This window comes from Dermacentor silvarum, chromosome 5 (genome assembly GCF_013339745.2).
Source record: "Dermacentor silvarum isolate Dsil-2018 chromosome 5, BIME_Dsil_1.4, whole genome shotgun sequence".
Taxonomy (NCBI): Eukaryota; Metazoa; Arthropoda; class Arachnida; order Ixodida; family Ixodidae; genus Dermacentor; species Dermacentor silvarum.
In genome coordinates, this window is record NC_051158.1 from 79,907,405 (window position 1) to 79,979,493 (window position 72,089).

General features: G+C 48.2%; 1 long non-coding RNA gene across 1 annotated transcript; it reads right to left on the minus strand.

Annotated features, from left to right (window-relative positions):
• Positions 1-34,686: 34,686 nt before the first annotated feature.
• LOC125945866 (uncharacterized) lies at positions 34,687-51,970 on the minus strand. The gene is made up of 3 exons (XR_007467172.1): positions 51,779-51,970; positions 45,893-45,998; positions 34,687-34,839 (listed from the first exon to the last, which is right to left on the minus strand). It is a non-coding gene; the product is annotated as an uncharacterized LOC125945866 (long non-coding RNA).
• Between the last annotated feature and the right edge of the window lie 20,119 nt (positions 51,971-72,089).

Sequence of the window (72,089 nt, forward strand, 5' to 3'; positions counted from 1 at the left end):
GACCAACACAGTTCGTTTGCCTCACCCCCGCTTTCTTTCTTTAAATTAAAGTTTGTGTATGATGCACTCTGTATAGCTGTTGAAAATGTTTCATTGTTGAACACACAGGAAAGTAATGAAGCCTTCGCAGTTTATTATTATGCATAATTTTCCCCCGCCTCGCTTGCAATGCCTACATCTGTAAAATTAGCAATGGCTTGAATATTAACAGCACTCTTGTCATTTTATGGCTGATATCTTGCAGGTGTAAACCTGCCTTAGAAGGTTGCATAGTTTGCTAAACATTTAACTTTAAAAACTGTGCACCAAGAGGCTTGCACCTTTTGGCCCGTTTGAATGTTGCCATCCCAAGTTTTACCAAATGCAATCTGCATTTTTGCGTTGAAAGGGGTTTGTAATAATAAATCATTCATTGTTTATTCAGATTTGCAGGTGCTTGACTGTCTCCGATATGTCATAACATTGTTGGTGGTGGTGGGTGCAAATGAAAACTTGCAAAGAATATAAAAACAATGACAAACTAATTCTTTAGTGTCATTCTACAGTTCCTGAGTTATGTTAACTTGTACCACTGATACTTTGACGTCATCAAAGCTGTGCCAGCTTGTTCACAATGTCTGCGCAGTTTGCTGTGGGCATTCACAGAGGTCACAAATATCTTATTCATGACATTTGTCTGTTGAATGTAGCCTGCACATCTTAACAGGTTGCTTGTCGTTCTAGTGTCTATTATAATCTGTTTTGAATATTTTTACTTTGTTCAAAGGCACTTATGACAAGGCAAAGAGCAGGGCCAAGAAGGCGGAATGCGAGTCGGCTGTGGACACCACGGAGCTCTCAGGTAATTGCTAGTGTGTTTTGTTTTTTTTTATGCTCATGCTTATGTGAAAGGTGAAGGCAAACGCAGAGCAGGGTTACATTTACAGAGCAGTCGCTCTGCCAACTGGGCTGACCAGGAAGCTAGAGGTGACCGCTTCAGGCTAAAGTGGCAAGTCGAAGTGCATGCAACAAAGGTTACCAGGATACCGTACAGTCACTTCCAGATTAATATAACCTTGTGTTGACATGTGCTTGCCTCCTGCATAGCTCTCTATCTGTCCCCCAAAAATGGTGGTGTATGGTTGAGTATATTGGATCGAAATGTTCTTTCTTTTATTAGAGAACTTTTTTAAGTAGCTGCATTCTTTTTCTTTTTTAAAAATCTCCATGCTACTTAAACAGCCCACTTTTTCTTTTATGACTATGCCTTTGCCTTGAAAATTTCTGAATTGTTGATTTTGTATATAGTGGCTCAATAATAAATGTACGTGCATAAACATTCTATTTAGGCATTGAAGCTGGCCATGGTGAAGAGGGGCGTGCTGCTTCACCTCAACTGGAGCTACCTGCACCCCATAAGCTTTCCATAAAATAACCATGTAATGTGTTTAACTGACCAGCTCTGGTCTTTTTATTAGGCTTCTCGAAACTAATGCGGTCACCATTAGGTTCGAACATGTGTGCCATGACCAGCCAAGTTTGAATTAATTTTAGGATTGGTATAACAAAAGTTGATCCCATAGAAATCTATAGGCTTCAGCAGGAACCTTTGAATGGAATGGAATATGCTGGAGTCAGCTTAGGAAGTAGGCTGTAGTAGCCCTTTTATTTTGCATGTGGCTGGAAAGCTTGTGAATGCGTTGCTGTACAGATCAACATGCACAAGTCGGCATTTGTTTTGGCCTATCTGAGCAATGAATTTCTAAAAGCAGATGGCACTGAAAAATAAACCGAAACCTTCTTGCGATTGGGGCATTAAAGCTGCACTGAACCACCCCTTGATCTTGGCAAGCAAACACATTCTACATGTAGCGGGAGGAGCTAAGAAGCAGTCTGTAAAGATAGCTTTCCAGAGGGCTGCTCCTCACCATTTTTGAAAATGCTGGCTAGCTTCCAGTAGGCATTATGTGGTCAATTCTTTTGACAAATTGCTTGTGTTCATATCCTGTCAGATTTATTAGAGAGAATTACCAAGTGGGTAATCGACAATTGCCAATGCATCGCCACTCCTTTATCATTCTTCTGATACCCATCTTGATACCCATTCTGATACCCATCTTGAAAAGTTACCATAAGTTTACTTCGAAAAAATAAAGGTGAGGTATGATAGGCCTGTCATTGCTACTGGCACTACCCCGGCTTAAGAGGGAAAGTAAATATTATGCTCCGAATGCCTTCGTTTATGAGGCCTTTTCAAGCATTTTAAGTGTATTCCTTGGGAAAATGCTGCACTGAACAGCAGAATGTGTTTCTCAAATCTTAGAAAAGGGCTCTCCAGGGCCCCTTTAAAAGTAATTATCAAAGAGGCTACGTGCTAGAACTCTTCCAGGAGGGCAAGTTCGAGTTTGAAATGTTCACAAGAAGTTTAGATAGTTTCTATGACCTGAAGAATGGCCCATCGTATGCTGAGCTGTGATCCTTAGTCACACGCAAGTTTGGAAGGTGGATTTATAGGTTCTGAGGAGATGATGTGTGAGTTTCTTTACATTTTTACACAGCCCATAAAATTTGAATAACTTCGACGTTGCTTTCATTCTGCAGTTCATTCTTGACACCTAAACGTATGACAGAAATGTTATCTGTATCATTCTGCAAAAAAAAGCTCTAGGCTTTCAAATTGGTACATTATTTGAAATGTCTCTCTCGCATCATTGAGTTTATGAAGAGAACATGTTCAATGGCTATCATAACTGCCAAAGGTATGGTGCAAAGTTTCTGCAGGCAGATTTTTTCCAATCTTGAGATGCTTTATCAAAAATGATGACGCGAGGATGTACAAGGTCTGTCTGAAAAGTTCTTGCCATATGTTTTAAAGAAATAATTTCGCTAACTTTCGGACATATTGTGGTCACCTTCAAAGTACCGTACTTTCCGGTGTATAAGATGCGCGTTTTTTTAATTTTTCGTCAGTGCGTCTTATAGAACGGTGCGAGTTATGTACGTTTTTTTTCCCTGGGAAAACTGCCGTCAAAAACGCATTCGATGTTATGGCCACGCGAAGCACGCTGGTTGACATAATTGCTGCGTGTTCTGTGCGCGCTATCGAGGTGCCGGGTTCTTCTCGTGATCGAGTTCCCGAGCGCTGTGCGATGAGGACTGAGCAGCAACGCAAGCGGCGGCAGGTCGACCGCGAGTCGGCCGACCCCGAATTTGTTGCATCTGCAGATCGCTGTCACGATACAGCGCGCGCCGCTGTGCAAACTACACAGTTGCTACCAGCATACAAACCGCCACCCCCCTCCCTCCCTCCCGCGCGGCCTTCCCGCCTTCCTCCCTTGTGGGCGATTCGGCTCACCGCCAGACGCTTTCACTCGCACATACAGAGTATGGCGCGCGGAGACGATGTTATCGCCCTTTATCGCCCTTGCACTTTATACGGAACATCGCGGCAACCACGACGGCAGAAATGCGCCTGGAGCAGAAATATATGGTACCCTTACTACAGTGAACTAGAAGCACCCCTACGCTTGCGCGTGACCCACGTTCACGGAAGAAACGTCACAATTTTTTTAATTGCTTACCGAACGAAGAGGTGCGTCTTATACACCGGTGCGACTTATTTACGTTTTTTTCTGGAAAAGCTGCCGGTTTGAGGGGTTGAGTCTTATAAAAGATGCGACTTATAGACCGGAAAATATGGTACTCCCCATTAGACACAATACAATGGTTCCACCTCTCCTTCTATTGCTGGAAGCACCCTTGAAAGTCTTTAAATACCTATGAATTTTTGTCACCGAGACCTGTACAAATCCTGATACTTCGCATTTACCAGAGTGCTCTGAAACAACCAAATATGCCATAAATGTACCGCTTCTGCTGTGAAGTAAATATTTTTGTGTTTCAGCGATGCTGCTGCGGGTGCAGCTGGAGGTGCGGCAGCAGAACAGCGACGTCCTGCATGAGCTGCAGCAGCTGAGGCATGAAGTACGGGTCGTGTCTGAGAGGCTGGATGAAACAGCCTCTCGACAAGACCCGTGCAGTGTCTCAGCCTGCCTTGTCGACGGTGCCTCCAGTTCTTCCTCGGCTGCCTGCCGACAATATTAAAGAATTAGAGGCAGCCGTGCGGGATGAGTCTGTGGCTGCCACCTTGGTTTGTACTGCCCTTTCATTTGTAATTATAAGGCTATGTAACATGTGGAAATTCTGTGCTGTTTCATGAAACATTGTGTGGGTTCTATGTGAAGGAACTTTGCATCGCACACACTACAGAGTTCATAAAAATAATTAATTCTCTGCTGATTAGTTTATAATGACATATTTGGACTGGACCTTAGTTTCTTTAACATGCATCTAAATTTAAGCTTTCACTAGTGTTCTTGCAATGAGACCTCATTGAAATGTGACCTTGACGGCCAGAATCAAACCTTTGACCTCGAGCTCAGCACCGCAACGCCATACGCACTGAGCTACCATAGTGGCTTGCTGAATCGGTGATTTCCAACAGCTCTCCGTAGAGATACATTCGTGAAGCAGGAGTAAATCGTTAAGTTAATAAAAATCTATTGCTGATATAAAATGCAAACTGTAGCAGCTTTCTATAGAAGGACACAATGCAGAGCACTTGTGAATAAATTCTTTTTGTTGGACGAGTTGGCACATCGTGAATGATAAATTGCAGTGCAAACAAGTGGGACACAGTACAGGAAAAGGGGTGCAATGATGTTTTGTATATACTGTATTTACCTCATTTTAATCTATAGTTTTGTTTTCTAGATAATAGTTTGAAAATTGCCTTGCAATTGGATATGTAATGAAAACCACATTTGCAGCAAGTCTAGTATACCTGTTGTCGAATTGCCTCATTGCACTAACATTTTTTTTTCTTGTGCTACAAGCCCATGAAACAAACTCCTAAACTATCCAGTTTCATGCAATGGTTCAAAGCATTTTCTAGAGCCCTAGCAATTACTTTAAGAATGTAAACCCACATACCCTGTGGCCCCTGTTACTTTTTATTCCACTACTCTGATTTTTCTGTGCTTTGTTTTATCTGCTACTATGCTACCTTATGTAAGAGAACTTATGCTCTTCAGATTGAATAAGTGAAATACCCTATTCACTTATGTAATGGACGCGCTCGCATAATGAACGCACCCCCAACATTCGTCGTCAAAATTTCATTTTTTTTTCTCCCGCGGAATAAACGCACCCTGAACTTGCTGCCGTGAAGTAGGAGAGACACAGTACGATGCGGCGTCCGATATGGCATTCAGTGGGTACGATTGTATCAGACGCTGAATTGTACGTGTGTCTCCTACTTTTACAGCGGTAGCATCATATGGACACTCCAGGTGCATTTTTGAAGTCGGCGCCAATGATCGCGGCTTTATCCCGCGTTGGAGGGAAGAAAGCGGGTAAGAAACGCGCTGTATTTCGTCGTGTGCATGGCGCCGTTGGGAGGGAAGGGAGGCGGCACAGCAACCGCACATTGCACGGCCGTTCGCGCCCTATCTTGAAAACGATCTGCGTCGGAGGCTGAGTCTAGGTGCGACGGCGGCTTATACTTTTGAGCGTACTCCGTTATCGCCGCTCAGTTTGCGTTGAAGTGATACATGGCATGAAGGTCACTTCGCTCGCTGTTGCTGCAGCGCTTCCTGACACCAACATTTCGACAGTGAGTGTCCGCGGTCATCGAGTGCAATTGGTTCATGTTTGCCTTTGCGCGCTGACACCATGCTGGTTAAATTACTTTGGAAGTTTATACGGGCAATAGAACTACTATCCTTACTGTGTATAGCTCTCTGCGCATTTGCTGTCGCAATCGATTGTTCGCCTTTCAGACGAAACTGCGGCTTTCTTTAGAGGTGGCCGCGGAAAAACAAATCGTTCAAACTTTTACTCTGCATAATAAACGCACCCCCCAACTTTCGCATATTTTCAAGGGAAAAAAGGGCGTTCATTATGCGAGTAAATGCGGTATTGTAATGGGGGTACCCCATTTTCCATGCCGTAATGACAAGGGTTGGGAAAGTTGGTCAAATTGCGAACAGCTCGAACCATTGCATTGAACATTCATGGCAAAAACAGATGCTGGCCATAGAAAGAACACGGCCCCCGTGAAGAGGAAATAGCATTGTTTAATGTTTTTTCACCTTGGTTGCCATCTGTTTTGTTTTTTGACAAGCTTTTTCCCACGCAGTTTAAACCCACAATAATTTATGCAGACCAAAATGGTGTTGTTGAAGGGGTTATATGTTCTGCATTCCCCATGAAGCCTTGTTCACTGACATAGTAGTTGGCCATATCTCTGTTGTAGCTGAATGAAATCAATAATAGTCAGTGACCAAGGCTTCTGTGTTGAAGCCGAAACATCATTTCGACAAGCAAGTCGAAGCAAGTGTCAATCCTTCCGATGTCTTACGTGGTTGCCTTTTGTGCCATGATGTTATGAGAGGGAGAAAGCTAAACGAAACCTGGCTGTAGAAAAACTAGTATAAATTATGTATTTAGTGCACTCTGGGGTTTGCCAGTATATTTCTGGGGTTTTAGAGTCCGGCACCTTTACGTAAAGGGACAGAAAACTGCTCAGAACATGAATTGAGAAAACCGCTTGTGGAAAAATGACCTATCCTACGGGTTAAAATAAGGCATGTTTTTCTCATTAAATGTGGATTAATATTTTTAATTCTTCCCCAAAAATTGTGAAAAATGACCCTTGGCGCCCCACATGGCAAAAACATGAAGATGCATAAGTGGCCCGAAGAGGAGGGAAAACTGGAACAACTTGGTATTGATTCATTGTAAATAAGGAACAGCGCACTGAAAACGTAGACGAAGAGAGACTTGACACACCACAAGTGCTGACTTTCAACTGGAAAACGTATTGAATGAATGAGTTTATGAACACTTGAACTTTGCATGCACTTGCAAGGCAGTGAACAATTCATGACATGCACTCGTGGTTAGATCAGGTGATACTAAACAAGAATGAATTAAAAAAAACCATCACACTGCTCGACTGTCAACGATTTGCGGGGTCTAAAAAGGAAACTTCTCTTTCTTGGAAGACTATTGTAGGCTGACTAATGCAACCTGGTCCTGCTTTCTGTATTCTATAGGCCTCGCAAATTTCATGAGTGTGGCGAAAAAGAATCTCGGTCTAAGAGAATTCTGCAGTGCACCCGAATTGCCAAATGCGAGGCGCAAACAGTGCATTTTGGTGCTCCCTGAGACGCACATTTACACACCGCACTGATTGTCCCACGTACACTCGGCAACAGGTGAGGGGGATGCTGTACGCGATTGCAGTGGCGCAAGACACACGCATATTAGTGTGCCTTACAGGGCAGACATTTTTTTGCATTTGCAACTTTCTCCACACATTTTGTAACTGCTGCGCAGATGCTACCTACTTTCTTGCTTAAAAAAACAAATATGTGCCATGCCACAGTCCCCCCCGCCTCGCTCCACCCCTTTTTTTGTTTTAACCTGTGCGAACACTAGTGTCCACAGCATGCTTCAATTCTTGCACGAACTTTCCACATACAGCATGCTATTGGCGTCTTGTGGAAAGCTTGTGCGAAGGGTAAAGTTTGGAGAGTAAAGATGCGGCACCAAGAAGCAAGCCGTTAGCCATACATCCACTAGCGTTCGCACAGGTTGAAGGGGGGGGGGGGGGGGGTCGTGGCATGGCATAGATTTGTTTTGTTCTTTTCAGCCAGAAAGAAAGTAGGTAGCGTCTGCCCTGTAAGGCACACTAAAATGTATGTGCCATGCGCCACCGCAAACGTGTACAGCATCCGCTTCACCTGTGGCCAAGTGTACGCGGGACAATCGAGGCGGTGTGCGAATGTGCGTCTCAGGGAGCACCAAAATGCACTGTTTGCGCCTCGCATTTGGCAATTCGGGTGCACTGCAGAATTCTCTCAGACCGAGATACTTTTTCGCCATACAGACCAATTGACGCATGAAATTTGCGAGGCCTATAGAATACAGAATGCAGGACCAGGTTGCATTAGTCAGCCTGCAATAGTCTTCCAAGAAAAAATTCCCTTTTTAGACCACGCAAATCGTTCACAGCGGAGCAGCGCGATGGTTTTTATTTTTGTTAATTCATTATTTTTAGTATCACCTGATCTAACCACGAGTGCATGTCATAAATTGTTCACTGCCTTCCAGGTGTATGTGCAGTTCAAGTGTTCATAAATTCGTTCATTCAATAAACTTACCAGTTGAAAGTCCCCACTGGTGGTGTGTCTACGTCTCCCTACGCTTTCAGGACACTGTTCCTTATTTACCACGAATAACGGGCCTATCACATGGCTGTCTATTATTGTATGGGGTTCATGATATTCTTATTAGTATTGAAATGCAGTCCACATTTTCTGTTTTTTTTACCTTGCAATATGCCGATAAGCCTTCGTTTGTGGTGAAAGTGGCACTGCCTTTGTTTTTGATGAGTTGGCTTGGTAAGTCTATCGACAGAATAATAACGGGCGCCAGGCAGCCATGATGTAGGCGTATACTTGGGGGAAAAACGCTGTACAAATGTAAGAAGGTCTGTACGACAATGCAAGCTTGTTGTACCAGCTCTATGTTTTCAAAAGTGGTTGAAAAGGACAAAATGTGAGCAGTTATCTGCAGTTCCCCTCATCCTGTGAAAGCAGAATGATGGGCTGCTTTCACAATTTGCGAAGCTGCAGGTGCAAACATTGCTGAGGGTTAGCTTTTGGTTACCACAAAACTAGGTCTTTGAAAACTGGTTCTCAGTCCCTTCACGCAAAATGTGAAGGTCTGAAAATATCATGTAGGTATGCCTTTAAGCTGTTCTGTGCCACACGTATGTAGATCTGACTTTCCTGCACTCTAATGTCACATCCCCTAATTATGCATTGGGAATTTGCAAGGGAGTAGAATTGGTGCGCTTACAAATGATAGTGAAAGCTTGGAGAGGTAGTTACTATGAAACATAGTTACTGTGCTAAGGGTTATGAAACACAAACATGAAATGCACAGAACAGACAAGACTTGATGCACTTCGTGTTTGTGTTTCTTCCAGTAACGCTTAGGTGTTGTAGAGCACATTTACAATTAAAGGGCATTGCGTCACAAACCTCTTACAGAAAAAATGTTTTGCTTTGCACTCAGCTAAAAATTGACTTCACTTGGCAATAAATTGTATTCTGGTAGTATTGGGTAGATTTTTCAACTTGAAAACATTGCCACATACATACAATGCTCATTTCCACTTCTCTGGTAATTTTTGTTTTTTGCAGCGCAAGCACCTCCTGCAAATAGGAGGGAAGTCGCTGCTCGAGGTGGCATGGAATGCCATGAAGGCTGTAATGGCGCACCTCCTCCTAGTGCTTTACAGCATTCATAGCAGGAAGGGGAAGATGACATTCATCAATTTGAAGGTATGCCGGATAGTCACAGGTAAAACTTCCTCAGTCATCCTTTTGCATTGTTGAAGTATTGTGTATACAGCCGAACTCCTCTACAGCGAAATGGCTTGCATAACAAGTGGTTGTCCTTGCCAAAATCCTGTCTTTCATATGAATTGTCAACTTCTACAACGAAGAAATTTGGGCGTCCCTGTTGGCTGATTTCATTTTTTACTACGAAAGTCACATACTCAGTCACCACTGCGCTTGCAGAAATTGCGAAAGTGTGCTCTGCACTAGCACCAATGGCAGCTTAGGTGAATTGCTTGACGAGCATGCCGATGAATTACATCACACCAGGCAGCTTACACGTTTAGCATCAGCGGGTGAGACAGTTTAATATGTCTCAGTTAGTAAAGACTTGGTGTGATTATCATTGATGACGTTAACGCTATGTTAGTGTGGAAAAACAAGAATGACAACAAAGGCAACAGGGATAAAGATCCTGTAAATGGATCAAGAATTTTCATGGCGGGGAAGGCGATTGCAGCATTTAATTATCCACAGCATTACTTTGCGTATCCTGCATTTCGCCGCTGAGCATGCTTTGAACCACGATTCAATAAGGTTGGCTGCGGTTGCAATTTCTCTCAGATAAACTGTGTGCTAAAGACTTAGCAACTTATTTCACTCAGTCTCTTGATTTCCTGTTAAGGTTTTCTGTTGTTGAATGTGTTTGCCTGCTCTATTGTGGGTGATCGTTACAGTGCCTGCTGTATGTACTAATTGTGGTCTTTGTATGTTTGTGTGCAGATGTCATCTGTGCGAAAGGGGGGGGGCGACCTGACACAAGCACAGGACTTCATTAAGTGGTTGCCAGGGTCTGTGGACGGCGGTGGTGGAAGGAAGAAGCGTTTGGCAGAAACGTTTGCAGCAGAGCAGCCCGATGATCCCTCCCTTCGGAGCAAGAATCATTGCCTGCCCACTGCTGCCCTCTCCCTGCCCCCCCCCCTTGCCCTCAGGTCCCTGGCAAGTCCACCGCCGGCCTCTCCTGTCCGGCTGCTGCCCCTGCTCCTGCAGCCACTGCCCCTCCTCCTGCTCCTGCCCCTGGAGCTGAGCACCCCTACTGCTGCCTGCATCAGTTCAAGAATTGTATTGTAAATGGTACTGTAAATAGTATTCTAAATAAATTATATTTTCGTTTATGCTTTGCGTGTGTCTGCAGGAAGTTTCCTTCCCGCACTTATTTCCATCACGTTTTCTTCGCTACTAACTGTATAGGCACTAAGCTAGCATACAAGCAATAGAATGGCTGAGTACAGGCTATGCTTGAAACACATTGGATGCAAAATGTCAGAGCACTGGATATTTTTGAAACACGTGGGATACAGAATGGCTGAGCACTGGGATATTCTTGAAACACGTTGGATACAAAATGGCTGAGCACTGGATTTTCTAAAACCCGTTGGATACAGAATGGCTGAGCACTGGATATTCTTGGAACACGTTGGATACCTGAATGGCTGAGCCCTGGGATATTCTTGAAACTCATTGGATACAAAATGGCTGAGCACTGCATTTTCTAAAAACACGTTGGATACGCAATGGCTGAGCACTGGATGTTCTTGAAACACTGGATACAGGATGGCTGTGCACTGGCTCTATGCTTGAACTACATTGCATACTACAATGGCAAACTGTACGGCCAATCTTGGCTCGGAAAGTGGGTGGACCTTGGATCGGGTTGCACTTTGCCATGATGCCAGGATTAGCCCAAAATTCATACCAATTTCTGCGAGCATTGGACCATGCTTGGCCCAGTGCTGTCGTGCTGCCGGGGATTTGACAGTCGTTGGCTGCGGTCATTCAGTGTCATCTATTCATGTTTGCTAGTGCGCGCTGACACCACGATTGTTAATTCAGTTAGTAAGCCAATGTGTCCAAGTTTATGCAGCCGATAAAACTACTATCCCTACTGCAAATAGCTCTCTACTAATTTGCTATCGCAATCGATGCTTCGCCTTTTTAGCGAAACTGCGACATTTTTTGTTCTATCCAGCGGCCGTGTCTATACCATGCCACACTTATGCGACTCATGTTCACTGGCTCGGCCCGCAGATTTACCGACATTATGGCTGACTCTCAATATTCGCCTAGCTACGAAAATGAGCAATAGCTGAGGATAACCTTCGTCAACCAGCCTCTTTGTTGTTCAAAACTGGAGGAAACCAGATGGTTTCCTCTAGTTTTGGAGGAAGCCAGATACAGAAACAATACAAATACCCCTTTTGTGCAGGTGAAGTTTATCCTCACATAAAATAAAGGTAGATGTTAGGTAATACTATAAAGTTTCCTGAAGTGACCGCATAAATGACCAGTCTCATTGTGGAAACCGATGTCGCCATACTCATCAATGGCCCATTCAATAAGATACACCAAGTCGCCATGAGGCAGAGTATAAAACAAATATTAACCTCAACAGAAAAGTTATGTAGGCGTTCGTTATGGTTACATTTCATAAAATAATAACTTACGAGATACTAGTAAGAAATGCGTCCCAAAGCGGTAAAACATAAAACTTGACTAGTAAGAACAACGCGACTAGCCACTGCCAATTGTCGTGTTCAGACATAGTAACCCTAAGAGGCACAAATACTGTGTTGGTTTTGGCAGCGGCAAAATATTCTAAATAACCACGCCTGCCCTTCTCAATACCCATCACCAATTTGCTTAATTTCAAACGGTTACAAAGCTTCCTAGCCTATGCCCTTAGTTTTCAAAGCGGCACACTTTATTGGCTGTTGAATAGAGTGTAAATGGCTTGCCAGGCTTGAACCTGTGTTGTTTAATAGAGAAGATAGAAAAGCCACCTTCTTTATCTGCTGGCACAATACACGAGTTGTCATGTAGAAAGGACGCAACCTACTTTGGCAACAACGTGCCGAACTTTTCCACATTGTTTTTCTCTGCTGGATTCAACGTTCCCGTCGAAAATGTTTTGGGATCATTGTGCACGTAATCTGACCTGTTTTGTCCACCCTGAAAATCTGCTTAGCACAAACGCCAGCCAGTATGCGCTCTTTTGGTTCTCGTACTTTTCCGAGATTTGTGACATGGAAAGTATCGCTGAAAATTTCCTCATACAGCCTTCTTCTTGGTCCTTCACCAGCTTCGAGTGTTGACCTTTGTGATGCTCCTGAGTGCCCAACGTGGTCCCGTATATCCTTGGCACCCTAGTAAACAGAGCATGCCTGCGGAGAACGTGGCATTCGCCACTTTCTCCGCTACCACTTTGTACTTAGAGAAATGGGTACTTTGCGTTTAATGAGGCTGAAATTACTACTCATAAGGCGCAACTTCCTGCAGCACAATGAGCATTGCCGCACTAGTATGCCGCCGTTATTTCAGCAGAATTACACATCCTTTCATACCTGTATATTTATTTATTTATTTGTTCACAATACTGCCAGTCTCTTACTAGACTAAAGCAGGAGGGCAGTACCACTACAATGCAATGAACAGTACGTAACTATAATTTGGAAGGTGACATAGAAAACAGTACCTATTTTAAAACAGAAAATAACAACGCTAGTTACGTGCAAACAGGATAGCGGAACAATCTATGCACCACAATAGATGGAAATGGAGGTTAACGGCGGAGAAAAGACTTAAGAAGATTGAAACGCGAGGGGAAGACGACGATGAGTATCTGCCATCGGAGGTAGGTAGTGTTAAATCGCTTCCTGGACTGTCAGGGGCAAACACAAAGAGGCAAATAGCGGGTAAGAGGCAGGCGGACTCACCCACGGGGCCTCTTGCGCTGGAGTTTGAGGTATAGTAGCGGCGCCTGGTGTCGGCGAAAAGCGTCATCTGGGTAGTACCAGCTTGGATAGTATTGAGCCCTGCCTGTGGCGAAGCACGTTTCTAGCCCGCGTTTTGCGTCGATTCGCACTTTTTTCTGCCCTGTTTCGAGTGCGAAAAGGCTCTTCACTTCTCACAGACCATGGCGACCAGGCTGCGAGCGGGCCGCAGCCTATAGTTATACGAAAATGGACTCTCCGTGTGCCGTGGGACGTAATGCTGGAAGCAGAAGACATCGGCGACGCCGATCCGGAGAGACCTAGCTCAGCCTCGAAAAAGCGTCATCGTCGTTACTGCTGAGTCGTGGGCTGCCATGAACAAGAAGGCCTGAATCCCAACATCAGATTATACCGTTTTTCTTCAAGGCCTCACGAAGTGGAGCGTCGGGCGCGCTGGATAACTGCAGTTCGTCGCGCTGGATAAGCGAAATGGAAGACCGACATAGCAGCAGGCATGGCTGGTGATTCATGATTCAAGACCCGGCCACAGCGACAATTAACAATTCGACCGGTGCGAAGTGGTGAAGTGACCAAGTGTGTGCAAATGACCACAACTGACCACTAATGGTCGGGCTGATTCGGTGACAATTCACTACCCCACTACGAGCAGCACAGGTTAGAGAGTTGAATGTGCTCATCCTTGATCTCAAACCAACACGTTGAAGCAGCACAGCAAGGTAGTATTGATTACAGCACATCGTTGTTTGAGCGCTGTCATTAAAAGCTACATCAAGCGAGCAGCGCACGAGCTCGCGCTGCAGCGTGATTCGCACGTACGTACGTTACTGCGAAATTATGTGCATTGCATCAGTTATTTATCAATTGCTAGAGGGACAGATAGCCGCTACTACAGCGCAGGCATAATTACTTATGCGGTCAAGAAAGATTGCAGGAGGCCCGCCGTTTTGCGGCATGTCGTAAGACCGCTGCCGTCGCGGCGCGTACGATCGTGGGCTCGAGCAGTTCGTACACCGCGGCATGCTGAAAGACCGCTGCCGTCGCGGCGCGTACCGTCGTGCGCTCGAGCAGTTCCGTACACATGTCTGCTTATCGCTGCTGTGAATTCATTTATAGAAAGCATTTCCTCGCGTTTGTGCGCCTGAATCTAGCAGCGTTCAAACCTTACCTGAAGTTCAACTTCACACGTGCGTGACTCGCTTCACTTGCGATTGACACCGCGCTAAAACTTCGCCGATCATTTCTTGAACGGCGTACACGTATTCGGCGTTGCATAATTTCTTGCCTTTACGCAGCATGCCACCCATGGAAAAATCTTCGGCGCCCGATATTCGCTGCAAGCCGTGGTACAACACAACCGAAAGTGGCGGGTCCATATATCAAACGTGCTCCCCGAAGCAGACGACCGAGCTTGGTACTACCCAGTTTCGGATTGAGGGCGCTTTTTAGCACCATTTTTGCAGCGCCCCCTGGGCAAGGCAAGAGCCCCATAATAATGGACAGTAATCATGGATTTAATGTGCGGCAATGGAATTGTCGCGGGTTTCAACACAAGAAAGCAGCTCTGCGACAGGTAATCAGGTCATCAGGCGCCAGGCCAAAAGTAATCATGCTGCAGGAAACCTTGGCGGACGAAATTACGCTTACTGGGTACAAAGCGATATGTACAGACAAAGAAATGGGGAGGGGGTTGGCGACTCTGATCGACAAAAAGTTGCCATACATCGAGCACGATATTCGTCTTAGATATTCCAGGCTCGAATTTGTTCTATTTGAGATAGTACTTAAAAGAAACAGAGGCAAAGCGCAAAGCACTTTCTGTTTAAATATTTACAGCAGCCCTAGAGATATGAGACAGAGCTTTAGAGCACTCTTCAACAAAGTGTCTTCGATTGCCAAAAACTCCCCGCTCATTATTGGGAGGGGACTTTAATGCTCCCTATCACACATGGGGATATACATGGGACACAAAGAAGGGAGAGGATCTATGGAATCTCGCTATGGATCGGGGGTTATGCTTGATTACCGATCAGGCGTACCCCACCCGTTGTGGCAGGTCACATACAGGGACTCCACACCAGATCTCACTTTTGTTAATAACTTAGGAGGAGCTAATTGGGAAAACTCGAACATTGATCTCGGTAGTGATCATTATATCATTCACATAACCATAGACCTACCGAGACAGGAAATTAGAATCTTCAAATTTACAGACTGGGACCAGTTTAGGAAAGTCATGGAGAAAAGAGAGAAAGGGGGGCCTTTAGGTACAAAGGAGTAGTTTCAAACATGGGTTAACCAGCTCAGAGAGGACGTCAAAGAGACCTCTAAGGAAATAAAGACAGAGGAAAACATTGAGGCTATAGACAGCAGGCTGGCGCATTTGATTGAGGCCAAACAGCCTATAGTTCAGAGATGGAAAACGCAGACTTAACAGAAGGCTAAGGAAAAAATAGCGCTATTAAACAGAGAAATTGATGAGCACTCGAAGACACTCGTGAAACAACAGTGGGATGAGATTTGTAACTCCGCGGTTGGCAAAATTTAAACATGCTGGAACCTCCTTAAGCACTTGCTTAACGCGAATGAAACAAGGACAAACAAGAGAACAGCTATAGCCAAGTTGGTTCATCAGGAGAGCCAGGATAAAACACCGGAAGAAATCATGGATAGACTCGCCGCCAAATATCTCCCGCTTAAGCAACCAAACGAAGGAGAAGATAACGTCGAATATTCGGGTGGCACATGTGAAGAAATTGATCTGGATTTCACTGAGAGTGAAGTCAGGGCGGCTCTTCACAGTCTTAATGGTAGATCAGCAGCTGGACCTGATGTAATAACTAACAGGATTTTAAGAAATCTGGATGATGAATTAATTTCTTACCTAACTGAACATTTTAATGAATGTTGGAGGAAGGGGATATACCCAGAGGAACGGAGGGTGGCCAATACTATCCTCATACCTATGCCAGGCAAACAATTAACTCTGGACAACCTCCGTACTAGTTCTTTGACGTCATTTCTAGGCAAAGCCATGGAACATGTCATCCTCAATCGGGTCAGGAAATACGTTGAGCAGAATGACATCCTCCCGTACAACCTCATTGGCTTTCGACCCGGGTTGTCAACTCAGGATGCTATGCTCTTAATCAAACACCAACTCGTACAGGCCAGCCCAACGCACACGAAAGCTCTTCTAGGTATGGATGTGGAAAAAGCTTTTGATCGTTTAAAACGTAAGAAAATACTGGACGTTTTCTTGGAGATGGGGTTAGGTAAAAGGCTTTTGAAAATGATTAAGGACTTTCTTAGAGACAGAACCACCAACCTCATCATGGGAGAACTTATGTCAGAAGCTAAGAATTTGGGAAACAGGGACACTCCACAAGGAGCTGTGCTCTCGCCCATGCTATTCAATTTGGCAATGTCTAAGGTTGCAAGAAATTTAGAGAAAATTGAGGGTATACATTATGTCGTATATGCCGACGACATAACCATTTGGAGTGCCAAGGGTAATGTAGGAGAGACAGAGACTAGACTACAAGAAAGTGTATATGTTGTGGAGAACATACTGAAAGACATGGGGCTGAAATGCTCGGCAGCCAAGTCGGAACTCTTGGTCATTAAACATCGCAGAAAAGGTCGTAAACCAAGAGGCCACATTCCGAAAGAGGAGCCAAGAGTGTGCCTATACACTCATGAAGGAACCGCAATCAGGCTAGTTGGAAAAATCAAGGTTCATGGTTATCACATAGAGAAAAACAATGACAATTATCGTACAATACAGCATATTTCGAACAAAACAGATGAAGTCATTAGGTTACTAAGGAGAATTACCAACAGACACAGAGGCTTAGGGGAAGGCAGTGCTTTGAGGCTAATACATTCTTTTGCTTTCTGCCACTTCACTTACGTGGCCGGATTATTCAAATGGAAACAAGCAGAACTTAACAAACTCAATATCATGATCAGGAAACTTGTTAAAATAGCCCTAGGGATACCTAGTACCGCTGCAACTGACAAGCTCATGAGTCTAGGAGTCCACAACACAATGGAAGAAATCGCTGAGGCGCAACAGGTAGCGCAACACGACAGATTGAAAAAAGAACACGAGCAGACAGAAAGATATTACAGATAATAGGCGTAGAACCTAATGGATCATGGAGCCCAATAGAGGCTGAAGTGGAATTAAATACTGAATTTAGTGATAGGATCAGAAACAACCCTCTCCCCAGAAACATGCATCCAGAATATAATATCAAAAGAGAAAGGTAAGAGCTACAGCACTCTTGCAGGAGATAGAACAGCAGAACCAACTGGCAGCTATAGTTGATGCTGCCTGGGTGAAAGGTAAAGAAGCCTATACGGCCATTGTATCAAATTCGCAAGGAAAGGTGCAAGACGCTATCACTATTTTTACCAAGGAACCCATGGTGGCGGAACAAGTGGCAATTGCTCCAGCCGTCAGGAGTGGGCCTTCATTTACAGTGATTCAAATAGCCGCTATAAGAAGTTTTGATAAAGGCTACGTAGCTGGAGTTGCAGCTAAACTATTTGAAAACATTAGGACTAGGAGAACAGAAATCCGATGGTTTCCTGCACATATGGGGAAAGTGGACGAGACTCGGGTAAACCTCAACGAGGTTGCGCATGACTTGGCACGAGCTCTTGCTAACCGTGACAGCCATAACCGAGCCGTTCACCATCAGGCCGGGGAATATAGAGATAAGTTAATAACTTATAATGAGATAACCAAACACTACTATCTAGGACGCAGGCAATTCCAATTGCCACACTCAAAGCTCAATTGCCACACTCATACACACACCTAGAAAGCTGTTATTAAACACAGTTTCAATTTCCGAGGTAAAATTTGCCAAGGATTATGCGTTAGTAATGGATGGCTCTAAACGATTACATTTGCTGATTATCAGGGGGGAAAAAGAATGTTTAAAGCATCGTTGTTATAAGCGTATTCTCTGTGAGTGTGTGCTTGTTCGTTTCTTAGTGCTGGTGATTCCGCAAGATAGATGTATTTGGACGCATAGATGTAGCTTTGCTTATGCAGGAGTTGGTGCAGAAACATCAGACGCGCCAGTTTTGCTCTTGTCTCGAGCGTAGGTAGTCTGGCAGCTGCTACATGGTTATTGTGCGAGGCGGTTGGCTTGAACTTGTAATGAATAAACCAAACGACCTTCCTCTGTACCTGTTCAATTTTGGCTTAATTAGTGACAATATGCGGGAACCATACAGTGTTAGCAAACTCTAAGATTGGGCGCACGAATGGTTGTTAGGTAAAGAGCTTAGTATGTGTCGGTGCAAAGGGTAGGCGCCTTCATAAGAGAAACAGTTTACGCAAAGCCGCCGCTGTTACGTTTTGACTATACATATCCCATCTCAGATGGGATATGTATAGTCAAAACTCAAGTTTACACCAATATTTTTCTGCTGCGTAACTCTTTGCATTGGTGTGTTAATTACGGAAGAAAATTCGGATGATTCTTCTTTTCTTGGTATCGTTGCACAGAATGTTTATGATATGTTGATAGACATTTGCGATTGCTCGAAGCACTGAGCTATCTTATCTAGTGAACGATTTAGTGCCGAGTGATTATCACGATTGTTAATTTCCATGTAAATAATGCAATTGTCTGCGAAAACCTTAATTTGGCCGTCTATGCCTGTCGTGATGTCATTCATAAAAAAATTTGTCGCAGTTCCACCTGAAAGGCGAAGCGTCAGTTGCGATAGCAAATTAGTAGAGAGCTATACAGAGTAAGGATAGTAGTTTTATCAGCTGTATAAACTTGGACATGCACCAGCAACGCGCAGAACTGTTGTCGACGCCGTCGGCGTTGTGCCCGCGTTCGCACCGAACGCGCGCGGCGTTGGTGACTTGCCGGTGCCTCTGGGGGCGCCTCGGAGGTTTTCGACGAGATCAGAATGGGACACTTGTCGAGCAGCGTCGGAAATCTTAGGAGACGCTGCGGAGCGTTCGGAGCGAGCGGACGTACTTCGCGTCGGCTCCGTCGATGAGGCCAATTTTGGGAGGACCATTCGACCCCAGCCCGTCCAAAACGGTACGATCGATTTCGGCTTGACACCCGGAGCACGTAGAGCCCAAATTTTGGTGAGTCCGCCCATTTTTGCGGATTTTACGCCTGTTTTGCGCCGGACAAAGTGGCGAGCCAGCTAGGCCTAACCGGCCAGCTAGGCTTAGCGACGGCTTCGGCCGCATCGGACCGCGCCGGTGGCCCCGCTTCGTGCGAAATGTCAGCGTCGGGTCACTCAGCCATGGATACGAGTCCGGCCCGGGACCAGCAGCCCAATTTGGACCGCAGCTCGGGACGCATGGTGGTTGCCGTCCCCGGAACGCCGATCGACGAGACCCCAGAAAACATCGCCGGTTGGGTGGTCGCCACTCAGCGAGGCAAGAAGGCCACTCTGAACAACGCCGAGAGTCCGCAGCAAGTTTCGGCACCCCAGCCCGGTAAGAAGGCAGCCCAGCCAACCCGGGCCCAGATTATCAAGAAAGTCAACGCGAACTTCGCGAAGACGGCACGCATGCCTCACGTGCCACGTGGCGAATGCAAGGTGATAGTTAGGCCCCGCGGGGGACTGCTGGTGGGCAAGATTATGATGCCGGAGCTCGTGCAGGCGATTGCGGGTGCGGCGAGAATTAGTCTCGAAGTCATACAGAGGGACACGATCTGTCCAAACGTTGCACAAAACATTATCGTGATCAGCACGCCGGAAGGCGAGAGAGTCAGCCGCTACGCGGCCATCCATGCACTCATGATTGGAAATCAAGCATACGAAGTGTGCGCTTACTCGGCGGCACCCGAAAATACGGTGAAGGGCGTAATCGGAGGCATCCCGCTCAGCGAAACGCCTGAAATGATCCGAGCGAAAGTTGTAAATATCTACAACGGTACGGCGCTCGAAGCGCACCGGATCGGAAACTCGCACGCAGTGATCGTGCTCTTTAAGGGGGACAAAGTCCCGTCCTACGTTAAATACTGCGGCGCGCTAATAAGGTGTCGGCTATACCGCCAACACAAAGAAGTGTGCAGAACATGCGGGCAGGTCGGCCACTGGAGAGACGTGTGCCCCCGACCGAATGTGGTGGTTTGCTTCGCCTGCGGGAAGGCAAACCCCGGCGAAAATCACGAGCAGGATTGCAAACCTCGCTGCAAACTGTGCGGAGGCTCGCATCCCACCGGCACGGGAAACTGTGCGAACAAGTTCAAGACGCCATTCTTGCTTCGGAAGCGCGAACACGAGCGCAAGATGGCGGCGGAAAAGGCGGGAAAGTCTGGCCAGAGCAAGGCCAGATTTTCTAGAAAAGACGAATTCCCCGACCTCTCCCCGAGCAAACAAGAGGGGCGGCGCAAGAGCCGCAGCAAGAGCCGAGGGCGGTCCCCAAGCCGCGGACGCTCGGAGAGTCGCGATAGGCGGCGCAGTCGCTCACGTGACGGCCGGAAGTTGTGGTCAGATATCGCCAGAGGCGGAGCCAAGGGCGAAAAAGACGCGAAGGAGCGCCAGCGCTCGCGCACGCCGGCGAGAAAGCCGCAGAACAACTCGCTTGCATCCAAAATGATGCAGCTCGAGAGCACGATTAAGCTGTTGCAGGAGACGGTGAAGCAACAACAGGAGACTATGAAACAGCAGAAGGAGCTGATTGCAAGATTCACTTCGCAACAGCACGGAAACCAATCAGATACGCCATGGAGTGTGGGAACGGCGCAGCAGACGGCATCGTTCACCCCGCTGGGGACGCCGGTCATGCCACCGCCACCACCGTCGCCGCAATCGTTGGAACAAGGCAAGACCCCTTGCCAGAAGAAGGCCCGCCGTAGCTCGGTGATCGAGTCGGACAAGGACGAACACCTGAACATGAACACCGGGGACGACGAGACCGAATCCATCTCATCGATCTCGACACTTCACTCTAGGGACACGGATACCCAAGGCGGCCTTAACTACGGGGCCCGGTTCAAACACATCAACGCGCGCCTAAACAGGCAAGACAAGTGCACAAAAAAGATCTCACAGAAGGTCGACAACGTGGCGTCAGCCATGAAGAATTTCAAAAACGACGTCAAGGCAGACTTTGCAAAGCTCGAAGCCCGAGAGGAGGCCCGCATCAACACGGGCTTCGAGGAAATGAAACATTTCATGGTCCAACTACTGCAGGAGGAGATGGGGAAACTCGGCCACGGCAGCCACACGTCGCCCGGAGCCTCGCCCAGCCATGGATAAGGCCGCCAACAACGCCAAGCTCAGAGTGTGGCACTGGAACGCCAACGGCCTCCGGTGCCGCAAGGCCCTACTACAACAACAAGTACAATCCATGGCCGCGCCTCCTGACGTGATCATGATTCAAGAGACACATATGGAAGAGACCCCGAAACTCCCGGGTTACCACGCCCCAGCGCGCGCACCAGCAACACGGGCGCGGCACAGGGAGTCTGCACCTTTGTACGCAAGGGCATCACCCTCATCAAGCTCGACCGCTTCCTCGATGGCAACACGGCCCTGGAGTTGTGCGCGACCGAAGGCGTGGTCGGTAAGAAGACGCAAGAGTCCGTTTGTCTGATGAACGCCTACAGCAACCCGCAGCACCGCAGCCAGCGGTTCCGGACGCTGTTCCAGAAAGCCAGGCGAAAAGCCGTCGACATGCCGATCATCGTGGCGGGTGACTTCAACTCGTCCCACAGGGAACTGGGCTACCCCCGCACGACTGCCAAAGGACGGAGCCTACTGGACGAGGCTGAAGAGGCCGAATTTGAGCTGCTCTCGGACCCGCAGCGGCCGTCACGAATTGGCACTTCAGCAACCAGGGACACCACCCCCGACCTCGCCTTCGTGCACCTCCCGGATGACAGACCGGTGAGCTGGCGCAACACGGGGCTCAACTTGGGAAGTGACCATTACATCATAGAAGTGGAATTGCCGCTGCGGGTCCGGAGCAAGCAGGCCCCGACTCGCAAGCACAAGCTGACGGGTTGGAACGCCTTCCGCCGGCAGGATATTGCGCCCACCATTGAGGACCTCGAAAAGTGGACGCGCAGCCTGGTAGACGCGGTGGCGCGTGTGAGCACGGAAGTGGAGACGGACGAATCGATCCCCACTATGGACCCTCGACTGGCCCACCTGATCGAGGCACGACAATCACTGCAACGCCGATGGAAGCACATGCGGCACAACAGAACACTGCGCAAGCGCATCACCCACCTCGGCCGCGAAATCGAAAAATACAGCACGCAGCTCTGCGTGCAGCAGTGGCATGCCATCTGTAACGAAGCCGACGGGCAGCTGCACGCCAGCCGTACGTGGAAGCTGCTCCGCCACTTACGTGACGAGACGCAGAGCAAATCGTTCCAGCAACACAGACTGGCGCAGATCCTGCACGCGGCAATCAAAGAACACGGCGAGGACGAAGTGGGCAAACGCCTCATTGATCAATATCTCCCGGCCACCGCACAAGTCCGCCACCCGGACTACGAAGGCACAGACAACCCCGCGCTCGACGCGGATATAGAAGAATGGGAGGTCCGCCGAGCGGTGCAAGAGCTGAACTGCAAGTCGGCAGCCGGCCCGGACCTGATCCACAATAAGACCCTGCGAAACCTTGGCGACGTGGCCATCACGGCCCTTACGAATTTCTACAACGACTGTTGGCGCTCCGGCACGCTGCCCAAGCAGTGGCGGACCGCCCGAACGATATTGATCCCTAAACCCAACAAGCCGCCCAGCATTGAGAATCTCCGCCCAATCTCCCTGACGTCATGCGCGGGCAAGGTGCTGGAGCACGTGCTAAACAACCGTTGGCAGAGTTACATGGAAAAGCACGACGCGTACCCTGCGGCGATGCTGGGCTTTCGGGCCCGGCTGAGCACTCAGGACGCAATGCTACTGATCCAGCACGACCTGCTCGAGTCCCCCAGCAAGACCGACTGCAGGGCGATCCTAGGCCTCGACCTCAAAAGTGCCTTTGACAACCTGCTACACTCCGCAATCCTGGCACAGGTCGAGAGGCTCGGGCTGGGACGGCGAACGTATGATTACATCCGGGCCTTTCTCTCGAATCGGACGGCGTGCCTCCACGTCGGTCACCTGCAGCTGTAGGAGCGAAGGTTGGGCAGCGTCGGCACACCACAAGGGGCCGTCATCTCCTCCTTTCTTTTTAATATAGTCATGATACCAGTGGCCGAGCGCCTTGTCCGATTGCCGCAGGTCCAGCACACAATATATGCAGATGACATCACATTGTGGATGACGGGAGGCACGACCGGCCACATAGAGGAGTCACTGCAAGAGGCAATCTGGCAGATAGAAGACTGCCTGCGGGGGACAGGCCTCCGATGCTCTCCGCAGAAGTCTGAGCTACTGGTATTGCCACCTCCTGGTCACTGGCGCAAGTCAACGGAGAAGGAGGCGGATAACATCACGCTGAGGACCGAAGACGGCACCACCATCCCGCACGTCCGAGGAATCAGAGTACTCGGCATGCACTTCGACGCGGGAAACGGCAACCACACCGCTCTGAGCCGGCTGCTAACGAAGGTGGGAGTGGCGACCCGCCTGGTCAAGCAGATCTCCACCAAACGACATGGGATGCGAGAGACGAATCTCCTGCGACTGCTGCAGTCGTTCGTGACGAGCCACGTCTCGTACGTCGGCGCGTTCCACGGATGGCTGCGGCACGAGCGGGAGAAAATCAATGCTGCAATAAGGAAGGCCCACAAGACGGCGCTGGGCCTCCTCGCCAGTACGAGCAACGATGTCCTGGCTCGACTAGGAGTGCATAATAGCCTGGAGGAGGTGAGCGAGGCCCAGCGCACGACGCAGCTGACTCGCCTCGCAACAACCAAAGCCGGAAGAGCAATCCTACAGAGGGTCGGCCTGCGCCCGCCAAGGGCCGAATCCTATTGGGAGGAAGCCCCGAAGCGGGAGGAGGTGAGCAAGCAAGTAGCAAGGCGCCTGGTGGTCCTGCCGCTCCCGCGCAATGTGCACCCGGACCGCAACAAGGAGCGAAGGGTGGCCAGGGCGAGAGCGCTGGCAGAAACATACGCCGACGACGCAAAGGCGGTGTACGTGGACGCAGCCAAACACCAACGCAAGCCGAAAACGTACGTGGCAGCGGTTGTCCGGGCCACGGACGGGAAAGTACTCAACGCCTGCAGCGTCCGAGCGACGTCTGCGGAGCAAGCGGAGGAAGCCGCCATCGCCCTGGCGCTGAGCGGCATACCGGAGGCGACCACGATCCTGAGCGACTCCCGCACGGCCATCGCCAACTTTGGCCGCGGGAGCGTCGGGACGCCGGCGGCGAGCCTGTTGCCGAGGACCAAGTCAACCACAACCCATCTACGATGGTTCCCGGCTCACGTCGGAGTCATCCCAGGAGGAGCGGCCAACCGAAACGAGGAGGCGGACGTCGTCGCGCGTGAGCTCGCGTACCGTGCGGCGCCCCCCCGCCCCTCGGAAGCGGACGAGGCTGACTTCCTGGACCCGGACCCGCTACTGGACTACGGAGGAATCCTCGCTTGGTACCGAGAGGGCCGCCGAGCGTTGCCTGGGCCTCACCCGACACTAGGGCGACGTGAGGGGGTCCTCTTACGACAGCTACAGACTGGAACAGTACTCACGCCGGCCCTAGCCCGGCACGTGTGTCCCGGACTGTTTGAAAGTGCTACGTGCAGTGTGTGTGCGCGAGAACTGGCAACCTTAGCCCACGTGCTGTGGGGGTGTGACGCGTGTGCGGGGGGAACCGTGCGGGACTCTCGGCCACCGGACATGGAACACTACATCAGTTCGCCTGACCATCAGGCGCAACTCCAAGCCATCCAGCGGCTCGACGCGGCCCTGGCCCGGCAAAAGCGAACGGAGGCAACTCCTAGTAGCTAGCGCCGGACCGGTCCGCGCTGAGGTCTAGTGAGATAGGGGGTTGATGGAGCCCTACGTGGCCTGATCCACCCCTACATGCCGGATTAATGTCAATAAAGTCATTTTCTCTCTCTCTCTCTCGGAAATCTTACCCACCTTCTCGCCACACAATGTTTTATATGAATACGCATTTGGGGCCGCAGCTAAACGTCGCCTCCGTTTCCTCCCTCCCGTCCCCCCACGGCCTTTCGCGCGACGGAAGAAGTCGCGTTTGCTCTCTATATATGGTGATTGTAAAGGAGGAAAGAGACGGTTAATTCTGCAGTCCTTGAGGGAGCACGGCGCAGAACGCGCGTTTGCTCTCCGACGTGCGTTCGCTCCCCGTGAAAGCACGCGTCCCTCGCGCCCTTTCACTCGCATATAGAGCGTCCGGAGCGCGGCGACGATTTCATCGCCGTTGACGTCATACCGAACCTCACAGCGACGGCGACGCCGACGGCAGAAATCCGCTTTGGAGTGTCCATATAATTGCTATCGCAATAAAATAAGGAATAATAATGCTCCCAGGATGGATCATTGGGAGAAACCTGATTTAAGTGAAGCTGTCCTTGATGATGCACCTTCGAAAATCATGAACTGTGTTGGGTCGCTTAGAAAGTCTTTCACACAGTTTATAATTTCTCCATTCCCAATAGTGTAGTTTGCTATGGCTAACCTTATCAAACGCCTTCGATAAGCGAAGCAGAATTACGTCGTTTTGGCTGCAATCGCTGAACTAAGCGCAAGACCATGGACAACTTCGGTAAGCTGAGTTATGCTAGATAATCTTTTCCTGAGCCATGTTGATAGGGAAACAGAAGGCTGAGATTTTCTAAAAAAATCACATCATCTCACACTACGGGCAACCATGGTGGGATGCGAAAGCATCGCGGGGGGTGCGCATCGAGTTTCCATTTCGTTTCACTTGGCAACACAACCCAATGAAAGTTAGAGTGAGAGAATGTATTGGGAAGAGAGGAGACGTTTGGTACGGGGTTGTTGCGTATTTATTTAGAGATCGTACGTGATTCCTAGCGTCCGAGTTTCTGCGGGTGGGTTTTGGCGTAGTCGTAAACGATCGACGCGTAGGTTGCACTCTGGAACTTGTGCACGGTTATGGCACTCGCTTGAACCAAGGAGAATTGCATCCGTTTGCACGCCACACCGGTTTTACGGTTGATCGTCAACGTGACATTACGTGGTTCTATGGGTACCCACGCCACGTCAACTTCATAACCCAGACGGCTGGCCTCACTCACTGCGTGGGTCGATCGAAGGCGAGCGAGCTTCCCTGTCGCGGGACCGTCGAAGTGCAGCCAAAGTCACCTGGAAGTCTTCTTCTCCTCCCGCACCATCGACGCTTCGTTCACAGAGTTTGAGCGTTCCCACTGCGCCGTTTACGAGACCGTCGATGACGTCCATGTTTGCACAGAGAGAGAATGACGGAAGCACAGCGAACGCGCGCTTTATACTGCGCCGCGACACTTGCGCCACCTACCGGCGTTCCCTTAGAGAGAGAGGGAGAGTGAGAGAAAGAGAGAGTTGTATGCAATGATTTGCTGCGCCGCACCTGTTGCGGAGAGGGGGAGAGGGGAGGAGGAGAGCGCACACCTGCGTAGAAGAGGAGAATGAGGGAGAATTGCGCATGCGCAGTATGGGTGCGTACGCCGTAGAACGGACACTGCCCCGAGGATAAGATGCTCTCACATCTAAAAGCATTTCCGTGCATTCAAATTATGTGCTCAAATAACTGCACGATGTACTTTTCAGTGAAATATGAGCTGCGGTATCTCCTGCTTTGTGGATTCGTATTACTTTTGCTACTTTTCGTTTTGATGGAAGTTTAGCTGTTTCAGTAGATTTGTGATAAATCGTGCCGAGGTATTTACTGCACCTTTCTGCATATCGGCACACAAAATTGTTTGCAATATCATCGTGGCCCTACGGATATAGACTCAAAAGAAGGTTAAGAATTCCTGAGCCACTTATTACTGATGATTCAATGGGTCTGACTGAAACAGCAATGATTAGGGAAGTGACACCGTTGTCGTCAGTAACAACAGATTGAAAATTGTTGAACCTTCTGGCCTGATTCAACTTTTCGCTGTCTGTTAGAAAGGACATTGTTTCCTTGCGGTCCGAAAGTGTTTCGAAAATTGGCTAGGCTTGTTTTGATGTTACAAGGAAGCGTTACAGTAAAGTAGTGCTTTTTTGCCAGTTTTGCTCGCTGTTTGAAATCACCAATAGCACGTGCCAGGTTAGACAGCCTACGGGACTATTGCGTTTCATTTTGCGCTTTGCGTGTATTACTTCGCGGGTTATTCAAGGGTAATGTTGTGTGGTTAATTATTGCGCGGTACGAAATGCGTTGCGCAATATTTAGGAGTCAATTATGTAAGATATGTGATGTGCTTTGAGTTGGGAATTCAAATTTAGAAGGGCAGCACGGAGTCACAATGCTGTACTTTTGTTTATGTTCCCACGTTGAATTCAGCGTGAATTATATTCACCCCAATAGCCTTATATGCGAGGGAACTACCATAGAGACAAGCCTGAAGCAGTTGAAATGTTTTAAATTGTGTGTAGAAGATGCAGATTAAAATGCCTCTTTTTGTGAGCAATATGTTCTTTGTACATCTTCCTCCTAAACGTTAAACCACAGGTACGCACTGAAGTAATCATTCTCAAGTACCAATAAACTGTACTCACCAATGCTGCCGCTGCATCTTCACAATGAGGTTGGTAAAATTTTCATCTCTTCTTAAATGCGCACATTCAATCGGTGCAAATTACACCTTTAGTGAGCCTTTCCAGAATCGTTAATGATGTATAGAAATGGCACGACATTAGAAAACGTCTTCCTAATAAAATATCCGGAAAAGTATTTTTCAATTGCCTTACAAGATCGAAACTGTCAAGCACCGAATACCATTTTCGAAGGTTGTATTCCGATTTATTAGCGCTCTGTTCGAAGTTACGAATGCGTAAGAGGGAACACCGCTCTCCTCCGCTGCAATCATCAATCCCCCTTTTGTACTTTTTTCTTGCGTTTTATTTGTGAATCTCTTGAGGTATTTTTCCTTCCGTTGTCCCTCCTTACAGTTGACTTTCTGCCGTCCTGATATGCTTGGCTGTCGCTGCCAACTTGCATATGCTTCAGGCTGCTATTGTGAAGTAAGACACGTAGTACATACGGCAGATTTGATGCACACACTGATCTCTATGAACACAACTTTCTTTGAGCGGTCAATAAGGCAACACTTTAACACCAGAAAGTACAAAAAATGCTTTGGAGAGTGCTTGACCGACAAACTAATAGGTAGTAAAGTAGAGATAAATACATGAAAGAATAAAATTTTGTTTCGTTCCTAGTTTTGTATGAGATTCCGCACGGGTGCAGAAAACCCACAGTTCCCTAAATGACTGGTTTTCGCCTATACTGAGCGTTAGGTTATTGGATATTTTGCTCAAGAATTCTGTTCTACCATGGGCTGTGTTTCCAAGCACTTGTGCAGCAGGACGTTGCTGGACAAGTTGACATGAGCTACTATATATATTCTTTTTATAGGTGCAAAAGCAGATATTACAACACGAACAAGAAACACACAAGCAAGATTTGCAACTGCGTAATGAAAGGAAGGCGACAGATCAGTGTACATATTCTAGAGAGAAAAAGGCCATTGCACAGGTTTGAACTGACATACGAAGTCTTTTAGAAAAGTATCCATCTTTCGCCGAAGAAAAAGAACCGGCATAACTGGAGCGCTGTAAACCTAATCACGCTCAAAGTAGTCAGTCTCCTTGGGACTCTACACACTGCCCAGTGGTGCTGCCATTGTTGGAAGCATTCCTACAAGGCCTCTTTCGGAATGGAGTTTAGCTCTGCTGTCGTTGCAGCCATAATGTCCTCTCTTCTCTGAAATCGCGCTTCTTTCAATGGGCTCTTGATTTTGGGAAACAGACAGAAGTCGCAGGGGCCATATCAGGAGAGTAAGGAGCCTGTTGAACTACAGGAGTGTGGTGTTTCGCCAAAGAAGTCTGAATCAAGTGCGAGGAATGTGCAGGAGCATTGTCGTGATGGATGCTCCAATTTCCTGTTCACAACTCCAGTCTCTTGCGCCGTACAGCATGGCGTAGGCGACGGAGGACTGTGAAAATATATTGCACGTGGCAGTGCCAAACATAAACATATGAAGACAGTGTGCCGTGCGGTGGCGAAGAGGAAAACCGACTCTTGGCCAATACCCGTGAGTGGGTATGTACTTTAAGATGGTCATCATCATCATCATCTTAGACACCGATTGGTGAGCGTCGACAGTGGCGCCTCGAAAAGCGTGGCTCGAGAGTGCGTGGCCCATGACGTGAGCAGTGCGCGAGGTTCGGCGTTCAACTGCAGAGACTTCTCGCTGGGTTTCCGGCCCATAGGGTTCAGAAGCTCATCACCAAGACCAACAAGGCTATCGGGATCATCAGAAGAATTGCCAATAGACAGAGGGGCCTCAAGGAACATAATCTCGTCAAACTCATACACGCGTTCGTCACCTGTCACTTCGCATACGTTGCGGCAATGCTCAATTGGTCAAGATCCGAAAGAGACAGACTCAATGCGCAAATCAGAAAGGTCATCAAGCATGCCCTCGGCATTCCGACCAGCACCAGCAACGAGAAGCTGGGGCACCTGGGTATGCACAACACCCTGGAAGAAATCGCCGAGGCCCAGCAGCGCGCCCAGCTTGCTAGGCTTTCGACGACGCCTCCGGGGCGCACGATCCTAGCTTTGCTCAAGGAAACATAGAAAAAGACTTTGCGGACCTCCCACGGGACATCCGCGCTAAGATCACGGTCCGACCTATACCCAGAAACGTACGCCCCGAAAACAACAGGGGCAGACGACAAGCGAGAGGACAATTCCTCCTTAACCAAGCCTTGGCAAACCGCGAACGCTTAGCTTTTGTGGACGCGGCGGCATAGGCGGGAAAAAAAGCTTTCGCAGTGGCGATGGTGGACGGCTGCGGATCCACAAGACATGCAGCAACGGTAATCGCAAGGAAGCCTGAACAGGCTGAACAGGTTGCGATCGCCGTTGCGCTGACCAATGACAATATTTCTCACATCTACAGCGACTCCATAGCCGCTATTAGAGCTTTTCAAAAGGGCACGGTCTGCTCACAGGCTCTAAGAATTGTCACAGAAAAAGAGATTAAGCACCACGTCATATACTGGTTCCCGGCACACTTAGGAACCAAGATCGGCGACGTCCGCAACCTTAACGAGGCGGCACACGAGGCAGCGCGCGCGCTTACAGACCGCGCGGCTTCACCCGACCACTCGGAGAACAAGGACGCCCCCACCACATACAATAAAATCACTAAACACTACTACCTACAACGTAGAGAGTTTAGCACGCCACACCGCATGATCACTCGAGCTCAAGCGGTTACTCTCAAAATGCTACAACCCAACACATACCCCACGCAAAACAGACTCCACCACCGCCAGGAAGCTCAACCTTCCGGTTCCGTCGTGGGAGACGCCCGCTCTATGAGAGCCCCAAAGCTCTCGTAGCCTGCAGGACCTTTAATAAAGTTGATTTTCTTCCTTCCTTCAGCGTTCGACGGCAGAGCGTCCTGGCTGTGCGTCCGGCCCATAGGAGCTATCGCCGCCCGCGTCACTACGTCTACACCCCAATTCAAGCTGTCACCAGCTGAGGGGCTACCTCGTCCAGTTATTCCGCTGGGCAACTGGTCCAGGAGGGCTGGAGGTCCTGAGCCTGGCTGATCGGGCATTCGAGTGAGCGGCCACAGGGCTACCTCGGCAGCTGTGGACGTGACCCGGTGGGCTGCGCGCGCCGCAGTGTTCTCCTAGGCGCAAATCCCGCCATCGGGTAACCGGGCACGCGGAGGCTCCGGTACATCGACTGTGACGGAGGGCCATCTGAGCTCCACGAGGCGATCCGATCCTGCAGTTCGATCCGCCTGTCCATCCCTGCTGTCTGACCCTGTTCTCCGACACTGCTGTACGACACTGCTGTCCGGCGCTGCTGTCCGACGCTGCTGTCCGGCACGGGTTACCCGACATCTCCGACATGGCGACACCTGCTTCTACATGAACTGTAGGCCGACTACATTTGAGTAACCTATATTAGCGGCATATCTTCTAGAACGTATTTGGGGAACTGTTGCGTATGTGCTGTTTTAATGTATTACGTGTGCCTAATACAAGTCTCATGTGTGTTTGTGCTTCTGCATGCTGCTTCTATCTCTTCATGGAGTGATCCTGCACCCAATAACATCACAAGGACTTCCCTGTAGTACTCTTTGGTGATTGTTTGACCCTGTGGTGCGTACTCGTGGTGTACCAAACCGCGGGAGTCAAAGAAAGCAGTGAGCTTGACTTTGAAGTTGCTGCGCACTTGGCAGGCCTTCTTTGGTCTTGGTGACGTAGAATTCTTCCACTGTGACGACTGGAACCTGGTTTTCGGGTCGTCCCCCTACACCCATGACCCGCCACCAGTGATTATGGTGCTTATGAAGTCGGGGGGTCACTGTTTGTGGAATCCAGCATTTCCTGTGACACTTCAACACGAAGTTGCTTTTGCTCCCCCGTGAGCAGCTTCGGCACGAATTTCGCCGCAACTTTTTCATGGCCAAATCTTCGGTCATAATGGCATGTGCAGAAAAACGTGCTGATGCCCACCTCTTCCGCAATTTCTCGGATAGTCACACGACGGTCCCGCATCACCACAGCGTTCACTTTGGTAATGACCTGGTCATTTCGGCATGCTGACGGCCGACCGGAGCGTGGCTCGCTCTCCACCGACGTGCGGCCGTCTTTAAACCGGTTGTACCACTCCTTAATCTGTCTGCTGCTCATAGCATCGTGCCCGAAAGCTGTCTGAATCTTCCAAATGGTTTTCACTTGGCTGTCGCCCTGTTTCTAATAAAATTTGATGCACTAGCGCTGCTCCAGTCGCTCCGTCATTTTCCTTGCAATAAAAAATGACGATAGCACTGCGCACTACCTCAAACAAACGCTGCGTCCCAGCGACTGACGCTATCGGTTGGCGGCAAAAAATTCGCGCATGCGTACGAAGGTTCAAGGTCGGCTGATGCAAGCGCGCTTGTTTGATATCCTTCAGGTGTTCACAAAAAAATAAGGTCGGATACTTTTCTAACAGACCTCTTATATTTACATAATACATAAGTGCCACACAAGCAATCGGAAAAGCCTTCATCCCCGTGAGCTCGAGACACCTTCTTTCGCTTCACAGCAACACCTTTCTCCCGGCAGGGGAAACTCCGTCGCGGTGCAGGTTATGGTACATGTGTTAAGGTGGGTAGATATGAATTGAGTCTGGCGTCATGAACAGCATTGCTGTTTACCTTGAAATGTAATGAAGACTTGCATCTCGGTGCTATCTCATGCGTCACGTCAGAAAATTCCGTGAAATATTTTACGGGCCAGAGTAATGAGAAAGCGTTCTTTTTCGGGAAAAGCCGCCCCGACTCGATGGTGTGCCAAGCAGCACAAGAGAACTAGGCCAAAAATGGGCGCCTCATCGGCAACGATAATAACAGCACTTTTGGCAAACTTGTTAGACACTGAGGAAATCACCATAGCTTTGTGGTGCTTGGGTAGGGACATGCGAATAGCAGCACGGACGCCTTCAGTTGTGGACTGCCAATTAGAGGAAAGTAACTTGTTTATAGGCAAAGTAAGCTTGCGCCTAAACAATCAATTAAACAGTCAGAATTGGGCTATGTCGTGATGGGACAGTTAATATGCACAGTGGATGCATGACGCTCGGAAGTATACATGGCAAACAATTCAGTTAGTATGTGGTTGAAGCGTTCGGTGAGTCTGTTCCTTTGAGGTTGGTACATGGTAGCGACCTTGTGCTTGGTAGAACAGGAGCCGAAGGTATCAGTGACGGCCTTCGATGGGAAGCAGCCACCTCAATTCATAAGTAAATGGTGAGGGTCGCTCTAATGTAGGATGACGTCGGGCATTAGGGAATCGGCAACAACCGTAGCACAGCTGGTTGGAATCGCTCACATGATAGCATATGCTGTCGCCTAAGCACTTCTCACTGCGATGAACTTGTTCCATCTGGTGGAAATAGGAAATGGCTAAGGAGGTAGAACCCTACCCACAACATGGCTTCATGTAAATGTCAGGAGTTTTCAAGGAAACGAACAGGAGGCATGACAGGTGACAGGCCTCGACAGACTGACAGATATCGCAAGCAGTGATCTAACGGTGCACATCGTAGTTGAATGGTTTGCTCAGAAAAAGTGCGCCTCAAGCGGTGGTATGTAAGAGTTTCGCCCATGTGACCATCAGTTACTGTATGGTTAAGTTACTTTAACACGGAGATCGGAGGTGCCTTGGGACGACTAGACGGAGATAAAAACAATCAGGATGAATACTACGACGGTATATAGTTCTATCGTACAGTGTAAACATCCCGAGGGAAAGCTCACTGGGTGCGTAGCTTAGGCAATTATTAAGGGTGAGAAGAACAGGATCGTGAAAAGTGTTGGTCGCAGATATGGGGCAAGTCGGAGAGCGACAGAATGTGAACTTCCAAGGCAGCATTTCGGAAGTGCGGTGGATCCACAGGGCATTGATACAGATGTCAGTGTCTTGAAGCCACCGCCCAGATTTATGCAGAATTGAGAGGGTGTCCTTGCTTATGAAATACGGGATATGAGAAATTCAACAAGCAGGCTTTTCAACAGATTTAGTAGGTCCTAACAAGGATGGAAGACTTTGGGTCAGGATGGTAATAAAGGCGTCATCATACGGGTGGCTGACACCTTTGCTGCTGCGTTCCCTCCTTCCCACAATCCAAGCTTAGAAAACGCGGGTCTCATGTTAACCAACGGTAGTAGCTGGATCGCGGATTCCTGGTTAGGGCAAGATAGCTACGTCAAAAATCCTGCCTGCGTAATTTTGTATATACCTTATTTCAAACACGTAACTCCAATAGTTCAAGCCGCTGAATGATTATTGAGATCTTCCGATTTCATTTGAAGTTGAGCAGTCTCATCTCTACAGGAAGGCTGATAAAAATGATGGTGCTCGGCATTTTCGTATGCCTTACGCAGTTACGCTCCGCATATAAGGTAAGCGTGCTATACGAATGATATTCGATCCATTATAAGCCCGGTATAGGTTTGAACAGGGTTAAATGTTTGATTACTGGTGCTATATTATGCCAATCGAGATGATGATTATTGGATCTGCGGTGAAAGCGGGACAGACGGAACAAAAGTAGGCGGAGCAAACAGGAGAAGCGCCACTAGCAACCGTGAATGTTTATTGAAAATTTTCACTACAGCTGACACTCCGTGAATGAGCCGAAGACACTCTGACACAGCAACCAAAAGATGTATTTTGCTTTGATCCTACAGAATTCGCTCTGTAGAAAGCCTGGATTCAATATTTCCCTACACATAAGGAAAAAAGAATAAGTGGTTCTGCAATATGTAAAATGGCACAAAATCTTACATTTTAGTCAAAGTACAACATATTTTATTATGATTTTATCAATAGCATTTGTGATCTCGTAACGAGCCTAGAAACACATATTCTAAACAACTAACGAGGTATAATATGTCTTCACCAGGAATTAACAGGTCGGCACCCATTCACAGCACCTTGGATAATCACCAACAGCACGCTTGTATACGCAGTTTCCATATGGTTCTGGCTTTGGATTGGTGCAACTGGTAGGAAACAAAACAGCAGTAAGCCACTAGAAACATTGCGATTGTAGATGTTGTAAACAATGTCATAACCAAAAAGCACGTAATATTCAAAATGTGTTACTTAACAAAGAGAGGATTCTTTGTTATGTATCCACAATTTGCAGCGCTTACTCTGCAGTAGCCTGAACATAAATGCGTTTATAATAGATTTTCCATTACGAAAACAAAGGATGAAATTATTGGTCGTGGGTATAGGTGACGTCCTTCCCTTTCACATTGTCAGATTACGCAATACTTAAGAGGCATGCGGAATCACTTGTGTTTCTAAGTAATCTTTTCTCTATTTCTCTATCGAAAATACTCCAAACATCTTTACCTTTGAAGGAGTATCTACAAAACAAATATAAGCATTTGTGAACAGAATGATATAATTTTTTGATCCTGGGAGGCAAACTGCTGAGATTATTGGTTCTGGTTGATGCCATGCCGCTAGCTTAGGGCAATAGTGTCTCGAGCACGCAGTGCCACCGTACTTTAATGACCGCACGTAACCCACCCAAAGGGCACATAATTTGAACAATCCAAGAATATCAACCAACAATGAAAATACTTGCGCGCGGGTAACCAAAACTTCGATGATATTGGGTGACGTTAGCCGAACAAAATGTTTGACATGCTACTAAAGGTTCATTATATAGTAAGAGATCAAAGTACGGGAGAGAACACGCAATCCACTCGCACGAAAACACGGTAAGGGGTGGCAATGAGCACCACGAAATGAACGAGGTAAAAAGTGGACCTGTATGGCACGGTAAATAAAGAAATTGTTATTCATATCTGTCTTTTAGGCGGCACCACAGAAATGAATAACTTGTGTTTTTATTGACGGCCGCATTAAGCTCCCCTTTCTACTTCGTTCATTTCATATTGCTCAGTGCTGCCCTTTCCGAGTTAATGTCCGAGTGGGTGCGCGTGTATGTGTGTTTTGTGTGTGTTATCTCGTACGTTGATCTCTTTTAATATATTAAACCTTTAGTAGCCTGCCAACCATTTTGTTCGGCTAAATTCCCCACCTATCATTAAAATACTTGGGACGGGCGCACACGTATTTTCATTGCTGGTTGATATTACGGTTTTCTTGTCAAACAATCTTGCATTGCGCCAATTATTTACAGGTTGTGTAGACTATGGCGAGTGAACAAAGTACGATGGAGGGGCGCTCTAACGATGCTATTACCCTAGGCTAGCGGTATGGCACAACGCAGTACCATTATTCAGATCAGTTTACTTCACAGGACCCAAATAAAAATACAGGGCGTTCATATTTAGGTTTTACGGAATTTTTTGAAATCGCGTGTGGCAGGTAGCATCATTCTTATCAAAGAGCTGGGTGATTCGATGAGGCGCGCATTATTAGCACGAGAAATCGAAACACATATCCAACTAATGAACAAAAATTCACAATAACTTTTCAGGTAATCGCTTTAGGACACATATTGCACTTTACGAATTGTAGCCGGTGAGCTTGTCAGGCGTGTGCACTTGGAATGAATCTCCAGGATGACACCTGTTATGAGATGTGCGCCATCAAAATCACCGTAAAAATGCACGGTTGTTTTACTTAATTTGACCAAAATTCTGTTTTATACATTGTAGCACAAAAGTAACCGGAACGCCTATGTATTTCGTCCCACACTTTGGGAAATAATATCTACGAACTGGTGTCATCCTGGAAATTAATTTCAAGTGGATGCGTCTCGCAAACTCACCGGCTACAATTAGATATTTACAATATGTGTCGGAAAGTAATCATTAGGAAGTTTATTAGTGAATTTTTATTAATTTGTTGAATATCTGTTTCGATCGATGAATATCTGTTTCTCGTGGTGAAATAAACAAGTTGATGATGATGATGATCTCTCGTGCTACTAATGTTCGCCTCTTGGAATAACCCAGCTGAACGCAAACAAGTATGCTACCTGCCACAGGCGATTTTTTAAAATTCCTTAAAGCTTAATTGTGAACACCTGGTATATTGTAACAGATAGGATGGGTTTATTAACAAAAAATGTGGTTGATCCCTCTTATATAGGAATCGGTATAGAACACGAAAGTGAAACGTGTCTTCACAGAAGTAGTGTAATGTTTATTGCACATTGATATATAATGTCTATTGGTGTTTTGTGGCTAAAGCGCCCTTAGGCGTTGATGCACCCACGCTGACGCCTGGTGGCACGTCTCCTCCATCACGACTACCAACGTCGATGACCATGAGCAACCGTCGTGCATATGGAAGCTGCACTACGCTGCACACGCTAGCACAACGCGAAAGACGAAGCACGTAACTGACACACTAATACAACGCGCAAGACAAAGCACGTAACTGAATCGTCGCCGAGTCAAATCAGCGCGTACAGCGCGTCGTAATTGCAGCCTCCGCGATCAACTTCAGAAACATTTTCAGAGCTAATTGCGGAGGCCACGCTCCGCTGTGCTGAGTACGGTGAACGCCACCTAGGTGGCGTTGGTAGTGCTTCTTGATGCCAGCGTCCCTTCCAATGCTGGCATCGAGGCGCCGTAGTGCTGAGACCACCGAAGCGTTCACTGTCGGTGCGCGTTAGTGTCATAATGCAGTACTTCTCTTTTCTGCTCGTAGGCGGCGGCACCGCCCCGAGCAGGAGCGCGGGTACACGGAGGAGTGTTAGATATATAAGGCGCGTCTGTGTAGCTCTCTGCAAATTCGTTTGTGGCGCAATGGGTTAAACGCTCGGCGATCTATCGTCGCGGACTGAGAGGTCGTGGGTTCGATTTCCAAATTTTGCATGTTTGTGGAACTTTTTCTTCTGGTTTCTTTCTTTGTATTATGTTCGTGTACATTGTAAGCTGACGTATTTCCGTGACGGAAATACGTCAGTGAAGTCTTGGTGGACCCCGGCATAAAACACTTTCGTGTTAAAATGATCGATGGTTAGCATAGCGCAAGACACAGCGGTTAGCTCCTCGCGAGCTCTTCTACTTTCTCTTCCTTCGGCTGCGCCTTGAAGCGCGACAAGTTTTTGAAGCGTGAAAGTTCTCTGAGTGAGTTGCATAGCCCAATGGTGGTACAGCTTGAGTCGGGCGACGTGCACGACTTGCGTACGTGTTACGTGACCGCCGGTTGTGCGAAGGTACTCTTGCGATGACGCAGTAACGTCACTGAGACGTTTCAGTATGACGTATGGGCCGGTGTACCATCCCAAACACCCCCCCCCCCCGCCCCACTTACCCACCCTTTGTTCTCGTCGCTTCGCGCTGACATTATTCAAGGAACCGGTGCTACTATCACAATTTCATTCCTGGGTGCTTCCGTGTGGGTTGGTAATTTACAGCGCATAATTTCTACATATGGAAAAAAGTGTCACGGTGTTTGTCAAGGCTTTGACACTCTCTGAGGTTTTGGGCGAGAATCTGGCGGCCGCATTCTGAAGCAACAAATGCGGCAGCCGCATTTTAGATGAAGGCGAAAATGCTCGAGGCCCGTTTACTTAGATTTAGGTGCACGTTAAAGACCCCAGGTGGTAGAAATTTCCAGTATACATTTCCGCCGCTTCCCTTCAGGTGCCGGTCAGGCCGCGCTCGCGCAGGATCTTAGGCTACGTTCGCACTTGGTCTCGGAGCTGTCGGAAGCTGCAAAATCTTGCAAAAATCCACCCGCCTAGGCGGCACAGCAGGCAGAAAAACAAGCGGCGAGCCGAATCGGTCTCGGACCGATTTTTTCGCTATGGCGCTCTGCTCGACCGGAAGCTACACTAGCATGTAAACAACCGGTCGTAAAGTTGAACATGGCACCAAAGGTGTAGGCTGCAATGCTGGTCGACGCGATCAAGAACCACCCCTTGCTCTACGACAAGAGTGGTACTAAAACGTACTGTCAGCAATACTCGCGATAGTATTCAATGTCGCGCGACCGGAGGTGCGGCAACGAAGCCTTGGTGCGACCCAACTTCTCGCGCTTTTGCAAAGCCAGGCGAACCCACCACCGCCATTTCCGAGGTGTCCGCATCTTCCGTTTATTCATTGTCCATTTTTAGAAAACAAGTAGGTAGAAGTACAAAAGCCATTTCTTCTTCCACTTCAATGGCAGACAATAGTTAGGCAGATTCCGCGTTGGCGCTCTATAATTATCCTCGCACGTGCGCGGTATGTTGCAGAAGTCGCGGGGTACTTTTCTCGTCGCGACGATAGATTGGGAGCGTAGGTCTCACGTAAGACGCACAGGCTTTGGCGAGCCCCAACACAAGGGCCAGTCCAGGTTTTAGCTTTGGTGTCCTGGAGACGCCGACAATAATACGAAATGATGAAATGTTCTTACAACTTGTAAATAAAAGCTAATAAAGAAATATAATCATGCCTAGGCACCAACCTGTGACTCAGCGCTACCATGCCCGTGTACGGAACGCCAACGAGGAATTTACCGAAGGTCGCAGATGACACGCGAAGTTGCGCAAGATGATCACTTTGATGACGGGTGGGTCAATGAATGAACATACCGCTCGAAATAATGCGATAATGAGCGCCACCATGCCGACAAACGTACGCAGACTAGATGGATGTGGACGAAAGCGGCAGCGGTGGTCGCAAAACACAACTTGGACATGCGCGGAAAAGATTTTCCGGCCGCTTTGGCCTTTCCGCCCGCTTGCCGCTTCCCAAGTGTGAACGTAACCTTAGTCTGCGCGCGAAAGGTCTCTTGTTTGCGATTGCGCCCCTACGGAAGGCTGGTAGTTACTGTTTTGTTGAATCCCAAACCAGCAATTACGCAAGGCTGGTAGTTGCTGTTGTGTTGTGTAATCCCAAACCAGCAATGTACACATGAAGGGGTTGATGCCAGCAGTGAAATTCCACCGACTCGCAACAGAATGCACGAAACAGACAGCCGACAAGGATGGATTACTGCTGTGCGCAGTACAGCGTAAGTAAACTCTTGTTGCAGGCGCTGACAGTTCTCGTCGGAGTTCACGCGTCCTGAGAAATTGATTATGGGCACTATGCACTGAACAAGACCGGAGTTCCTTCCTGCATCACTAGTACACCAACCAGTCGAGATTCTGTGAGGTACGAGGCCGCTTCTTGTTTGCACCGACGTTAGTGAAGCAGAAATGAGTTGCATGCACTACTTAAAATGCGTACAGATGCCATATCTATGCTGTCCGGTGAAATAATCTGTACAATTCTGAATCTGTTGACGTAAAGGCAAATGACGGCTGCACACTCGCACACAGCGGAAAACACAGCGACCCATGCATGCACTAGCCTCAGGAAATGCAACCCTCTCGTATGAGGGAGCAGGGCGACGAAAGCTTCGGAAAAAAAAAGCCTTACGCGTTTTTGCGCGTAAGTTTTCTGGCGCAAATACGCAGCGAACAAGCTAATGCTATGGGAGTAGGTATAGCCTGGTCACGCATGCATTTTGACGTGTATAGCCGGCTTTGACTTGTCAAACGCACTTCGTCCCGACGAGGATGACGCCAGCTACGCTTAACGAAGATTAACAATTAATGATGTCTTCTCCGATCGGGTGGGTCGTCTCAATGATGCGTTGCGAAGACTGGTCCATTCAGTGGCGCGATGAGAGACCGTTGCTCCAAACGCCCACTGTACCTGTCGTACTTACGGCATTTTACTGAGCTTACTTTACTTTTTACTTAATTTCTTCACAAGCACACGTGAGCGGGGGGGGGGGGGATCCCATGTCTTTGATATACATGTATAGAGTCTGCTTAAAGTGCCGGATATTTATTATCGATCACGTCACGTGGAGGAAAGCAGACGCTTGCCCCCCCCCGAAAAAAATTTCTGGCTACGCCCCTGATGAGCAGCAACCACGCCAGCAGAACGCACCCCCCCCCCCTCCTCCCGTCTCCGTCGCCTCCTCCCCATTCCTCGTGCGTGAACGGAGACTGTGCGCTTCCGGCCGCCTTCTTCTCTCGCGTGCGCGAGATTAAGCTGCGGTTGCCGGCTCACCCTCGCAAGCTTTCACTCGCACACACAACGCACGTCGCTCGGCGACGATTTTATCGCCGTTGGACTTCATTCGGAACATCACTGCGACAGCGACGGCAAAAATGCGCTTGGAGTGTGCATATAATTGCTATCGCAATAAAATAGAACACTGCTACGAGCAGATAATGAGATGTTTAAGCAACATGTGTTCTCGCACATTTTTCTCTGCAGATAGGAAGATGCTAGCGGTACTGGGTACAATGACACGATTCGTCAAATTGCTGTGTCCTAAACTTTTGCTGGAACTCATTGTTTTGATGAACAAAGCCCCTCCTTGAAGCAGCTGCCAAGATTTGTCGTAGTCAGCGGAATTCTTCTCGCTTGTTGAAAGACTTCCTCTCATATCGCGTTCAGTTCACCGCTGTTAATACTCTTCAATGGCTCAAGTCACATCTGGTGTACCCCAGGGGAGCGTGCTTGGTCCCCTGCTCTTTCTAATATTTATTCATGATTTACCTAACTGTGTATCTTCCAAAATTAGACTGTTCGCTGACGACTGTGTTGTGTACACTGCCATTAAAAGTGAAACTGACCACCAATATTTACAAACTGATCTCGATTCAATTAACACTTGGTGTTAATCGTGGCAAATGATCCTAAACCACTCTAAGACAAAGCTCGTCTCCTTTACAAGAAACTCTTGCCGCATCCCAACCAAATACACTATTAATGACGTAACAGTTGAGGCAGCTTCTACTTACAAATATTTAGGTGTTCACCTACTGTCTGACTTAACCTGGAACTATCACATTGATCTGATTCTATAGCAGCTGCTAACCGTTCTCTTGGCTTATTAAAACGTAACCTTCGACATGGTGCTGTGCCTGTGCGTAAACTTGGTTATATCACCTTAATCCGACCTAAAATCGAATACGCTTCAGCCATATGGGACCCGGATCAAGCCTACATCATAGATAACATCGAATCCCTGCAAAACCGTGCTGCTCGTTTCATTTTTTCAGATAACTCACGTTTCACTAGCGTCACGGCGTTAAAAAGCTCGTGCTGGTCTTGTTAACCTCTCCCATCGTCGCAAACTTGCTCGCTTAACTCTTTTTCACAAAATTTACCATCATCCGCTGCTTCATGGCGATTTCTTTCGATCACCATCGGCCTTCTTTCCCCGCCGTGACCATACTTTCAAGATCAAACGCATCATTTGCCGCACTTCATCTTTTGCGAAATCATTCATACCCAAAACCATTATTGAGTGGAACCAGCTGCCTGTTACAATCGCAACTGAAATAAACACATCGAAATTTCAAGAACTTCTAAAAAATGAATGTGATAAGTAGCTTTTCTTCTAGTTCTGTTACGTTTACCGCAATGTTTGATTTTTCTTTGTGTGTGTGTGTGTGTGTGTGTGTGTGTGTGTGTGTGTGTGTGTGTGTGTGTGTGTGTGTGTGTGTGTGTGTGTGTGTGTGTGTGTGTGTTCTATTTATTATGTTGCGTTTTCTCATTATGGTTCATTGATTGTTGCTGTGCTGCCACATTTTATTCTTGTTGCCTATTCCTTCTCTAGATTGCCATACAATGTTTGTCACCCCTTATGTAATACCCTCGTTGTGAGGGCTTTTAGGGGTTTCTTGAAATAAAAAAAATAAAACAAGACTGGTACTACTGCAACAGGTAAGGGAGCCTCAAACTAAAGCTTAGCGTGCATCGTTGGAATGCGCAGAACAGATTGTTTGTTTCCCTAGTTGAGCTCCGTATCATAAATGAAATGTTCGATGGAAGAAAATTAAGGATTACTCATTCCATTGATTTATAAGTAGTTTATCGGTCTACCCTGAGCAAGTAGCTTCATTTCGGAATTCACATTTCAGAGTTGAGCGCATTCGAAGAGCAATCTTCATTTCTCACGTTCTTCTGTGGACTGCATCAGATGTTTCCAAAGGCTCGTTGATTCATTTTTCTCATTAATTACACTACTTCGGTTATCAAAATATTGTCCAATATTGCTATGGCTGCCTACATAGCACCCCTTATAATAAAGCGAGAGAAGCTTTTTCCTCGTATTCTCGCACGCAAGGATACATGTCGTAACTTCATATTGACTTGATTAGTGAAGTATTGTTCTAATTTTTGTAGCCAACCCGAGAATTCATCCGTGAGATACATATGATGGAAAAGGGGAAATAAAATATGACAGGTACATAAGAAGACATTTTTTCTTCCTGGGTAAACTATTTGCACGCAGAAATACTAAACTAAAGCTTTGCAGTTTCCAGTATTTCCGCTAGCATTCAATTATGCACGTCTTAAAATTGAATAAGCTTCATATTTAACCAGGTACTTACTTATAACTGGGACAGTAAAAATGGTGAGAAGCGCCATATAGGAGTTATAGAATGAAGGTAGTATTATTTAGCAAATCACAATAACTTGCTAAAATGAACACGGATAAATGTCAACTATAGACTCTTTCATGGCGATATTCTGGCCGCCACCATGCTTGATCACGTGGTGACGTGTCCATTGACTCTCTAAATATTCTCTGTTGCCTCCGTGTTTACTTTGCATGCACATGACGCCGGTGCCGCTCAGCAAATCTTTGTTTTGGCTAATATCGTAGACGATGACTAGGTGGAAGACAGGAAGCTTTGGCAACAGCTTCAGATACATGTGTGATTTCGAAGCTCCAAGTGGTGCGAGCAGCGCACACGATGCTTTATACTAGAGGCGGTGCAAGAAATGTATTACAAGATGTCCAAACTTTTCGCTTCTTAATTAAATAAGGATCAATACTTTTTGTTGTTAGCTCTTTAAGAGTCACTGATTCTGACATAGTAATGTGCCTTTCTTCGGTCACTTTTTCATTGTTTATTTTATACGTAATGACTTACCGGTGTGCTATGTTGTGGCAGATTTGTTCTTGTCAAACGCAAGGGTTTGGAACGTAGAATTTCTCTACTTTGCAATAGCTGTAGCAAGTCATTATCGCTAGTCACTCGCTTACTCTGTAGACCGTCACAAATTATTGAGCTACGTACATTCGTGTGCTGTTGGTTTAGTCTATTACCCACGCTTCAAGAGATTGAATATACAGTGCGCCCATTCACTTATTACTAATACGTTGGTAATACAGTGGGCGTAAGTTTCATTCTGAGTGGAGGTGGATGTGTGTAGATGACGTGCGAGAAACTCACTATGCCAGGAAGCGATTCTACTTCTTTTGTCACTGTGTAACGACCGCTGCTCATTCTTGCCGGCGTTCCCCGGTTGAAGTTCTTTGTTTAGAAGTTAGCGACACAACCCTGGCGGACGAGGTAATTTTTATATCCGCGATGAAAGGCTGTGCATCGCGAAGGGCCGACAACACAGGTAGTCCTTCCGTAGTAGCGGTCCTTCAACGCGGGCTCGCATAAATTCAATACAGTCCTTAAAATACCAGTCACTCTTTTTGTAGTCAACTACTGCGGATGTCTTCCCTCTATTGTTCTACATTTTGAAGCAAAAGTGGAGTAAAGTGCGTTAGTGGTCACCCAGTTGCCTTCCCGACAGCTGATCGCTCAGTGGTAGTGCAGCAGCCCTAATGCTTTCAAATTCGCCTGCCGCAACGTGCGACGTGACGCCGGAAGCGCTATCTCGTACTTCTAGAGAAACCTACTCCGCGAAAAGAGTCTATATTTTTGACTGTGCACTATTATGACCATTCTGATACAAAAAAAAAACGTTTGTTTGTTAGAGTTGTGTAGGATATGGTTTTCCCATGTTGAACGAAGTTATATTCGCCAAACACAGTTGTTAAAATGAATATTTGGCCAAGCTTTTTTGCAGCTTTTAGTTAAATGTTATACTAAAAGTCACTTGAGGAATTGTGCCTCAATAAGGCCTTCCACTCATTTTCGAGCAAGACGGTTGAAGGGTGCTCATTGACACCATTCATGTAGAATTCCTGTCGGTAATCCCGTCAAAGGACCTTCAACAACCCAATTTCTGTATACGATGTTCTCATCGCACTTCAAAAATCGCACGATCGTAACCCATGATCTGAGACTAAACATCGTGAGTTCGCACGTATAGTATGCAGCATTGGCATACTACTCCCGGCATGTTCCTGGCTAGGTTGGAAGCTTGGTTTGGTGTCCACTGTAGCAAACTAAATGTTTTGAAAATGCTACTAATGCGCGTCACTACCTAAGAAGAATTGGAAGAACGCCGTTCTTCATCAATGGATGAAGCTCTCCAATGCGGCGCTGGGCAGAGTGCGGCACACCAAATCCAGAAGTCATGCAATGGTTCTTTCTAGCTCGGCGCTAAACCACGTGAACTCTTGGGCACATCCCTTGGACAGAGAAAGGAAAAGTGGTGCAGGGCAAGAAAAAGATCATGTTTCCGCGTTGCAATACGCCATGCACACGGAGTCGAACGCGCAATTTTTGTTGCTGCCCCAGTGGTGACGTCATCGGCGATATTTGGTCAAATTCACATAGCATACTTGGTAGCGTAACAAAGTTATTTGCTTCAAACATTACTCATCAAAAGGCGCAACCGTAACAAAGTTCTTTGATTCAAACATTAGGCATCCAAAGGCGGGCTCTGAACCAACGTTTCCCTTCCTAGGAGCCATGTGCACTATCATAGAAATGTTTGACGTCTGAGTCATTTGCTATAAAATTGAGACTCAGTGTTTTTATTACTGTCACTGACCGCCATAGCTTTAAGATATTGGTAAATTTGGCTGTACGTTTCTGTAGTGCATCACATAAATTACTTTAAGTTTCTGTGAATGTTTATTCGCTAGGCTGGTCAAATGGAGCGTTTTGATTTGCGCAACTTCACTAGCATGACAGCATGAAGGCATTCCTGTTAATAAAAGTGCTTATAAGAAATTTTTGCGAGCCGTTTAGTATCTACTTAGCTAATATCTGCTTTATATGTCCCTGTACCATCTGACACAAAATCGCCTAGAAACAGCAGCCGATAAGATTCACGTAGAGTAAATAGCGTATAATTTAAATGACACTACATAAATTATGCTCTATGGCAAATCTACGGACAACATACCGACACTTGCGGAACTTACTTCAGTACGAAGCGTTTTCGGAACATGCAAATCGCTTTTTCACAAGGATTGGTAAAATGCGTGTAGAATTCATCGGAAAGCTCTGTTTTTCTGTATATGCATGTATCTGGAAATAAACACAACGAAAGTCATTTCTGTTTAGATAGCACAGCCCAGTTTACTCCTACGTTAAAAAGTAAACCACATTTGTTCTTGTACGTTCCCTTGGGTCCTATGATTTAAGCTAACGGAGAAATTAAATGAAACCAAGCATCAAATATTGCACAGTCTTCTTTGAAATACCGCAAGCCGAAAGCGAACCCGAACAGTTTCGCGATGTGACAGGTTGCAGGGCACAAGAAGTAATTTTGGCATTCTGAAGTGGTAGGTGGTAAAAAAACAGCGCTCATATTGCTCTCAAAATTCTGGGAGCTCTAAGAATTGAATAAGAACCATAGTAAACCGCACGAAATCAACATGTTTGCGCATACTGAACCTTGGAATTTTGCAGCCAGTATTGAACTTAATGATGTCGGAGGTAATTCAGAGTAATCATAAGACATACTCAAAACTCAATAATTGCAACTGTGGACAGTAATTTCGCCTAGGTAACTTCGGAAAGCATTGTTAAAGTGGCACGAAAGCTGCACATTGCTGACGCCGTAGGCAATGCTAAATGTGAAGCACCTGACACATGAAAACTTTTTTTAGTTCTGCTTCACTCTTGGCATCGAGCTATGATTACCAGGTTTAGAAGATAAATTTATGGGGAGCACAATGTCAGGCGGATACCATTGCCACCAACATACTGCAAAATTATTCCTGCATAAAACTAAAACTTACAATATTTTTTTCTTACAGTTCTGCCTAGAGTTATTTGACCCCAATTACTTGTTCATTGGTGAAGGAAAATGTTCTACAAGTGCTTTACGAGCTGTAGCTACGGAGAAACATACCAATGGTCAAAGTACTTTAATGTCAGACATTACGAATTCACTACACTGGAAATTGCTTGCTCCGAAATACCTCCTCTTAAAATACTTCCGGCCTTTTATGAGTTTTGCCTAATTATTACACAAGTATCATGAATTCACAAGAATGGCAAAATGATATTATTTTAGAGTAATTGTATAAAAAAGTGGATCTCAGTACCTTCTAGACTTTCTTGCGTTAATAAGAAAGTATTTAACGGGATATTAAAAAATATTCATAGCAAACATAATTGAGTTATCCGAGTAAACTGCCCAGAAAGAGAAAGTACTGAAAAGCAAATCGCACCGCTGTAATCAACCACTGCATCCAGAAACCTGCAGAAGTTTATCAGCCCCTATATCTAATGCGGAAATGCGTATAATTCTGCAGAAATATGCCATGAAGGCGTTTAAGTATTATGAAATAGCATTGGCAAACAATAATATTCAAACGATATTATGCAGCTGTGACCTGAAATTTCCTGATCTGTAGATATCATTATGACGGGCAACTATTTCCGATTCGTACATACCATCATCAGCCACATCGCGTCGGTTTCGTTGTCAGAGCTTGAGCTCAGCGAGAATAACGTGGTGTCTCATAAGTGGTGGAGGTTATTTCTAGTTGCCTCTATTACTCGTGTTCTTTCTGTCTGGTGCTTCGCTCGGGTCGACGCATAGCACCACCTGACACGTTCAGTGACCAAAGTACTGTAGCTTCTATGGACAAACTTTGCTTTCTGTGGCCTCCATGACCATGAGCAGCTGTTCACGTGATCCCCGAGTATTCTCTGGTCAAAGCGAATAAGAAGTCGAGTACTGGTTTGAGAACTACGATCGGGTCAGTGACTTCAACAAGTGGGACCGTTCTTAAAAACTGCGAAACGCCCCCTTCTACCCTTATGATGTCACGAAAGGCTGGTTTCTGAGCCATGTGCTACATATCGCTGACTGCGCCACATTCGTGCACCAGCTTCGCCAGATTTACAGCGCGCCCACTATTCGCACCTAGGCCGCGAAGAGTAATCTCGCAGAACACATTCAGTTCGCTGGAAAATCATGCACCTACTACATTAAAGACGTTCTAGCGCTGGGCAAGCACGTGAACTCCGCCATGTCCGAAAGTAATCTTATGCGACATATTTTCAAAGACATAAACACCACCGCCTCTAACAACCTTTCTACTCAGAGCTCCACCGCCGTTCAGGGCATCATCACCATTCGCCAGCTTCTTGAGAAAATGCAGTCCCTTTGCTTGTGCTGCCATCCATCTTATATTCGTCTGCCAGCAGCCCTAGAATGGTGAACACTGATCAGCGACATCATTCGTCATGAGCTCTGCGGTAGATTATCTTCCTATGCTCCCGAAGCTACTGTCCGTGGTCCTACCGGCTGGCACTACACAATTAAAAAAATGTTGTAGTTTTTCCCGAAAAGCGAAGCATCGATTGTGATAGTAAATTAGTAGACAGCTATACGAAGTGAGGATAGAAGATTTATCAGTTGTAAAAACTTGTAAACATTCACTTACTAACTAAATTAACAAGCATGGTGTCACCCGCGCACAGGTAAACATGATAAACCGTCTCCAAGAGCTTCTTCGTTACCTCCTTCCATGAGCTAACCTCAAAACGCGTCTTCAGGATTCCCTTCGCTCGCAGCTCTCGACCGGCTTCCGCCTAACCAGCCTATTATTTGTGTATCTTGCCAACGTAGCGATTCCTACTGCACCTCAATTATGAGACGTCTCCGTGGACGAAATCTTCCACCAAACACTCAGGTCCACGGGGTGTTGAATAACTTGAAGAACGAAAATTCGATACTATATCGTTACGTGTTTTAACAGCGGAGCTGTTTACGGCCGACGTAGAACCGTGCGGAGCGTTGATCAAAAGTGAAAGCAGAGCATAGGGGGAGAGGAGGTGCAAATAGTGAGAAAGAGAGAGAGACAGAGAGCGAGAGAAATAATAAATAAAACAAAAATGAACTTTCTTGGCGAGGAGAGATACGAACCTGGGTACCCACGGTCCGAAGGCGAGCGTCATAACCACTGCGCTATACCCCCATGCTTGCTGGACATGCATTTATGGGAACCGTATGGCTGCGTTGTACCAACGATTGCAACCCAACTTGCAATGGCTGAGAGAAAGAGAAAATAAGAGCCAGAGAGCGAGAGAAAGAAATGAAGAGAGGGAGAACGAAGGAAAGAGAGTGAGAAAAAGAAAAAGAAGAGAGAAAAAGAAGAGAGAAAAAAAAGCTATATAAACTTTCTTGGTCAGCTGGGATTTCAACTCGGGTACTCACGGTCCGAAGTGGAGCGTCATACGCAGTACACCATACACCCACGCTTGCAGAGCTCCGCTCTTTCATTAGATTTCACAAGCGTGGAACTGGCTTAATTTTTCATCCCGAAGGACGCCGTTGTGTTCCTGTCGTTCCCCAATCACTTCGGGCCCAGATACTAGGGACTTTGCACGACGATTCCACTGCCGGTCGCTTTGGTTACTATAAAACCCTTGAGCATATCTGCTGCCGCTTCTCTTCACTTGAACTCGCCACCATCGTATCGAAATACGTGTTATCCTGCTCGCTCTGCGAACACCGCAAATGACTAACCTCACCTCCATGAGGACTGCTCCAATCTTTACCGTGTCCTGAAGTTCCCTTCGCACTCATTGGCATTGACCTGCATTGGCCGCTACCTATATCATCTAGCGGTAACTGATGGATAGTCACAGCACTAGACCACATGACACGGCATGCTGAAACAGCCGCACTACATTCAGGATACGCAGTGGATATTGCTGCCTTTCTTTTCTAATTCCCAAGGAGCCCCACGTGTCCTTTTAAGTGACCATGGTGTACACTTTCTGTCGAAGGTCCTTGACAATGTTATGCGTCCGTCCAACATCATCCATAAGACGACTTCCAACTGCCACACTCAAACACATAGCCTCACAGAGCGTTTTCATCGCACGCTGGCCGACATGATATTACTGTATATGAACCCGGACAACAACAATTGGGATGTCTTTCTTCCATTGGTGACTTTAGCATACAAAACCACCGTACCACGCACAAGGTGGCAGTCACCATTTTTCCTCGTATACGGCCGCCATCCGACATCTCTCCTCAACGGCTCTTTTTTGGTGTCTCGTTGCCCTCGTCTACATCACTGTGCGCGCAGTTGGTTTCGTGCATTGCCCTGTGTAACCACCACACCCGTCACAACACTCACGCTAGTCTACAAGATCGTTTCCTTCAACCCTGGATAGGAAGGGTCGCTATGGACCCAATTCGAGTGCTTGTATTATGCGAAAAATTATGATCCCTTTTTATCGGGTCCTATATGGTTCAGAAACAAACTTCGCCAGATCACTTTCGCGTCACTTGCGTTGTCCCTCCTTCCAAGTGCAGTTGCCGTGCCGCAGAGGTGGTGGATGTTTCACGTTTAAATCCATTCATGCGGTATTCGCCGCCTTAATCATTGGTCAGGATGACCACTTTCGCGCGCGGCGGAAATAGTGTGAGCATTATTCAATCTTCATCTTCGTCATCTGTATATATTCACCCTCATAACAAGCATCGTTTTCAGCACGCAGCCCTGCTGAATAAAGCGTCGAGGTAACATCTTTGTCGCAATACAAACAACCCTGTGGCAATAAGCAATCCCATCAGAAATATGTAATTATTAGGCTATTTATCAATTTAATGTGACGGTTTGCATGGGTACTACAGGTGGCACATCTGCGACACAATAGCTCCAGTCTCTAAGGAACACATTCAATAAAGCGGCCACTGACTAGTTGCTGAGAGGTTTTTACAACCCTTTATGGAACATAAGAACGGCTTTAACAGGAGCATTGGACAATAAAATTAACCGAGAAGCAAAAAAGGACACACATACACCGAGTGCACTTGACCTTCGCGAAATGTGTAGCAACCTATAAGATATATAGGATTTTTGTAGGAGTATGTGGCTTCAAAGAAGACTGAAAAATAAATGGACAGGCATCAACTCTCTTCTAGGCATCCGGCGAGGCATGATCATTAGTAAATATATAATAAATTATTGACTTCACCAGAAGGTACAAAGCATAGAAATGTATTGTCTGCCGGCAGGCGAAGTCAGTGAATGCAGTGCTTCACCAGTTCTGCTTATAGGATTGCGCGACTTTACTGGAGTGATTGCCTAAATTGCTTATATGGTGATGAGTAGATTTGTCTCAGGAGGCAATACGTGCTCACTTTTTCGTCAATTTGTGTAGGATCGGCCTTTCGAAATAGTGGCATCTTTGTTGACACCTTCGATTGTATACAAGCTTCCTTTGATGAAAAACGCCTGTGTGTCTGCATTAAGCAATGAAATAATTAAAGCATCCATACTTTGTGCAGCAAACAAGAAGTACTTGCAAGGTACTGGCGACATTAATACATAGGAAATAAAACACTTGACAACTAAGAATCACGAGACGCGTCCCTTCGGACGTGAGCCTCTAATACATAAATGCAAGAAATTATTACAAGAGGCGAGTTCTCTAATTTAAAATTGCAACAAAGCTACATTGAACTTGTATTTTGTTTGATAGCTAGCATGAATAGTCCGGTTTACCTAATTATTGACAGGTGCCTTCAATTTGCGAAAAAAAGCGGCAAAAGCTCAGCCACAAAAATTACTGTACCTACCAGAAGCCAGCAATAAAATATAAGTCAATTTCGCCAATATTGTCTTGCTAAGCACGCGTGAGAACGTAACAGACCGTTTTTGGGGGCATTCCCTCGGCATAGTTCAGTATAAGCTCTGTAGAACGAAAACTTTTCGCGTGTAATAGAGCCACCCTTCTCGAAACTAAATACCACGACAAAGATACTTGCTCCTGTGCGTTTTCGCAACGAGATCACTCAGCATCCATTCATGCGTACGCGTGATACTCACCGCATTCGTTGCACGGCACACAAGTCCCATTCCTATTCCTGCAATATCCACGCAGGCAGGCGCAGGGACGTCTCCTTATATTACTTCTATAGGCGGAATAACTGCACCTTTTATATCCAACTTCAGGGCATAGACCTTCGTCTGTTAAACCACCCCAGAAGCAGCGGCCATAATATTCATTCGGTTTAGGGCAGCGATCTGAGCAGAAAATAAAGGAAGGCACTTGAGAACAAAGTGAATTCCATGAAATGGCATGTGGCACCATAATTTCAAAGTAGCCGGGTGGGTTTATTTCAGACACCTCGGTGCTATATTTCTGTTATGCTAACAACATGGTGAAAGTATAGCAAAATTAGAAATGAAAACCGGGAAACAATTATAAAATACTTCCGGCTTTAAAATGCAAACCAGCTATGTAGGTGGTACTTTGTTGCTATCGAGGGCAACTTGATTTGGGTTGGCAACAAAAAATATTTATCTGTAAGAAAAAAGTAGCACTTTATTGAGCCAGAGGTAGTTGCCCATAGTTATGATAACGATGCAATATTCCAGAGGAATTGACACAAAAAGATACAGTGTCGTCCTACAGCCTATTTTATAAAGCCTTACAAATCGTGCTTCTTGTTCACATATATTCATTATATTGTTAGCAATACAATGGTAAACATTGGATGTTTATTTGAAAATATATTACACTTCGTTTTTACTTATCGATTTTGTAACTTTGCCATGCCCCTGTCGTCGAGATTACACAAGTCGCGCATGAATGAGTTCGGGAAACTCATTGAATGGCCGAATGCCATTAGCTGTGAATGTCGTTCACTATGCCCGTGTAGAAGCAACAAAAATGACATTGACACTTAATCTCATTGGCTGCGAAGGACATTACCCGTGCCGAGTGACAAGGGTATTACAATGGTTGCCATGCTTTCAGGCGAAAACTCTTTCAGACACAGCAGCTCACAAATGCATCTTATTCAGAATTACAATGTAAACTATTTCCTTGGCGGCTTGTGTACATAGGACGAAGGCTTGTCGTTTTCGTCAGTCAGTTGGTTTGAGTGATTTACGAGAAGTATTCGCAGAAACTTCTCGGCAATTATATTTGCTGATCGTATCGCATGGCTGTCAACACCTTGAGGGCAGCTCAAGATGGGAGCGCGTTGTAAACAGCGATGGAGTGCTCTTCCTGCGTGGCAGGTGTTCGGAGGCTTTGTCAAAAAAAAAAAAACACTATCTTGTCCAAAAGCGCTAGAAACTCAGGCTAGAAACTCATTGCTTGGGAACTGGTGAAAAGAAAAACGGGGTGTTTTCTCAGAACGGGACTTGCCATACGGAACACAGCAATACATCATCACACAGCAGTTATATCATCATCAGCCTATATTTTATGTCCACTGCAGGATGAAGGCCTCTCCCTGCGATCTACAACTACCCCTGTCCTGCGATAGCGTATTCCAGCTTGCGCCTGTAAATTTCCTAACTTGCAGTTGTATACCAATGTGCAATGAACGGCGCCAAGTCTTGGCTGTGGCAGCGTGTACTAAAGGCTCTACGACTGTCTTCAGGAGCCCAAAAATTACTGCATACTGAATAACACTGAGAGATCACCGAATAAAATGCGCGGGAAAACGATCGAGCGAGCGCGAAGGCAAGCGCATGCACGCGGAGCAGGGTAGAAAGGGTCAAGGTCGCAGCGCCCCTACCGCCGACGGGTGGCGAAACGTGCTCAGAAACTCTCCCAGTGTTTCTCCGACGGGTGAGAAGGCCATAAGAAGCGAGCGCGCGCGCCAGTCGAGCCCGGGCGTGGTCAAGGCAACATGTGCACGGCACGGAGAGCGCGAAGCACACGCCGCTCCGCGAGCTGGTTGCTAGGCAACTCAGGTGACTCATCGTTCAGCGATGTTTTGAGGCTCGCGGCACAACTCACGGCCGGCTTAAACAGCTGCGCTGGTAAAAAAAAAGAAACGCTTAACCTTGCACTCGGCTGCGCAACGCGTGAAACAGAGAAGCTGGGCGATCGTAGTCCAGCATTTTCCGGAAGTCCGCGCGAACTTTTCATCGTGTTACTCATGATGATGGTAATTTCTTTTCGCGCGTCTTGGACTTACGGCCGTCACTGCGCGTTGCATAGCACAGCTTGCTACACCGACACCGCGTTCCAATGCCGACACCGCGTTCCAGGAGACCCGCTCCGTGAATGCGTCTCTCTCTCGCTCTCATAGCGCGCAAAACCTCTTCACCTCGCAGAGCACGAGCGTACGAACGCGCCAGCTGTGGACGAAGACAACGACGCTCGAACGCAATCATATGGTTCGCACAATTAAATGCCTGCTCTGCAGGCGTGGCTGCATAGCCTAGTGGTTACGACGCTCGCTTGGGACAGGGGGTACGCGGGCTCGAATCCCACCACGGCAAGAAAATTTATTTTATTTCTTAGTAAGTTTCTTGCTACGCACCACAAATTACGGCTAGCTTAAACAGCTTCACTGTTAAAACGCTTAACCTTGCACTCGGCCGCTCAACGCTTGAAACAGCGAAGCTGGGCGACCGTAGCCCAGTGCTTTCCGGAAGTACACGCGAACTTTTCATCTTATTACTCATGGTGATGATAATTTCTTTTCGCGCGTCTCGGACTTACAGCCGTCACTGCGCGTTATATAACGCAGCTTGCAACACCGACACTGCGTTCCATGAGACCCGCTCCGTGAATGTGTCTCGCTCTCGCTCAGATAGCGCACAAAACCTCTTCACCTCGCAGAGCACGAGCGTACGAATGCGCCAGGTGTGGACGAAGACGACGACGCTTGAACTCAATTATATGGTTCGCATAAAAGCACGCTGTGCAGGGGTGGCTGTATAGCCTATGATGTATGTAAGTTATACACATACGAACTGTCGACTGTGTCCTCGTGCTGAAACCATAGATGGCTGTTTTATATACTATATATATATATATATATATATATATATATGTTTATATGTTTTATAGATCTCAGCAAGGGTTTCGACAAAGTAGCACATGACTTTCTCTTCACCTTGCTTAAGGACTGCAACATTGGGGACCGCCTTCTTAAATACATAAGTGTCTGCTACCGACAAGTATCGACGCGACTAGTGATCAACGGGGAAACAATACCAACAGAACAGCTCAGCAGTTCCGTTAAGCAAGGATGTCCTATGTCACCAGTTCTTTTTGCTCCGTACTTGGAACCCCTGTGCCGAACAATTCTGAACGCCGGTGACATTACAGGCTTCAGTTTTGCAGATACCGCTCTGAAAGTCCTCGCCTATGCCGACGACCTTACGCTTATTTGTGCCTCTAAGGAAGTCCGCCAAGGAATGCAGCATGTCATGGACTTCTGTAAAGTGTCTGGTGCTAAAGTTAATTGTGAAAAGTGCGCGGGTGCATGGCTAGGTGTATGGGATTCAAAACCAACCACCTTTTTAGATGTGAAGTGGACGTCCGAAATCAATACCTACCTCGGTGTGTGCTTTGATACTGCCAACCTACAGAACGGACAGAACACGATTCGAAGTGACACTCTAGCGGCAAAAGTGCAACAGTGACACGGAAGAACTGTCCCATTTTTGAACAGAGCACTTGTGTGCAATACTGTGCTCTTTCCAGCTGTGTGGCACTCAGCGCAGGTGATCTCCTGTTTGCCGGCACACGTGAACCGTGTGCTAGATTTTGCGCAACATTTATATGGGAGTCACGTTTTGAGTGCATGAGGCGCAGTAATTTATTTTTAAGTAAGGCGAACGGAGGCCTAGGGCTTGTAAACGTAGAGGTAAAACCAAAAGGCTTCGGCGTCGCTAGTCGGCTGGGTTGACCGATGCTGGGCGCCCTTTAGTCGCGGGAATGCGTTGACGAGGGACAGGGGGGGGGGGACGAGATGTTTTGGTGTTGCTGACCTAGAGCGGGGGTTCCTTTCTTCCCTTCGTCGCGTCTGCAAGGCCCTGAACATACAAAGACGGAAGGATGCCCTTCACGCGGTTTATATTACCCGCCGTATTCTGAACGGAATTCATTCGAAAAACAGATTGCCAGATTTGCTGGCGCTCAGAATTCTTGGTTGCACAGGCCAGGCCACTTGCCTGTACGTATTGTTCGACGCAGGCGGCTGCTTTCTGCAAATTATGTTCTTTATCTCCAAGGGACCCCCGCGTTGCCCAGATTGTGATGTCATCCGCGTACATTGCGTGATGGAGGCCATCGATGCGATGGAGTTTGTGCGCAAGACCAACTATGGCTGCGTTGAACAGTAGCGGAGAGATCACTGATCCCTGTGGAGTGGCCTTGTTTGGAATCTTGATGATGTTTGATCGGATCGAGCAGAGACCGACCGTGGCGGTGCGGTCCGACAGGAATGCCCGAACATAATTTTAGGTGTGCTGTCCGCAGTGAAGGGCAGCGAGGCCGTAGAGAATGGCTTCATGGCTCCATTATAAAATGCGCCCTTGATGTACAAGGCCAGAATGATGTTTTCTCCTTGCTTTGGGGCGCAGCCCCGGTGACGGCGTGGCTGGAGGAACGCTTGCAGGACTGGCTGCCTGCGTTGTTGCCGCCCGAGCTTGGTCGAACTTTTTCTGACGTTGCAGTTGACGACGGGAAAACGCCAGTTTCCAGTTCCCATCGGTGTCGGTCACCGGCCCGCGTGGTGCAGACGAGGTGGAAGGAAGTACTGGGGCCTCGTCGTCGCTTGCCGAGTTGAGCTCGTCGAGGTCGAGGGCGTCCGTGGGGCCCAGCGGCTCGGAGGGGCTGACCACAGGTTGCAGGCATGGAGTGCTGGTCGTGCCAGCAATCAGCATGATGGAAGCGTCCATATTGGTGTTGGAGGGTGCCGCGTCGCCAGACCTGGTGGCCCGTACTAGCCGATGAGAGCTAGGTCCACCCTTAGGACTAGCGGCCAGCACCTGCTTCGGATCTTCTCGAGCTTCAATACTAAAACGTATTGAAGTATTCACAAAGAGTTTGTAGACGCTGCAGCGTTGAGCGGGCACCCTGTGATTTCAACGTCTCCTAGCATGGCTCGACATTGTGGCAGGGAATCTGCCGTCACGCGTAAACTGATTGCAGCGCTCAGGTCTCACGTTACCTACCTTATTGAGAAGAACGCGGAGCTTGTCCGCCTCGACAAGCAAATGCTCGCCGACACTGAAGACGACATTTACGAAGAACTCGAGGCAGCAGCCGAATATGACCGAAAGGTGTCTAACGGGTTGTCCCGAGCGCGGTTCTTTGTGATCTTGCGGAACAAATGGCGGCGACTAGTGCCTCAAGTCCAGACGCAATTCTCGAATGCCGACGCCGGTAGTGATCATATCTTGGCAGAAAATGAGGTTAGTGTTAGTGAATATTCACCTGGCATACCAACAGAGACAAGCACTCCCTGTAACGGAACCGTGCCGCGTGATCGCGCAGTGGTGCTGCCTAAATGGCAAATTCCGACGTTTTCCGGCGCACTTCGTGATTGGCAGTCCGTCTTGGATCACTTTAGTGTCACAATCCAACAAAACACAGAGCTTTTGCGCATAGTGAAATTGAAGTACCAGCGAGCATAATTGTCTGGCACAGCCAAGAAAGCAATGAAGAGAATTAGACTGACCGAAGAAAAGTATAGCACCGTCATCAAAGTTTTGACATGGCGATTTGGTCGACTCGATTTGCTCATCAACGAGCACGTTGACCACTTCATCGCCTTGTCACCAGTCCAGTCTTCTGCAGAGGTAAAAATCTTCGGCTGCTCTACGACAAGGTCTAGTTTCGGGTCTCCGCATTGACCGATTTGGGCGTCTCACCTGATGAATACAAGGTAGCCCTCAACCACCTGCTCAAGAAGTACCTTCCCGACGACCTTGCGATACAGCATCACCAGAAGTCAAATGAAGCATCGCAGGACACGTCAGGTGACACGACTCCTCAAGAGAGAGCTCGGCAGGCTATAGAAATGCTGTTTCTGCGCGCCCAGATTGGGAAATGAGTTAAGGACAGGCCAGGGCGCGGAGCGTCTGCATCATCCCGTTTCCTAACTGAAGATGATGCCATACATCCCCAGCACTAATGGGACAACACCTGCCGACGGCGTCCGCGCGTGCTACCGAGGCTGTTGCAGTTACGGTGCCCCTTGTGTAACATTTGTCGTCATACCATCGCGCAATCCAACGTCCAACTTATGCGGATTAAAAAGAAAAACTCCAGCTTGATGTCTTTTCCAAGAATTATTAGTGAAACTATCATTGTTTTCTTTAACTCTCAAAGCAATTTCGCCATTAAGGACGCCATTCTTGCAGTTTTAGTTTTAGGTGTAATCGTCGTCGTCGTCGTAGTCACGGTAAGCAAGCAGCTCGTGCTCGCGCTCGGCACGCGCTCGTGCCACTGCTCCCGAGTTCGTCGTCGTCGTGTTCCACAGCTGGTGGCGTTGCCGCTTATCATTCCAGCGTAGAATTTCACTTCTCTACTGCGTCATAATGGGGAGCTACACTAACGTGAAACTTGGGGAGGTGCGAAGCATGCAGTGATGCAAAGATAATGGGCTCATACTGCCTTAAGCAATGGCTCATCACCCCATAAATGCGGCCCCTCCATTACGACGAGAGAAGCGAAGAGAAATTCTAGGCTGGAATGATGAGCGGCAATGCAGCCAGCCAGCCAGCAACGAGGGAGCAGTGGCTTTACCTTGACGACGACGACGACAGGAGACGCCCACAATGAGCGCATCAGGTGCTTCGCGAGCTCGTGCTTTACGGTGACGACGCCGACAGGAGACGCCGACAGCCCGAACGCATAATGTGCTTCGCACCTAAAAAGGGATCGGTTGTGCTGTGATCGATGTTGCTACCGTTGCGGCAGCAGCAAGCACGTGGCACGTCTTTGCCGACGGTCGCGCAGCATCACGTGTAGCAAGTGCCATCGTCGCTATTTGACCACCCTCTGCGAGTTATTTAAGCCAGCTGCATCAACCACGACAACCGTGACGAGAGTGGAACAAGATACACCGCGCATTGCGTTCCGTGGCACCCGTCCGTATCCGGTGACATCTGTCCCAAGCACCCTGAGCTGAGTCAATGCAGTCCTGGCTCTAAACAGGACGGGTGTGGATTGAGTGCGGATCACGAAGGCGTCTCCTGCACATCCTTCTCGACAGGGGCAGTGAGCGCACCTTTATTCGAGCGGATCTCTCGAAGGACCTCAAGTTCCTAGATATCAGAAACGCGGATCTCGCTTGTTAGGTTCGGCCACTTGAAGCCCCGCCAAGTCATGCGCAGTGGTCGGGTGAGCTTTGACTGTGCGAAGCCAACACAGTGACACGCGGTAACCGTTGAGGCTCTGGAGTTACCAGAAGTGTGTACGGTCACAAGCCCACCACTCACCAATGCAGTCCTACAGCTTTTTTTCGACAAAGATTATGACGTTGCGGACAACTATCACATGGACACTTGGCGACAACAAGAAATAAGCGTTTTACTTGGTTTCGACGTGTACATTAAGGTAGCCACTGGAAAGATTGATCGTTTGGCCAACGATATAACAGTCGTGGAAATCAAGTTCGGATGGACCATTCAGGAACACTAACTATAAGTCAGAGGAGGTACAACAGCTCCGAGGGCTCTGTGACTGACTTGCAGCACGATTTCTCTTCCTGGCTGCGATTCCTCTGCGATGTAGCGTCTCGACGTCATTTGAATCAGCCTATCTACAGCGGAAAATAGCAAGGTTCATCGAGAAGTTGAGATATTTGAAGAGAGCATCACCAAACTTGACGGGCGCCACCAGGTACCGCTGATACAAATGCCAGGGATAACTTCAGGCAGCTATAATTGAAGGTTAGCTGAGCGCTGTCTCCAAGCCCAACTCAACAGGCTTCGACAACAGTCCTAACTCCTGAAACACTGTGACACGGCAATCAGAGCGTATTTTAACGAAGAGCACGCAGAGAGAGTTGAATAAGAGCTACTGTCAAACGAAAACATGTACAGAGGTGAGCAGCCTTGTCTAGAACGCGAGAGCGGCGGCTTCCGGGGCTCTCCGGACCCATCAAGCGACGTCTAAGGGTAGTTGCTGAGCCCAAACGTGCCCAGTACCTGCCAATAGACGTCAGACCCAGCAGCTAGCGTTAGAGGTCGCTGGTTGGCTCCGGAGAGCTCCGGAAGCCACCGTCTCCACGTTCTAGACAAGGCTGCTCAGCTGTGTACTATACTGCCCCACCATGCAGTCGTCCGCCGAGATGCTGTCACGACAAACCTTCGTGTTGTATTTTACGCATCCTCGCACGCGCTTGGCCATCCCAGCCTGAACAATGTTAAAGGGTATAAAGCTCGGCGTTGACATTGTGCAGCTGCTATTCATCTTCCTATCTCACCCAGTCGTCCTAATTGCCGATATCAAAAAGGCATACTTGCAGATGCTCATTCGCCCGGAAGACCACGACGTGCTGCGATTCCTCTGGATTGACCGATTTCACTCAGATGCTGGCACGTCTCCACCTGTAGTGACTTGGAGGATGACTCGGGTTCCATTCGGAACCTCATCCAGTCCTTTTAAGCATAATATGCTTTTAGCTCTCGCTGTTGGGGACGTTGAAGGGACCTTGAGCCAAAATCGAGATACGTTATCCGGGTACTCACTGACGAGAACGAAACGAGAACATCCGGGCATCCTTTGCGAAAGCTAAACGAGATCATCCGGGTAACCAGTCGAAACTTAAGAAAATGCCCCCCAACCCCTGTACAGGACCACATTACATACGCTAATCACTGCCCGAAGAAGCAACAAAAAAGTTTATTGCTTCCGATGTCTTCCTAATGTTGGTTCCCAATATCACTCAAGCTCTAACGTCTAGTATGCTGAACTTTCATTTGTCATTTCCAATAGCGACGTTAAAAAGGCGGATACAGTGCACCATACACTTGATTTTCATTATTTCGCACTGAGACAGGGTTGCCTGTGCGCTTTTCAACTCCAGCGGTCCGTCAGTTCTGAGGTGCGGTTGTTGCACCGCCTCCTTCGAGAGATCGCGCCACGCTGCGTGAACAGGCAGGCAGCGTCCGGCGCGCTGCGGATGGTTATTTGGCCTAGACGAGATTCGCAATGTGGTTCAGTTCAAAACTGGTTCATTTCGGTTCAGTAAGCTTTCACGCCTGCGTCGTGGCACCAATATGCTTTGTCGCTAGCCATTTCATCATAAGAACCATCTTGATATGCAGCGCAACGGGACGGCACAAGATGATTCTTATGTCGAAATACCAACTAGCCCAACATTCAACTCTTTTAAAGCCATTTCATGCTTACATCTACTCTCGATTACGGGAGCCAGCATGTTTTTTTCTTTTTCTTTTTTGCTAGCAGCCACCATTCGCTATTACCTTGTGGTTTGTCGAGAGCGATATGCGGAGACTGTGGCTTTGCTGGAAAAAGCCTTTTATGTCGACGGCCTCATCGTGGAACTTTCGAATGTGGATAAAGGTGCTACGTTGATCAGTGAAAAGCGGAAAATATTTACTGCTGCAAGCATGGAACTGCGCATGTGGGCCTCCACTTCAGATGTTTTGCGGAAAAGCTTCCTCTACAACGAGGTCGCTGTTGAAGACGAAGCAGGAAAGAGTCCCGTAATCAAGGTCCTTGGCATACCTTGGGAACCTGAAGGCGACCAGATCATGCTCACTGTACGCGAAGCTTCTGACTTCGCAGTGAACAAGCCTTCTACCAAGCCCATGCTGCTTGAGACATTAGCAAGTGTGTACAATCCTTTGGGTATGTTGCGCCATTTACGCTCAGAACAAACCTTTTCAAGACATGTGGTAGAGGAAATGCGCATGGGACGACGTCCTTCAGAAAGAAGAACAAGCAAGCTAGAACAGTTGGCGTATTGAATTGGCCAACATGTACCCCTGTGACGTCATCAGGGTCAGGGTCAAATGGAAGTTTATTGCAGATAGAGCTGCCTGTTGGGGAGGCTTTGACGCATTCATTTGGGCGCAGCAGTGAAGTGGTCATAAACAGCAGATAAAATTAGAAACACATGAGGATATATGCATAAAGTTGGATTGTGACAATAAAGGCACAGAGCAAAAGAAAGAGAATAATATAAAATAATGCACAAGATATTATGCCATTGCAGTATATTGCCTAGTAACACGCGTAAGGAGCAGTACGCATACCAGCTATAGTTCACCATTCAAACTCTAAATTGTACTATATTAACAACAAACCAATTCATTGCACATAAACACTTCTAATTATACTAGTTCTTTAAATTTATGAAGTTTTCACTCGCATGCATTGTTGTCTTTACACCTATTCCAGTCGTCAATTGCAGTAACAGCTATTGTTTAAAGGCTTCAGTTCTCCCGAATACACATTGCACAGGTAAGGAGTTTAACAACCTCCGGCATGCACGGGATGGATGAAAAAAACATATTGCGTATGCCAGAGAACTTCTTAGGTAAGTTGTGAAATTTACATATCCGAATGATCCTAGACGATTTTTCTTTGATTGTTTAAAGTCATACAAAATGAGCAATGTTTCTTTTTCGTTGTTGTTTTGTACGTAACCACTTTTACACATGTTTGTATTGCCCCCCCCCCCCCCCTTGTGTAAGGCCTTCGGGCCTTCAAGGTGATAATAAATGAAATTAAATGAACAAAAAAAAGTTAGCAGCCGTTCCACGAAGTGATTGCTGATGATGGAGCGAAGCTCCTTGGACGATTATGACACGTTGATGAAATGTTTATTAAATGATTACGGGACTGTACGTGACACTGAACGGGAGTATGCGCCCTGAAGTAAACGACGTTTTGCACGTATTGCACACTGCAATGTCGTCGTGGTTTGTAGCGGTGGGGAACGCCAATGGCTCTGGCTCTCGAGGCTTCGTTACGAATGTTGCCTATCTTACTGTGGTTGTTGTCAAACCACAGTCGGTCGCACACTCTGCAACTGTGGCCAAACGACCTGTCTAGAAAGTCGCGCTTGAAGAGCGCATCGGCGCCACCCGTAGGTGGGAGGGCCCACTGCTGCCGCTAAGCAGCGGCTTCGCGCGCCTTCCTTTCGGCGTGGGCTCGTTCACGGCGTCACCGTTGAGCTTCGCACTCTCTGACTCGAACTTCTGGGTTTGCCTGGCGTTGCTGTCGTCGTGCTGCTGCTTAGGCTCGTGCTTGTGGGTACCGCAGCGTCAGAGTCGCGCCGTACGAGAGCCTGCTTCACGGGCTTGCCATTCTTCGTCTGCATCGCGTTGCTCTAGTTGTGTTGCTGCTTCACGGGCTAGAAGTTCTACGTCGCCTTCACGTCGTCGTCGTCATCGTCGTGCTTATACTTAACGAGCTCGAACCTCAGGGTTTTGCCGGCGTAGCCATTGTGCTGCAGTGCGTCTTGCCTTTGACTTCGGGGTCTTGCTGCTGTTGGCGCCGAGCGGCTGCTGCTCGAGCTTTCGCTTCGGGGTCTTGCTGCCGTTGCGGGCGTGTTGCTGCTTCTCGTGCTCGTAGGTCGGGGTAGCTTCGCGGTGTTGCCGTTGGGCTGCCGCGTCTCGTTCTCGAAGTGTAGGATTAGAGTCACGACATTTGCGCTTACGTTCGCGCTCCTCCATACTGCAGTGCTAAGTGTATCGACAGCGGCGCAGCGCCGGCGCAAAACCTGCGCGCGGTCGGTCTGCGCCCTGCATGCGCTCTGCGAACGGTTTTGCGCATGACGTCGTGCGCTTGCTCGGAGAGGGGTTTCGGAGCGGCGCCGGCGCAGCGCAAGACCTGTCCGCGGTCGGTATGGGCGCTGCGTGCGCGACGGGGAGCTACGACGACGACGGCGACAACGGACATAGTGAGAGCCTAAGGAGCTTCGCTCCTAAAACGGGTAGGTCCAATGATGCAGTAATGGAGCTTGCATTTGGTAACGACCGTACTATGAGGTTATAAGGTGCGCAGCTAGTTTGAACAGCTTCGATCAAGTGTATTAGATATTCATCTCTTAAGTGCCGTAGAAGTACGACCGTTTTCCAGCAATACATGTTTGAAATTGGGTGGGTAATTAAAATATCATTGTCGTAATCAGTGTCCTACAATTACAACATCGCATCGGCTTGTTGCAGGGAAGCCAACTTCATTCCTTACACTGCATCTATCTCCATTTGCGCCTGCCAGCGGCATTCTTTCTCGGCATTCCCTCATATCGGAGCCTAGGAACCACGTCAAATTCTGGTCACTTGCCCAGACCTGTTTATTGTTTCGCGTTCACCGTTTTTCCCATCGAGGCTCTTTGCCAAACGCAGACGCCCAGTGAGGAAGTCGCCCCACCTTGTTGCGCGCTCCATCATTTACCGAGGTCACTTGTCATTACGGGTTAACTTGCAGGTAATGTGTCTTATGTCCGAGGCTTTTGTGCCATTGACCTTAATTTTCCCAAAGGAAGATGTGCCTCCTCAAGATACACTGCCCGTTCGAAATTTCAGCTGATTTCCCAGACGCAATTGACAGTGCTGCAAATGGTCACGTGGTAGTGACGGCCAAAAACACACTAGCAATACTGCGAATGACGGAACTAACACTTTATTGGGCAAACATCTGCCAGAAAAACAGGCTGCTCTAAAAGGAAAGCGACAGTGGCGAATGCAGTCGGTGATCGTCGAAATCTGATCAGGAGCTCAAGTGCCGCTGTGATTGCGGAATGCCGTCTGGTACGACCTCATAGTCCAGTGCGCCCATACGTCGGATGATCTTGCAGAGGCCGAAACAGCGTGGTACCAGCTTCTCGTTGAGTCCTCGGTGGTGTATCGGAGTCCAGACACAAACACGGTCGCCGGGCTGGCACTCGACGTAGCGTCGTTGAAGATTGTCGGCTGTCGGCCCTCTGCTAGTTCTTGAAGCGCCGGCGGGTGAGCTGTCTGGTTCTTCCGCGCGCTAGAGATAGGCGTCGTCGTCGAGATTCTCTTCGTTGGTGACATGCTGTAGCATGGCGTCGAGAGTCATCGTAGTGTTCTTGCCGTAAACCAGCTTGAAGAGCGTGGTCTGCGTTTTTTCTTGCAACGCCGTGTTGTGAGCAAAGGTTACGTACGGCAGGACGGCCTCCCACCTATTGTGCTCGACGTCGAGGTACATTGCAAGCATGTCGGCGAGGGTTTCGTTCAGCCGCTCCGTAGGACCATTCGTCTGCGGGTGGTCGGCAGTTGTGCTCCTGTGGCTTGTCTGGCTGTATTGCAAAAGGGTGTGCGTGAGCTCTGCAGTGAAGGCCGTTCCTCTGTCAGTGATGAGGACTTCTGGGGTACCATGTCGCAGCAGGATGTTCTCGACGAATTTAGCAACTTCGTCGGACTTCCTTTAGGCAGAGCTTTCGTTTCGGCATAGCGGTTAAGGCAGTCGGTAGCCCAGACGATCCACTTACTTCCAGATGTTGACATCCGAAAGCGTCCCAATAAATATATCCCGATCTGCTGAAATGATCGGCAAGGTGGCTCAATCGGCTGTAGTAATCCCGCTGGCGTTGTCGGTGGTGTCTTGCGTAGTGGACAGTCTCGACATGTTTTGATGTAACGGGCGACGTTGGCCGTCAGGCGTGGCCAGTAATACCTTTTCTTTATGCTCGATAGCGTCCGGGAAAATCCGAGGTGCCCAGTCGGCGGAGCGTCGTGCAGGGCGTGCAGTACTTCTGATCGGAGGGCTGTGGGCAGAACGAGCAGGTAGTTTGCGCGGGCTGGCGAAAAGTAATTCTTTAAAATGACTTCGTTGCGCAAGAAACAGAAGACAATGCGCGCCTAAATACCTTCGGGACAACGTTGGTCTTTCCTTGCAAGTACTCAGCAAGTCTTCTTAGCTCCGGGTCACTCGCGGCTGATCGGCCGTCTGCACTTATTGTTCCTAAAAAGAAGTCCTCATGTTTGTCATCTTGGGGCGGCAGGTCTACGGGAGCGCGAGATAGGCAGTCGGCATCAGAGGGTTTTTATCTTGGCTTGTAGATGTCGTATGCGGGTCGGGCGGACTCCAGATTTGCTGGTGACGTGACACAGAAGAGGAGCTCACTGTAAGTGGAGCTGCACTTTTCCGGCTTCAGAGTGAGCGCTGATGGCCTGATGGGCTCTGGTACTTTCGCAAGCCGCCTAAGGTGATTGTCGAAATTTCCGGCGATGACGACGACGTTATGCAAGTAAACTAGAGAGGTCTGTCACTTCAATCCTGCTAACACCCTGTCCATCACGTGATGGAACGTTGCAGGCGCTGAGCGTAGCCTGAACAGCATTACCTTGAACTCATAGATGCCGTCTGGCGTGCTAAAGGCGGTCTTTTCGCGGTCCCTCTCGTAGACTTCCATTTTCCAGTAGCCAGTATTGAAATCCACTGACGAGAAGTATTTAAAGTTGCAGAGCCGATCCGATGCGTCGTCTATCCGTGAGAGGGAGTATACGTCCTTCTTCGTGATTTTGTTCAGCCGACGGTAATGAACGCAGACACGTCGGATTCCGTCCTTTTGTTTCACCAAGACTACAAGCAATGCCCACGAGCTTTTCGACGTCAGATAACGCCATCGCACAGAATTTTGTAGACTTGTTGCCTCATAGCTTCACGTTTTAGCGTCGAGACTCGGTAAAGGCTCTGGCTGGACCGTGAGTGCACTCTTCGGTTATTATGTGCTGCTTTGCAACTGGTGTACGTCGATGCAACTGCAACTGGAATCGTCGATCACATCAAATAGCCTTCTTTGTATCGTCAGAGAAGACGGAGCTGTTGCTTCTTACTTGGATTTATGTCGAAGTCTGGTTCGGGAATGATGATCGTCGGGGTAGATGCTCAAATACATTGCTGGTTTTCACAACTTCCTCGATACATGCTATCGTCGCGCCCTTGTTGATGTGCTTGAAATCCTGTCTGAAGGTTCTCAGAATCACTTTTGTTTTCCCTCCAATCAGTCGAGCAATCCCTATTGCGACGCAAGTTTCACGGTCGAGCAGTAGACATTGTTCGCCTTCGATGACGCCTAGTACGCCTGCAGGCGTTTCGCTGCTGACGGAATTTTCAATGCTGGAGCGGGTATGGAGCGGGTATGGGTATGATCCTTAAGTACACTCAAGGCACGCTGACTGGAAGGCCACTCCATCGCTATCGCTTGGTCTGTGGACAGCGTTATCCACTTTGATCTCAGGTCAATAATTGCTCCGTGTTGGTTCAGGAAGTTCATGCCGAGAATTAGGTCTCGTGAGCACTATTGGAGAACAATGAACGTTGCAGGGTCGGTCCAGTCATGAATTGTAATTCTGGCCATGCAGATTCCAGTCGGCTTTATGAGGTGTCTTGCAGATGTGCGAATTTTAGGGCCGTCCCATGCAGTCTTGACTTTCTTCAACTTGGCAGCGAATATTTCACTAGTCTCTACACGTGCGGTGACTTCGTGGCCGTCGAGAAGCACGGCGAGGTCGGTGGTTCTTTGTCTTCCGTTGCAGATGGGTATTGGCTTCGGATCACGCATGCGTCGTATTGGCGTGTGGCTCGTATTGTGTGGCTCGTCGTATTGGCGTGTGGCGTCATTAGGTCGTCTTTCGTCGGCGTATTCTTGGCTTCCAGGCTTCGTCGGGATGGCGGCGTGTCGTTGCTGCGTCGTAGAAATTGATCTTGAAGCTTCAGCGATGGCGGTGGAGAACCTTCGTCATTTTGACGTACAGCAACCGCACCTTCATTGGTTGCTGTTGTTAGTTTTCCGAATAGGGGATTACGGACCGGCGCCGGGCTGGGTCAGTGTATGGTCGACGCTGCGGCAACAGGCAGCGTCCTGGCGATGGCGAATGTGGAGAACGTCTTGGTTTCCACTGCGTTAAGGCGATGTAGTCGGCGATGTAACGTGGCAGTTCGCCAAGCTGGGGACGTGCCGCATTGACGGAGAATCCTCGTAACGTGGCCCGCTTCTCCGCAGTGGTAACAAAGCGGACGGCGGTCGGGGGTGCGCCAAACGTCTGTCTTCCTTGAAGTGCTGTGCGGCGAGACGGGTTGGAGTGCTAGAAGATGGCGGCGGTGACGGACGACGGATCTGCGGCGTTACTGGGCGCGGGCACGGAGGGGGAGCGTAAGGGTGGGCTGCGGTGACGTAGGTCATCGCTTTCGGCACAGGCTGTGGCAATTGAGGGAGGCCGAATGACTGTTGGATCACCTCGCGTACGACGTCCGCAATCGAAGCCACTTGAGGCTGTGATGAGAGTAACAACTTCTGAAGCTCCTCGTATAGGACCGCTCTGATATTGTCGTGCAGGTCTTCGGTGCCCATTTCTTGGATTTCTCGCTTCGGCTTGAGCACTTGACGTATATATTGCCTAGTGCGCATTTCCAGCATTTTCTCGATTGTCGTTGCCTCTACGAAAAACTCAGGTATGGTCTTCGTTAGCTTGCGGATAAGGCCCGCGAAATGTTCTTGCTTGATGCCCCGCCTCAGGAAGTGCACCTTTCTCAACTCCGACATTTCAGGTCCAGCATGCCGGAAAACACGGGTCATCTCTTCCGTGAACATCGTTATGGCTTCAGTGGGCAGCTGCACTCGAGTTTCTAGCAGAGATTGCATGGGCTCGGTCTTTGCGCACGACGCTTGCAAATGTCTAAAGGAAGCAACTGTGGAACCAGTCTCACGTTGTTAAGATGGTTTCTCAATTCTCGAGCCATGTCCGGACGGCGTCTTCCAACGCAAAAAAGACATGGCGCAACTTGTCTTTGCTGTTCCGGTTGCTAAACGTAGGGACCCATTCATATGTCTCCAACCAGCTTTCCGAGTATTGAAATGTGGATCCGCGGATTGGTGGCTATCTAGGCTGCTGCATCACGATCGGTATTGGCGACACTGGGGATGTCATTGTAGCTGTTGTCGTGTAGCCATGCACTTCCTCGTCTTTGCAAGTAGAAGTCCGTACTCCGGTGGCATTCCTTTTTGCCTGCGGCTAGCTCACTGGTACTAGCCAACGTTGGTGTTGTCCACTGGATTCGGGCTTGGATCGCTTCGCTGGAGGGGGGGATCGGCGCAAGGAAGCACAAGCACCTCGACCAGATGTAACGTGGTACTGACGGTTAACAGAGTAAGAAAATTGCGAATGACGAAACTCTTTATTGGGCGAACCTGTGAACCCAAAAACAAGGTACACTCAAAGCACGATGCTAGCGTCGAATGCAGTCGGCGATTGCCAAAATCTGATCAGCGGTCCAAGCGCGTCGACTTTTATACATGAGTTATCGACGTTTCCAGAGTAATCGCTGGAGCCCGCGTATCTTCCAGAAAGTACTACACAATTCGCATCGCGCATACATGCAGTCAGGTTACACAAGGACTGGTCACAGCAGACGGCGAATAGGACTATCGATAACATTAGAGAAACTTCCTATACATGCAGGCTCGTTCTGCGCTGAGCGATAAAATTTGTTAGACGGTGAAACGCTGTCACACGAGAAAGATAAACTACGTACATGTGTCAATATTGACGCGTACTCTATCTATAGACGTTTAAACGACGATGACAGTATATGCATTGACTGACTCTGAGTAGTAGGACAGGGTGTTCGAAGACGAAGAAGATGTCTTTGTGCTGGTGATTCTGAAGCTGCTCCGCCGTCTTGTTCAACGTGTGGTCTCTTGTTCGCGTTGACCCGTGACACTGGTGGAGGTGCTGGGTACACAACCCCGCCTTATGATCCAGACTCCTCCCGGAAGCCGTTCATCTAGCCCATCTCCAATAACTCCTGTGCATCGCTTCAGTCGGCGGTTGCTAGGCCTTGCTCCCGAGCTCAACCCCCTGCAAGAACGCTCTTCCGAGCCCAGTCAACCTCTGTCAATGGCGACCACCAGCCCGCCACAGGTTCCACGAGTTCCGGAAGACAGCTCTACTCACAGTCCGTCCCAGGTAACCCTTCTGCAACCACTGGTTCCCGATCGCTTTCACGGTGGCGCGCATGAAGACGTTGAAGACTGGCTTGACCAGTACGAACGTGTTGCCAAGGTCAATGGGTGGACTGTTCAACAAAAGCTCTCCCACGCCTATTTCTCCCTCGACGGTAGTGCTCGCACGTGGTTTGAGAACCGTGAAGCCAACATCACCACGTGGAATGATTTCCAACATCAGCTCACTGAGACATTTGCGAGTGTTGATCGACGGGATCGTGCCCAGCAACTAATTGAGTTGCGGTTCCAGAAACCAAATGAAACTGTGGCAATGTTTGCCGAGGACATGGCCCGCCTGTGTCGTAGAGCTGACCCTCACATGACTGAGGAAAAGAAGTTGCGCTACCTTATGCGTGGCGTAAAAGAAGAACTATTCGCCGGACTTGTGCGCAATCCACCGAGTACCGTGGCTGATTTTATAAAGGAAGCCACTGGTATTGAACGCGCACTCCATCTAAGAGGCAGGCAGTACGATCGCTTGCCCACCAGCACTCCTATCCACTCCGCCGCAATGACCGTTACCAGTCAGAACTCCCTCCGTGATCTAATTCGGGAGATTCTTCGCGAAGAACTTCAGAAGCTCTGGACACCGGCAGTGGGCCCACCCATGGCATCAGTCGCTGAAATCGTCCGTGATGAAGTTAGACAAGCGTTTTCGGCAAGCGATCCTGTTCACGAGCAGCGCCCCCTAAGTTACGCCGACGTTGTCCGACGTCAACCAGCTATGACGCCCATGCGGTCGCACCATCAGCCACCGAGGGCCACACCATGGTCATCACCGATAGAGGAACCTTTGAGACATCCGCCCGTTGTGCCGATCCCGTCCTACCGCCCGCCGCCGTCAGCTGCATTTTGGTCACCGCCACAAGACGAGCCTTCGAGGCGGCCGCAAATTCGAAGAACGGACGTATGGCGCACTGTCACTAGGCGCCCCCTCTGCTATCACTGCGGAGGCATCGGCCATGTCTCACGTCATTGCTGGTACCGCGATGCCTCATTTCGACCTTATCAATCCTGGTCTGACGGTCGACGCACCAGTGACGACCACATGCTACGCCGCGACGACGCTGCTTTTCAAGGTGCACCCGCGACGCGCACTCTGAACGACGACTCTCAGTCCAACCACCAGACCGATTTTGGCCGGCGGTCACGCTCTCCGTCCCCTGCTCATTCATCTGCACCGAATGGACGTACTTTTGCTGACCTCCGGGGACGAAGGTCGCCCAGTCCACGCCGGGGAAACTAACGGCGGCGACCTCTGGGGGTATGGTTGCGGGCCAGCAAGACGATGAAAAACCCCCAATAATCCCGCCGCAGGACGCCGTGAAGCCGACAAACTCTAACACCGACGAAATTGTGAGCGCCGATATTATTGTTTCAGTTGACGGACTGCAAGTGACAGCGCTAGTCGACACTGGTGCCGATTATTCGATAATGAGTCAAGCTCTAGCCGTTCGCCTTAAGAAAGTAAAAACTCCCTGGACCGGACCTCATATAAGGACTGCGGGCGGCCAACTGCTCACGCCTGCTGGTAGCTGTACGGGGAGAGTCACCATAGGAGGTTCGTCCTTCGTGGCAACTTTCGTCGTTCTTGCACCATGCTGTAAAGATTTAATCATAGGCATGGATTTTCTACGGGAATACGACGCCATAATCAACATCCCGGACCGCTTGGTTACGTTTCACAGGACACCGGATTTAATTCACTGCTTATCGCCGAAACGCAACGCCTGTCGTCTAATCGAAAACGACGTGATCGTCCCACCTCGGTCATGTATCCTTGTTTCGGTCGCATGTGACGTACCGTTTGATTGTGAAGGAGTTGCAGACCAAGTAACCCCCTTGTTATTTACTCACGGTATCGCCGTTGCACGAGGCATCGTAAATGTCACCGATGGGCGCACGAACCTGTTGTTGACCAATTTTAGCACAGAGCGACGGCACCTACCAAAGGGCACGGCTGTCGCCTATTTTGACGATGTCGCTGACGTTCGTGGGTGCTTTTCAGTACTAGAAGAAGCGCATGCGGAAGACCCGGCACCTGTGCTTGACGTTAACACTACTTTACCGCAACGTGAGCGAGAACGACTTCTTGCGCTATTGGCCGAGTTCCACGACTGCTTTGCGACGACGTCAAGAGTCGGTCGAACGCCCCTAACCAAGCACCGCATAATCACAGAGGACGAAGCGAGACCGATTCACCAAAACCCTTATCGTGTGGCCCCAAAAGAACGTGAAGCGATACAGCAGCAGGTAAACCAAATGCTTGAAGACGATGTGATTCAGCCTTCCAAGAGCCCCTGGGCATCACCTGTAGTTTTGGTAAAGAAGAAGGACGGCAGCCTACGTTTTTGTGTGGATTATCGAAAGCTAAATCAGGTGACAAAAAAAGACGTGTATCCGCTTCCCCGCATAGACGA